This window comes from Chlamydotis macqueenii, chromosome 17 (genome assembly GCF_036417535.1).
Source record: "Chlamydotis macqueenii isolate bChlMac1 chromosome 17, bChlMac1.mat, whole genome shotgun sequence".
Taxonomy (NCBI): Eukaryota; Metazoa; Chordata; class Aves; order Otidiformes; family Otididae; genus Chlamydotis; species Chlamydotis macqueenii.
Genome location: NC_141572.1, coordinates 4,036,174 through 4,102,702, shown reverse-complemented (window position 1 = coordinate 4,102,702; position 66,529 = coordinate 4,036,174). Strand labels below are relative to the sequence as shown.

Below are 66,529 nucleotides of genomic sequence, written 5' to 3'. Positions count from 1 at the left end.
AGCATTTTCCGGGCAGGGCGTTGCGTGCAGGAGGGGATGGCGCTGCGGGGCCAGGAGGGATGTGGAGGTGCTGGGGAGATGCTCACGCCCTGCTTGGTGTGATCCTCTGGGATCGTCTCTGGAGCAGGGAGCCAGCTGCAGTGGTGACATTCCTGGCTCCGTACAAGAGCTCAGGCCCTGGCTGTGCCCTGTCCCCGTCGCAGCAGGACGGCCTGCCCTGGGCCGGGAGACGCAGGAGGGGAGCAGCTCGGGTGTGGCAGGGACACAGGTGGGTTTTGCTCCGGCAGGATCCTACGCTGGGGACCTGGCCACGGCACAGCTCTTTTTTGGCACTTTCTGTCTCACTGCGTCTCCAACATCGGTCTGCCGCGCACGCCCCGTCCCCGCACAGGCTCTCCTGTGCCTGTCCCCCAGTGCGTGTCTGGGGCTGCCACAGGGTGACCCCCAAATTTCCCTGCTCACGTGTGGGCTGGGGGGAGCACGGTTTTGGGAAAGGGGAGCTGCTGCCTGTCCTGCGTGGCTCTGGCCTGCGCTCTCCCCCCTGCCCACCCCACGGCTGGGGACTGCGGCGTCTCTGAGCCCCCCAAAACCTGGCGGCGGGGTCTGACCGGCACCTCCTTGTGCTGCCGGTTGTGGTTGTGCAATCCAGGAGAAAGTCAGAGTAAACCATTAAAAAAAAAAATCCTCGAGTTTAAAGTTAATGTTGGCCAACTTTGTAACTTGTACAGACGGGCAAACAAACTATTGGACAATTTATCGCTCGAGCTGTACCGGGGGGGATCTCTCTCTTTTGTACAGCCTGTGCAGAGCTGGTTTGCAGTGAGTTGTACGATAGCCGGGGCTGTGCAGAGAGACCGCCGCCTGTAAATATTTCCGCGGCTCGCTCGACGGGGTGGGGGGTCTTCTGCTAAAGGTGAAGGGGTTTGTTCGCTGTTATTTCGCTCGGCGTGCCCACCGGCAAGCGGTATGGGTAGCAGTGTCCGAACGCTGCCTTACTGGTTAAATAATAAAAAAAAAGGCAAAGAAACCAAACGCCCCACTCCCCGCAACAGCTTATTTGGCAGCAAAATGCAGCAGTTTCCTGCCCGTTGGTGTGCGTGAGCCCGGGCAGGGCGAGCGGCTCACGGGGCAGCGGAATTGGGAAGCGGGATGGATGATGGCGAGCGGGGTGTGGGGCGGGTTGCGGACCCCCAGGCTGGCAGGGCACTGATGGGGGTGTCTGTGGGAAAAGGGGGTGAGATGGGGGGGAAAGAGTCGGTGGCAGCAGTGCCCCAAGGTGTGCAGCTCAGTCACATCGGGGCTGGCCGATACGGCCCCCGACATCGCTGCCAGCTGGGATCTGCGCACCCCGTGACCCTCCAGTGGCACCGCTGGCGATGGGGACGGGGCTGCTGGAAGGACCTTGGCAAGGGTGATGAGTTTGCTGGCTGAAGCACAACAGGACATCACACCCTAAAGCCCAAGAGAGCCGCCTGCGCTCTGGCCAAGTCGCAGCCTCCCTCCTTGCCTCAGTTTCCCCATCTGCAGGTGGGACTCGCACCCCTGCACTGCTTTTTAACCAACTGGTGACCAAGAGCTGCTTAAGCATGATGTTTTTATTGACTATGGTCACCAGGGATGCTGGTGGCACCCAAGGGACCTTGCACCCCTTCGCTAAATGCCCCCCAAGAAGAGATGCCTGCATCCCTGCCAGCATCGAGCAGGTGATGCCAGAGCACCCCTTGGCTTCGTTGCTTTTTGACCGGTGGCCAAGGAAAATATCGTTCAACTGGGATTGAGTTTAAAAATTCACTTTAAAAAATAAATTAAAAATAAATATATTTTTATTTTAAGATATATTTATTTGTGAGGATAATCCTTCATAATCCCTGTAGGAAATTACTGGGGAGGCTAATTGGCCGCTACCTAATTAACAATGGAAATAGAAGCCTCGGTATCTGTTTGCAGGTCTAAATTGCTTTACCTCTGCCATCCGTGCCATGGGGTGCACTTGACTTTGGTTGGGGCGGGGAGCTGTAAGTCCCCCTCCCGTGTCTGCACCTTTGGGGCCGGTGCCGTGGGGCTCGGGAGCTCTCCCCGCTTCCCCGGTGTGTGTGTAAGTGGCATTTAATAGGACAAGTGACGAATGGGGGGACGGCGAGCCAAGGGGTACGGCTTCGCCATGACAAACTGGAAGGCTATACGGAATTTAATTTGAAGGGCTGTTAGTTGGTTTTGCACTTGGGGGCCTTCTGCTGCCTTTCCTGGGGCTCAGAACTGGGTTTTACACAAACGGTGTTTTCCTGAGAGCAGCAGTGTGCAGGTGTTACCCCTGCCTTCTGACGGCTCAGCGTTTCGGGTGGCCACCCCGATCTGAGGTGCTGCAGGCCCTGGAGGAAGGCTCCCCGATGGTGCGTGACTGGTTTGTGCGCCCAGGGGGTGTCCAAAAGGCTCCTGTCTCCGTGTGGGTGAAGGATCGCCCTGGGTCATCTCTGAATCACCCAGACATCATCTGAAATCCCTCCAGGTACGTACCCACGCCCGCAGACCCTGCCTCTCCGGTCTCTGCACGCTCCTCTCCAGTGACCAGCTCCCACGGCGACGCACAAGGTGGGTACCTGCTGGCTCTTACAGAGCAGCCTAGAGATCTCTGAGACCAGAGCTTCTGTTGAAATCCTTCTTGGAAAGGCTTTTGCTGCTCTGAAGGCAATTAGACTAAGTTAATACATAGGACGAACAGAAGCCAAGCTGTTCAGCTTCTCACATCAGGGTTTAAACGCTGACGAGGGCTGACAGTGGCAGCCCTCGTCAATAATTCACACTGATGCTGTAGAAACAGAAGGTGGGAAAACTCGAAATTCAAGGCCAACGCTTCTGATTTAATGATGGAAAACTTTAGGTCTCCTTGAAAAGCTCTCGCATAAGGAGATGAAAATGAAATGGGACAAAAGCAGATGGCTTCGAAAACCAGCAATAAAAAAGTCAGAAGTCCAGACTCACTCATGTTGTGGCTGGGGGGCAGACAGGGCTTTTTGAAGGGAGGAGGGAAGACAAAAGATGGTCCCTGGTGTCTTTGCCCTGGACAGAGGCCATGAGAAGGTGCAGGAGCATTGTGACCTTTTCCTGGTGATGAACTGGTGTTTAGTTAGGATTATGGGGAATTTTTTTTCTTTTTTTGAAAGAATTACAGCAAGAGGAAGATTTTTTAGCTAGGCTAGGCTGAGTTAGAACAGGGAGGAAGGGGCACAAGATGGAGATTATCCTGTGCAACGGGCTTCAGCAGCCTCCCTGCATGTGCCCTGCGGGTGACGGGGAAGGGAGAGGGATGGCTGTGGTGCCCTGCGATGCGCAGGATAGGATTTAAAAAAAAAAAAAAATAAATATATATATATATATATATATACACACACACAAAACCTGTGTGGTGGTGGCACCCAGCCCTGTGCCCTCCCCAGAACGGCAGCTTGTAGTCCCTACACACCAGCCCGCAGCGGAGCAGGGGCTCTTCAGTGGAGCGGCTGAACGGGTCAGACGTGCCTTTGGCCAGGAAAACCAGTAACCATCCTGGGCTCCTCGCAGCAGGAAGCATTTTATACTCTCCTGGCAATTGGAATCCAAATAGTCATTAATCAGTTTTTATGATTTGCCATGAAATTATGTATGCTCTCTGATAATGATGCAGAGAGCTAAAGAGCTGATCTTGGCAGGAGATGAGACGTTTCAGGCTGGCGAGTAACTTGGAAGGAAAATAGAGCCGCTTTTGATGGGATGCCTGGCTCTTATCAGCCTTGGGACACTGAAGGGCGTCGGGCGGAGGCAGGGGTGTTTTGGCTGGCAGAGGTCTGCCTGGTTTTTGTGCCCATCTTGGAAGAGCTGGGTTCGTACGAAACTTGGGAATGAGTGTCACTGTGTGTGGGTAACAGCTAAATTAATTGTCAGGTTTATTTATCCTCTCATTTTTGGCCTCCTGTAATTACCAACATGAGTATTTGTCAGGAGTCCAGGCAGCGGAGCGGTAATAAATCACTCCCTGCCGACGGGAGGTTGGAGCAGCGGTGTCTGAGCGAGCCAAGATCGGTGATGGCTTGAGTGAAGTGCAAGTGCTGTCAGAGGAGCTGGTGGGCTGGTGCACAAAGAAAGAAACAAGCAAAACCCTTTTAAAAACAATTTTGTAGAAATGGTCCTGAAATAAACTCCCTGGACACACAGTTCTCCAGCCCGGAGCCGCGGTTGTCTCAGCCGTTGTGCAGAGGAATGACCGAACGGGGACGCAGAGGGGCTTGGGGCAGGGAAAGCCTCGGCCGCCCCCGGCGCGTGGGATGCTGCAGGTCCCTTCCTGTGGCGGCACCAGGGCGTCCTGTGTGAAATGTACAGCGGGGAGGACACCTGGGTTGGAAGGCAAAATCCTTGTGTTGCAAACACACCACTTCCCAGGCCTTGCTTTCCAGAGCGGTGCTGGAGTGCCAGTCAGGTGTCCGGATCCCAGCCAAGGAGGTACCGTGCTCATCTCGGCTGCACACGGAGCAACCTCGGCGTAACCACCAACAGATGAGACTTTCCTCTTGTGGGCCCTTGTAAATGGAGAGCAGGGAGAAATAACTGCTAGGAGATCCATTCTGCCACCTACATCGCAGAGAGGAGAGCATTGGTCACACATCAGTTCCATATTTTCAAAGAGGCCAGTGTGTTTCCTTGCTTTGGGAATAACCCGCATGTCTCTCGCAGCGAGTGCACGTAACCTGACGAAGCGCAGGGTGTTAGGAACGGTGGTAAACGCCAGCTGAAGAGCTCTCTGCTTTGAAGTTGGACGCCGTTTTAAACTCTGCAGGGTACTTTTGCTTAGAAAAAGCAGCAGTTGTCAGTGAAGATTGATCTCGGTCCAGAAATTTTTCCTGCCCCCTCCGACTTCTTTTCATATTTATTAGTCATTTGCAATCTCTTTGATGACTAGATGCATGTCCAGCTCGGGGAAAACTCTGTTGCAGTATTCACCGAGGCGATGCGAGGGGATAAGAAACACCAGTTGCACTAGCTGTGAGGTCTGGCCATGCTAACGATGATGTATTTCGAGATGTCATTATTAATTGCCACAGTAGCCCCCAGTGTCCCCGAGCAGAGGCGGAGGAAACCCATGGAGGAAGCAGAAGCCCTGGGGAGGCTGCTCTGAGGTCTCAGCCACAGGCATGCAGCCCCAGTCGAGCCAGCCAAAATCAATTCTCTGCACGTTGCAGGTCAGTATTTGCAGAAACCTGCAAGAGAGAGGTATCTCCATGGGCTGCTGCGGGCTCCTTTCCTGCCTCCAGCAGCACACAGGGAAGAGACGGTTTCATGAAGAGCAAAAAGCAGAGCAGCATCATGTAGAAGATTGCTCTCGAAGACACTGCATCCTTATTCAACACGTTCCTCAAACTCTGCTCAGAGCAGCTGTCAGTGGGTGCGGCGTGATGGGCCCTGAATCAGCTCCGGTGAGACAAAGGCTCTGACGAGATTTGGAATCCACCGACTTGGGTGTTTGTTTGCAGAAGGCCAGAGTGTAGATAATGCAATCCTGACCTGGCTCTGCCTGAGATCCAGGAGTATTTTCTACTTCTGTTTCTTCCCGAACCCTTTCCAGAAAGCGAAGCAGCTGCCAGAGGTCAGATACGAGGACCCTGGTCAGTGCGTGCCTGAAGATGGGTGCCAGGTCTGGATCTGCATTCCAGTTGGACCAAAGCAGAGTTTTTCCCCACGGGGATGTCAATCCTAGGCCTTGGCTTTGAGCCGTCTCCAGCTTTTGTGTTTTTGGAACCGAAAAGGAGCGCCACTCTGTTCAAGGGAAGAACAAATTCTTACACCCCATCTCTATAACCCAATGAGAAGTCACAACCAGTTCAAGCACTGCTGGCTCCTTAGAAATTAAACCCATCTAACTTCACACCGCTGGCCCCATTTTTAAGCTATCAGGATAAATCCAATCCCCATGGGTTGCCGGAGCATCCTGCTCCCTTTCAGACCAGCAGCAACCCCTGAGCTGGAGCTGCCTCTTCCATCCACTGGTGAAGGAGAACAGGTTGTTCTTGGGTCCCTTTGTGGGGGAGGGCCGCTTTTTTTATTAGGTCCAGATGTTGCTTTCTGCCTTGGGCCATGCTGGTAAGTACAGCAAAGCATGTTAATGTTGGCTGGAAGAGCCTCATTGGAAATAGGCTTGAAGGAAGCAGGGTTTCTTCTGCACCCCCATTTCCTGGGGGTCCGGGGGAGACGAGCCAGCACGGGAGGCACAGGCACGGACAAAGGGTTGACTTGCTGCTGAGCAGCCCTCTTCCCTTTGCTCTCCAAAATCTCCCAACAGAGTATGGCTTTAGCCAGCCTCTCACTTCTCCAGGGCTCTTGGGTCCCTGCTGTCCCCTGGCCAGTGGCCGCTGTCCCCAAGCTGATGGCACCCCTAGGCAGAATTGGCCCCATCGCTGGGCTGAGGGGGTCTCTTCTGGACCAATTTCCTGTTGGGTTTTGTATTGAGATGTGGAGATGGAGGACCCTGTGTGAGGGGCAAGGCTGCTCTCCAGATGTTCTTTTTCACAGTTAGGCAGTGTTTAAAAATATATGTGATTTTTCTTTTTTTCCTCCCCTTTCTGAGTGCATAGAGGAGAGACCCTTGGAGGGGTGAGCAGCGGGGAAAGGGCAGACACTCCACTGCAAAATGAAGCTTTTCCAGAAAATGCTGAGCTGGGCGCTTTGCGGGCGCACAGCATCGTGCGGCTGGCTAACGGAGCTGGGCTCCAATGGGTCCCCATGATCTGGTGCCAAGCCTGGAGGCCTTCGAAACACGTGGCTCGTTAACAGTGTACTCCAGTACGACTGGGGCTCGCATAGAGGGCTGGCGCTGCCAAAATGTTTACAAGTCCTGGTGGACTTGAAAAGGGCCCAAGCTGCAAAGTTCAAGGGCAGAGCTGGAGGCAGAGCAGTGCTGTGCTTAGCGAAGTACCCTCAGCCTCAAGCGCTGCTCCGCCATTCCCTGCTCCACTCCACCTTCACCTCACCTTGGTAACAGGGCCAGGCCAAAGCTCTAAGGATGCTCAACTCCTCTCCCAGATACTGGTCAGGGATCTGCATGGCTCTGGGCGCTATCTCCTCTGATTCAATCTATATTCCAGGGTAAAGCCTGTGCTCAACCAGCCAAGGATGCTCTAAGAGGCCTGAGATGCTGCCATCCCATAACACCTCACTAGAAGCTGGACCTGAAGCTAAAGCCCCAGCTCTGCACCTCCAAGCCCATCCTACTTGGCCACAACAGGTTGGTGGGGCCATAACACAACGATGTGCACCATCGCCTAGCCAGCCGCAGGCGCGGGGACGCCCGCTCTTAAACCCGTCCCCTGCCTCAGGCAGCCAAGCCGTGCTCTTCAGCAGCTAGAACAAATGTCCTGGAAGTGCAGGCGCTAAAAAAAAAAAAAAACCAAAACATCGGAAGCACAGCAAAAACCCATCTGTGAGTGGAAGAGGTCAAAGAAGAATACAAAGGCTTTTATTTCCTGAGGCATTTGTCAGCAAGACAAATGTGTATTTTTAAATTTGCTGCGTTTTCCTAGCTGGCCTCCCACACAAATGCCAAATGGACTTTCACTGGCGTAAAGCAGGGTGTTGGCTTGTGTCCTTTGTAATCCAACGCTCGGGGACTCGGGCGAGGAATCGGCTGGATCACTGTTCATTATCAGTAAGCGGGGTATATTTAAAGGAAATGGGCAGATTTCAACACAACCTCTATAACTAGTTTATTGCTGGCGTATTCCTCTCTTGCCCTTATTATTTATGTTGAAAATGATAAATGAGGGATTGATGGTTCTAGCTGGGTTCTGAATAATCAGGTTATTTCACTGTAAAGCCCCAGGAGAAGGTAATGTTTCTACAATCCTCCATCAAAGAGAATGCCGTTTGTTCCACTGCTCTGCACTTGCCATATTTTTGCACCCTCCCTCTGCCAAGTGCACGTATCCCCACACTCTCCCACAACACATCCCAGTGGCAACGCGGGTTTCCCAGTCCATGCAGCTCCTTGGCATCACTACCTACAGCCACGCAGCAGGTGTTTGGGGCAGTTTGCTCTCCAATGCAGAAGGTGATGGGCGTCTTGGTGGCCCATGATGGGGGGCTGCAAGCCAGGTCTCTGGGGAGGTGCGCGGAGGGCCCCGACTGCGGCAGTCAGCTGGGAAGAAGCCCTGATCCCATTTGTACTTCAAGGAGCCGCAAATAGCCGCTGGCCTCGGGATTTGCTTGTGAGACAGGAAGAGCCCTGGGGAGATGAATTGAATGTTTATATATATAGAAATGTCTGATCACCGGGCTCAGAACAGGCTCAGGAAGGGAATCTGGAGGTGGTTAGCAGGAGAGGAGGATATTTTTATGCTAGAAATGTGCTGTCCGCCTGTTCGCAGGGTAGGAAGGATCCGATGAGAATCAAAGGCTTGGCAAGATGAGCATTTTCACCCTTGTAGATGTGAACTCCCCATCTGTCTTGGACTCCAAGGTGTAGAACTGTTTGGATCCAATACCATTATTAGAAGCAGAAAATAGAGCTCATAAAACTCCCTCCTTACACCCCAAATAAACAATTCCTGGACCCTCTGTCCTACTTGTGAACAAGCCATTCCTGCATTAATTTCCCACCATGGCCGGGCACATTGCCAGAGGAAGGGGACTCAAGCTCTGGCAGAAGCTGTGCAGCCCTGGTCCTTGCTCCTCTCCTCTGGGAGAGCAGGGGATTTAGGCACAGGCAGGAGAGCTGGGGATGGCTGACATGGTAGCAAACCCACATGGCCAAGCCACATTTCTTCCAGGCCTCGGGATAACCAGATAACCAGAGACTGCACCTGAGGTGGGAACTGCTCCCCCAAGCAACGGGCTGAAAATCAGCACTAGATAAACTTCTTACCGTGGCTGGGCAGAAGCTGCAGAGAGCAATTGGCAGTGCCAGCCAGCGGAGCCACCACCCCACCACCAGACCAAGCATCCAGAGGCCCATGCAGCCACCCTGACATCTCAATTGTTGAAGCTAACGTGCCCTCTGAGGCACTGAACCTGCATCACAGGACAAGAGGAGGTTGCAGAACTGCATCTGGAGCACTTTGCGTGGGTTCATTCATCCTGGGATGGCTGCTTTGGGAGGTAGCTGTGGAGCCGTGGGGTCAGCTGCTCTGGGGACAGAGGGACTTCGAGCCCTATCTGCTGTGACAGACTCCCATCCCACATTTGCTCCCCACAGAGGTGACCTAAGTGACAGTTCAGTGTCCTGTGCCAGAGGAGATGCAGCTCGTGCAGGTGGCTGGGACATGCATCGTTCCAGGTATGCTGTTGTTGGTTCCTTCAGATGGGCACAGTTTTGTGACATTTTGAGGACCGTGACACAACTTCCCTGCTGCTTGGCATTGCCTAGATCTTCCAGAGACTCTTCTGCAGGTCCAGGCTGTGACACTGCTAGCTGCTGAGCCTAAGGAGCAGAGATGAAGCCCAAGGTCCTGCACATGGTAGTTTCAAGATGACAGCTTGGCAGGAGGAGGAAGTTTTTACTGCTTGACTATCAGGTAAGGTTCTTTCTTTGGTGAATCCCTTCATTGTTTGTTGACTGTACATAGCTGTGGAATGAAATTTGATAAAGGCATCTGTTGTTGCCTTACAGCTCTGCTTTGTGGAGTGGAACAGGGATCTCAGTATGTGGGGTTTTACTATGATTTAATTTGTAACTGCCCATTATCAGCGATTTATTTTAGGTGCGGCTTTTGGCATTTTACACTCAGCATTCTTGCAGTCTGTAAAACCAGTCTAAACCTTTCCTTCTGCCCATAAAGGCGTCTAGTCTATACTCAAAGTTCATCCATTATAACTTCAGCACCTTGTAATCCCTCAGAGATATGTGCAATCACTCTCTGAAATACCCCAGAAGCAAAACTAATACCAAGCATCATCTGCTTAAATTTACAACATCCAAATGGCACAGTAAAAGCCACTAGCTTAGGGGTTAGCTCATCTGAGCGCACTTGCCAAAACACATATCCTGAATCTAATACTGCTTTTGCTGCTGAGGATTTAGCTGCCACCCCAGGAATCTTCACTGGATGACATTCGCGTTTTGTGGTTTTATTTAAATAACAGAAGTGGATGTGTATGTCCTTCATCTGACATTTGGGTTTCAACCACTGAACTTGCCCAGTCCGTACATCCCTTGTCTTCTCCATGTTGTTGCATTTCTGTGGGTGCTTGAGCACGACCTTGTCTCCCATCCTTCACCCTAGCAGTTCAGCCGTGATTTGTGTCAAAAAGCTTGGGATGAGGATATTGGCCCTTCCTGTGCACCTGAAGCAAGCCTCTTTTATAACGTGGCTTTCCTTCTCCTTTCCATTCCTTAGAGTTTAACAGCCATTTTCGTCCAAGCCTATTGACTTCATCCCTAAAAATCCAATGATTTTTCCATAAGGATTAGTGTCAGATTCTCCCTGCAGACATCTTAGGTCTTGGAAGACAGCTGACTGCTCTAATAGCTGGCTGGCAAGCCTGAGGCATTAGAGCAACGGCTTTAAAACACACCTCATGGCCAGGCAGGGTTCTAGCGCTGATACAACCCATCTGCCTTCGTGATTTGGAAAGCCAGGCCGTAGCAGGGGTCCTGACACTGTACTGGGATGTGGATACCTGGCTACAAAATAAGCATTACGGCAGTTCCTCCTGCCCCTCAAGGCCATGGAAAACCTGGGAGAGGAATTAGTTAGACTGAACACCAGCGCTTCACAGCCGAGTAGAACAAGATCGAGCAGGGAGAGGGAAATTTAGGGTGATGAAATGGTAGAACTGCCTCTGTAGGAAGAGTGAGGTTTTTTTGCTTTTTGAGCTATTTAACTTTCCCTAGGCACACAGCAGGTTTTACACATCTGAAACCACAGCCTCCAGACTGGGGAGCTGGGCTAAATCCCACAGCAGAGCGAGGGAAACACCAAAACCGTCCTCTCTGGATGGGGGAAAGAGGCATTAGGGACCAAGTAAATGGATAAGGAAGAGGAAGGAAACCACGACAATCAGCATGACAGTTTGAGCATTTTATTATGATATATAAATTTTGTCTTCTTAAATTACTCTCTATGAGTTGAACAGGAAGGGATTATTGTGGAGGGGGGAATATACAAAAATAAAAGGATATTGTGAACTACTGCATCACCACATATACAACAGTAAAGTACTTTACAAGCACTTAGAGAATCAGACTTACAAAAATAAAAATATGACACATCCTTAGGCATTTCCACCAGTAATATGTTCTTTTCTTCCTTCTCTAACCTCCAGACACCTTTCAGCCCCATCTTCAGGTCACGATTCACACGGTAGGATACTTTGCTCATTTTGATGGCCATCACAGTATCTGAAAAGGAATTAGTGCCTCCCAAGACTTATAAAATACAATGGTTATCGGAGAGCTTCAGGGGAGATGTTCAGAACAGATCAATTTGTGAGTGATGGAGTGATCCTCAGGGAGCAGAGTTTATATGATAGTAGAAATGTGAATATCCCACAACAAGATCCATCATTCCCTATAAAGTGTCCCCCCATCTCCACACAGCAACAGCTCTATGTATCTGTGCTTGATCCACAGAGTCCCCCACAACCCTGGGGAACGCTGATGCTCACAGCCTTCAGTTGAACTAAGTAACTGTGATAGAGGATGGATCTGATTTTGTTTCAGCTACAAAGAAAGGCAAGGATGCTCTTCCCTGCAGGAAAAAAGGCAGGTTAAAACTACAATGGCTAAGTATCCTAGCTCACAGTGTTCACACGCATTCACCTCTACATCAGATCCACACAGCCTTTAGTCCTCAGTTTGCTCTACAAAGCCTTTTGCTCATTAGCCTTCTAGTGACCTTTCCCATTTTTTTAAGACACACTCAACATAAATAGTAAAATAGCACTCACTTCTCTGACCAGCAGCTCACACAAACACTGCTATCAACACCCAAACCTCATTTCACCATTCCCAGAAAGTACGCACCCAGGGTGCGAATCTGTCTGTATTTCACATTGAGAAAAGTAGAGCTGGTTTAGGAGGAAAAAAAAAAATAAAAAAAATTAAAGATGAAAGAAGCAGTGAACTGTTTTGGTCAAAGCTGCTCTCTGCATCTTGTGCAAAGTATTCCGCAGATTCTGAAAGGTCAATATTTAGTTAGGGTTCCCTCTTTCTGGCCCCAAGTGCAATGACAGCAATGCAGGCAGACCAGACACAAGCACGCTCTGCGGCAAAACCATCACAGGAATGAAGGGGATGAAGGGCAAACCCCGCAGCTTTGAGATAGATAGTGACTTTCCATATTGAAAAAAAACAACCTTCCCCTCCCCAAAACAGATGGATTCCGAGAAAGTTTCTGATCTCAAAAATAACTATTGATGGAAAATAATTCCCGAAGGCAGAATCTGGCTTTACCTGGGGGGAAATCATGTAGCCACAGTCCCAGCTGCTCAAGGAAACTCACCTTTCTAAGCGGCATTGTCATGGTCTAAATTCATCATTTGTATCTTTCAGAAAATACACATGAACAAAGATCTGTTGGTTGAGATGAACGATGCTCCATTTAAACGAAAACCACCTCTCCAGTGGAATGAATCATTCCTTTTAGATGTACAAACATACTACAGGTGAGGCACTTCTTGGCTGCTGGGAGTGATTCTTAATTGGCAACACACAAGGAGAAAATTCAGTTTCTGGTGCTTAAGCAAAACAAAAAAAAAAAAAAGTCATTTTTTTTCCCAGTTGTGAGCAAGTTGAACTTTGGCTCTTCTACCACTGCTCAACCCAGCCACAGGGACAGAAGCAATAGGGACAGAGGGTGGATCTGTGCCCACATGAGGCTGAAGACCTGAGCCTCTGTGGTTTCCTTGTGCTCAGGAAAATCAAAGTCCCTCTCCAACGCCAGCTTTCACTGAGAAGAAAAGCAGCTTGTGATGGGCCCATCGGAAACATCATACAAGAAGCTATTTTTCAAAAATGTATACAGATCTCAGGCACTTGGCAATGTCACAGGTTGGATGTGGTCCAGGGTGGTAGCCCACCATGGCCTGTCCATGGCTACACAGCTCAAAGGATGTTTCGGCAGCTGAGAAACCCAAGATGACAGATTACTTTTTTTTTCCTGACATGGCAAAACCAGAAAATCTGCTCAAGCTCAATGGAGCAGGAGCATGTTAGGTCATTTCTAGTCTATTTGCAGAGAAAACAAAGCATGAAGCTTCAAAGAAGCCTCGCCTGGACATGTGGGGACCCTACAGTGCCAAGGATGCAGCTCTCCACTGCACCCTCCCGAGGGTCACACTGACCTGTGAGGCTTTGCTTCAGCAGCCCCCTCCCTGCGTGGTGAAAGACCAGGCTGTGGTTCAGGTCTCTCCACTGGATTTGTATTTGCACACTAGTTTTCTGTCTTTTTTAAAAAATTCTCTTTTTTTCCTGTTGCAGCCAATGTTTAGGAAGCAGATCTAAGAGTGGACAAAGTGGGTATGAGTATTGGCCCTGCTTTTGAACCCGGCTGACACCATTGCTACAAAAACCTACCCGCTTCGCTAGACTCTCACAGGTGGATGGCAAGAGCCCTCCAGAGCCCCCATGGTGTACCCAGGAAGGCAGATGCGTATTTCCACTGGTCACAAGGCTCGCTCGCCAGCACTCAGTGAAACAGGACAGACCTCAAGATGAGCCAGCCAGTAAGTGCATCACCATCTTACACTGCACTGGGACCATGTTCGTGCTAGCCTCGGCCGCCCTGCTGTCCAAGCTGACTCCGCAGCACTCAGGTTTGCTGGAGCTCCGGGGAGAAGGGTTGCTTCAGGCATAATAATCCCTTTGGAGGGATGCTGCTTTTCCAGGCTTTGACGGTGACAGTCAGTGACAGTAAAATCTGACCAATAACAAAAATAATTATTGTTTCTGTGTGGCTGAAAAGAATTCAACAGTAGGTGGAAGCCTTGGAAATCCTTTGAGAGGTTTCTCCCTACCAAGTCCTAGCTCCCAAATAGAGAGGCAGAGCTCATCACTGCCATAGAGCACATCTGTCAGTGCTAATGACACTTCAGCTGTCAGGATTTAATTTTGTATATAAAGACCTTGTATTTACCTCTGGTGGAAAAACTGTGCTTCATTTTAAACAAGAGAACTCTGTTTCATAAAGGTCACAGTTCTGGTCACATTTACCACTTGTCTTTTGACAGTGATGGAAAAAAGTATCCCTACAAGTCACTATTTAATTTGGGGTTGGTTTTTTTTTAAGTTTTTCAGATTTTTTTTTTTTTTAATCTCTGTGGGTTTGTGCATCAACTGTTCTGAGCAATCAGCTCCATCTTTTTCATACTGTTAATAGGTTTTTTGACTTGGCTGCTCAGTTGTGTTCTGAAATAACTTCATCAGACTCACAGCAAGTCAGGAACAAAATGGAAAGTTTAGAAGAGGGAAAGCTGGAAATTTATTTCCAGAGCCGTGTGGTTATTTTCTAAGTCTGGGCTCTTCTGAGCAGCATGCAAAAATTCTTGGTAAGATTTCTGGAGACAATTCCATGCCATTTTCAAAGGTTATGTGTTTGCAGGAATCCAAGCTCTTGCATATTTTCAACGAGCTACCAAAGTGAAGAGATATTGGGAGACGTGATTCACAAGTGGGGAATGGTTTACCTTAGGATGGCTGCAGTGACTCCTGCTATCTCAGTGTTTCTTGATCCTTTTGCAGAGACAGCTCAGCTCTTTGTGAAGTACCTGCTGAATTGCTACAGCCTGGCTGATTAAGGAAAACCTGCGTGGATTTGGGCTCTTCAATACTTCAAGTTCTACACTGAAAAAGTTTGGTGGCTCCTCCACAGTCAGCAAAGCTGTCCGTGCCGCAGGTATGGAAACCACTGAGGGGGTGAGCAATCTTGCTCATGAGTTAACTCTGCACCGGCTTCTCTGAAGCTAGATAGCATCTTCCTGTCTTACACTCCTGTCTGCAATACAGCCGTACCCTGAAACTCAAAAGGGTTGCAAGTGCGTAAGGATCCCTGTAAACTGGATGTTCGAGACAAACAGCACGGCACACTTGGACTGACAGTACTTTTGAAAAAGGGCACTGGGCTCCTAAATCACTTGGACACTTTTAGAAAACAGCCCTTCAGCTATTCAGTTTCCTCAGTCTCTCCTGCATACTCCTGGCTGGCCTCACGAGAGAGATGGCCGTGCATCAGGGTAGGCTTTTCTCCCATCTCCTGGTTGTTCTGTGCCTTGCTATGGTACATAAACATCTCGCTGCTAGCAAGAGCACCATGTGCCTGTTTTCTTCCTCTTTTTCTTGGTGACAGTCCCCACTCCTCTGAGGAAGTTAGGCCTGCGGTTACTGCAGTGGTGTAATACTGCAGCTATCTCCCAGATGAGCTGTTGGAGCAAGCTGTGATGCATTGATAAAAATAACTGCCGCCTCTGCATTTAAAGGCTGAGAGACCTGGCTTGGTGTACGCTGTGCAGACTGGACGCTGACTCTGCAGTTGGTCTTCCCCTTGCAGAGATCAAAATAGCTCTGAAGGTTACAGTGAGTCCCACCTATGTGCTAGACGAGACCTACAGAGCTCACAAGGCAGCACTCTGCTATGGGTAACAGGGTCCTTTGTCATCTTGATTTCATCTAAACGCAAGTCAAAAATAGATATGCTTGGGGAAAAAAAAAAAAAATCCAGATCATGAATGTCAGGAACGTCGCAAAACACAAGCCAGCCTCTCACTGATGAAAACCACGCCATGCCCTGCAAGCGTCCTCCTAGGCAGTTCAGCCTCACCCAAGATGACTTGTTCTCCAGCCATTAATATTCAGTCACTGCCAACGAAGGCCCAGTCAGAGACCCAGCAAAGGCCACAGCCTCCTTGAGGTCACAAGATTGCCAGCGGCAGATCAGAGGGTCTCACTGTAGATGACGCACGGGCTGGTTTCCTCACAGAGTTCCAGCTGCACGCTGGAAGCAAACCAACGCTTGGCACAACCCAAGCTGTAGTTGAGGGTGGTCCGGTAAATGTTCTTGGCACGCTTAGGAAAAATGATGGTTGTGCTCTGAAACCTCAGTGGCTTTTGGTGGGGCTCAAAGATCAGCTGGGACTTGTAGTTCCGCCAGGTGCAATTGGGAGCAGCAATGACTGTCTCGCTGTAGGCGGTGACGGTGGGGATGGGGCCGTAGAAGATGTCATCCCGATAATGCTTTTCGGAGTCATACTTCACCTCGGAATTGCACCTAGAGACGACAGCAAGTAATCAGGAACACAGTCCAGGCAGCAAACGAGAAAAGATAGGCAGGACTCTTCTCTAACCCTTCGGAGACGGCAACATTTATGACCTCTTACTGCACAGACACTGCGGCAGCTGCCAGCCCTACAACCCAAAGCAGAGGGCCAAGAGGGCTCCTTCCTGCTGGTGAATCTTGGTGGAACCCCACCTTGCTGTGAACCCATCTCAGCATTTCTGCAGTGCACAGAGGACCAAATCTGTCTGGTGTTGCACAGGCTCCAAGCAACCTGCTTCTTCCTGATCACTGACTCACGGTAGGTCTCACCACTCTCCTTACTGCTAGTGCCAGGCTTGGGGGTATCACTGCCCCAGTGACCAGGCTGAACAGATGCTGCTGGTGGGCCATGGACATGGGACATCATACTGGGGTGAGGGGGAATCTACTTCTCAACACAGCATGTCTGCTGCTGCTTTTGCAGGCCCTGTTGTCCATGCAAGCTCTGGCTTGGCAGGAAAATGCCATAAATAAGCTTTTCATAGATGACAGAAGCATGGCGTAACGGACACTTGTTGAACCATCCAGGCTGTGTGATTGTCTCTTTTTCTTTATTTTGCCTTGCCATCAGAGCACAAAGACACCCAAGCTAGCTAAAATCAGAGTGCTGGGAGATGAGAGGTGATGTTTCTTGTTGAGGGCCTACAGAAAATACAAGCAATGGCCAAACAGCAGGTAAAGCAGAGATGCTGAGGGCTATGGCTGTCCAACATCCAAGCCATTGGTCTCAAAGGAAGCAGCCATGTTAACAGCCGTCAGACGAAGAATGCACAAAACATGGGATGTCACTGCCCTGCCTGTTTTCTGCAGGCATCCAGAAGGGATGTATGGACACCAGGCCACGTAAAAGGCTTTTCCTAGAATCTCTGGCCATGGGGAGCAGCAGGATTTTCACTTGTTTTTCCTGCTCCCCAAATGCTCCTCTGGCAATCAGCAGCCAAGGAATGTGCAGCTCCACGTAAAAAAAAAGATTAAAAGTTGGGTGTGTGCTTGTCATTACCTCCACCCGGAGGGGGGCTGACTGATTGTGCACTGCATGTAACCTGAGCTGCTGTAATGTATTTTGCACAGCTAGGGTGTAAGCAAGCCATTCAGCACACATAAAACAAGACTGCGATGTAATCACCATAAAAACATGCCCGCTGGCAGTTCCTCAGCAAGCAGAGATTTACTGGGGTGCACTTCCAGAGAGACATTTGCATCAGCTTAGGGGGGTGGGAACTGGGTTTACAGTCCTCCCACCGTCCCTGCCCCAAGCCGTGTGTAACTGCTCCATGCTGTTTGCAGAGCAGATTCCACACCAGCAAAAGAGTGGAAGAAGAGCAGAGACCAACGTTTATCCATCGGCAGCAGCACTAGTCCCACAGGAGGTCAGAACACCTCCATCGCTGGCTGGAGGGACCATCTCCTCACGAGGAAGAGCTCACTCTGTCTCTGTGGGCTGGTCTAATGGTTTCTCTGCCGCAAGGGCTAACAAAAACAAGCGCCAGCTATAAGGGTGTTGCTTCTTCTAAGGATACAAGTCAGCAGGGAACAGGATGAAGACCATCAGGTTACTTAATGGAGGCCATCAAGCCTACAGATGGTAACAGTTTTCTCTCATAGCCTTGGATTTGAACTGGTCTTGGAAGGAAAGTCTTCATCTCTTACAACCTCTCTCCAGTTCTTGCCTCCTCCCTTCCACTTCTGCTGCTGTCAGTGTCTTTAATTCAGGCATTACTCTCCCACCTGTCCCTCCCTTCCCATTAAAATAACCATGACTCCCATTTATAAACACATTTTAATTTTTTTGCAGAAGGAAAAGCACCAGGAAAAACACAGAAATCCCCACCTACCCACCCAATCCCATCTGTACCTGATTTCCTGCACAGGCTCAGGGTTGACCTCAATGCTTTCTCCAAAAAACACAGGGTACATTCGAGGCCTCATCTCTGGCACGGACGGGTTCGGGAGCAGGTAAGGCATCTGCAGAGAAGAGCACAGCAGGTGTTTGGACACAACAGATGAGGCTGGCACGGTTCATAATGTGCTGTGGCACAGCTGAGCAGCCAGCAGGAGCACGTTCAGCACTGGCAGGAGATACCAGTGCCTCCAACCTTGTTGAACTCTGTCTTCTCAGAGACACCACAGGGGACAGCCTCTTTGGCAATGAGAACAGATGACTGTGGCAGCATCAGGACCAACTTGGTTTCGTGCAAGCTAAGCTCAGCTTGCTTGCACTCTCAGCATCATTCCACCCACCAATACCGCCCTCTCCACCTGCCTCTGCCCAGCGCGTCGCCCCAGGTGAGTGACTCTGCCCAGATCTCTGGCACTCCATGTCGCAGTATCTGTGCACTGAAATTCAGCCCTTCCTTTCCTTTCCTCTTCTTTTCTTGTTTCTCATAGGAATTGCAGTTGTTTGGGGGGGTTTCTTTAGCCCTGATGTTGCAGTCACTGTTTTGAATTAACAAGTCTCACAAAGACTCAAAGTGCACCAGCATGGAGAAGGGCTCCAAGTCTGATGTAAGACAGAGACAGGGCCCAAGTCTGCTGACTTAAAGGACGCAGGTCTACTTAAGCGAGATGTGTATATGTTTTTATATATATATACATGCTGAAAATAATATATCCCTCACGGAGATCCAGCGGGGGAAGTGGTAGACTTGCTATTGCTGAAGCCTTGGTGCCAAAACTGGCTGTCATGCTCCAAGGGATGTTCCAGTTAACCATGCACAACTGAGTGAGTGGTGAGACTGGGGCACCTCGTGGCCTCTGCAATTCAGGAAACCAGTTTCAGGCCAGGACTTTTTAACAAATGGAGCTGCTCCAATTCATGAGACCAAAACCTGGATTTTTAAGACTAATTACACCCTGAAGTTACCTACTCTGACAAATTGTCACAGTCCAGCCCAGACTCCTCTGCCCACCACAAAAATGAGTAATCCCACTTCTCTATACTGGAGTGCACTTAAACATCAGTTCCCACATACAGGGATCCTGTGTCTGGTGTCTGGACCAAGCCCAGCAGTTAATTAAGCCTAATCCTGCCCTCTTGGAAAAATGTCATTGCGGGTTTTGGTCCCTGCCACCACTTTTCTGCCGGCAGCAATTTATGGCACACAGGGACACAGGCTCTCTTTAAAGGAGATGGCTGGCGGCCTCTGGGCAGGGCTGAAAGGTCTCGAGATGGCTGGAAAGCTCACGGAGTTTTTCAGCTTTCCACCATGCCCAGGCTGTGAGTGCTAGAATCACAGCCATGTTTCACCAGTAAGATCATCTCAGGACTCTCAGAATCCACTGACTGTAGCTGAGGACACAGCTCTTGTATTGTCACTCCTTTCCACCTTCCCCAGCATCTTCTGGCTGGGTGGTACAGGAGGGAACACTGGAGCCATGACCTGGCTCCTCCTGGCAGTGCCAGGTATGGGGTACTGCAGCTTGTGCCCTACCCTGTACAACATGAAGGTCCCCAAATGCTTGCTGGGTTATCCCTCAAGTTGGCATTAACTGGCAAAGCTCTGTTGAGTCCACTCAACGGCATTAGCTCCCGCTAGCTGAGCTCTGGTTTTCTCTAGTGGCCTGGGCTTTCTGCCTTAGGCTAAGGCAAAAAAAAATGTCATTGCTTCATCTGAATTTGCCAAGCCCTTCAATTCTCCGTCCCAAAGCCACAAAGCTGTTTGTTCTTTCTGTACTGAAATATCCCCGCACTTCACTACTGTGTTAAACTGTAAAGTAAAACAGCCAACCTCTCTTTTTTGATTGAATACTTCTGTTCCACTGTCAAAAAGGACAGTACTTGCACAGGTATGAGGGGGGGGAAAAAAGTTTACCCTCACTACCAAACACTGGCCAAAAGGCAAAGTTCATTCCTGGATTGCTTTCAACACTCTTGACAGGGGAGGGCAAGGGCAGCCTTTCTGGTCGTAAATAAAGCTCTTTGCTTCTGAAATGTGAATTGTTTAGATCAGACAAGCCTTAGCTCACAAGGGTGCAGATCTCCAGCTTTTAACAGTCTGCACATGGCCAGAGCTCTTTCCAAAGACATCTTGTACGTGAGGAGAGGTTCATTTGGGTGCAGGAGTCAAACACCATGTGCACACGCATTCGTGGGCTCTGCCAACAGCAGTCAAGCTGGCCTTTGGGGGTTCACCGGCACAGAGATGCAGATTGTTTCAACCAGGGAAGGAAGAAAGGCTGGGGATACGTGTCCTTCCTTCAGGAGACTGTTCTCTTTCTCTTTATACTCCTTAGCAACAGGCTCTGAAGGGAGAGCCCCTGCCCTTGAACTACCATTGCCTCTTCCAGCACCACCCAGATTTATTTCAGAGCGCATCCACCCAAGTCCAGGCCCAGCCCCACCCTCCCTGTGTGATCTGACAGCCTAAGAAAGCACATCTAGAGCGCTCTGCGCATCCTGCTCTCTTCCGTGCACTGCTGTTGGGGAGCCTTTGCGATGCCCACCTTGGCTGGGGAGGGGCAATGGCTCTCTTTGAGTGTAACAAGCAAGTTGGTGTGGTTTGCTGTTGCCCATCACAGGTAAAATAATCACCCAAAAAGTGGAGAGGCAGAACAGAACTGGGAAGACTCTTTTGTCCCAGCTTCTCAACAACAGATATTTTCAGGCCATGCTGCCAAAACTGACTGCAAACTTAGGTAACCAGAAAAAAAGGCTGGCAGGCACTGGTCTGAGCCGCACAGGCATCCCAACGTCGTCTTGCTGTGAGTTTAGCCTATGGGAATATCTTCTTTACTTCTACTGGTCAGGGACTACTGAAGATTGGGTAAAATGAAAGAGTTGTGAATGAAGGTGCTTTTCAGATCCCGACTAGCTTGCTAGAATGCCAAATAACAAACTCGGATGGATGGTAAACCATGAGCTTCTTTACACAGGAGAAATCCAGATCCCTGAACAGTTCCACAACAGGCATCTGTAAAGTGCAGTTTTAAAGAATCCATTTCAGTGCTTCCAGGCAAACCAACCCCAACCTTCACACTTCTTGCTAACAGATGCTAACACGAAGTGTGCTCCAAACATCCCTAGAGACAAGGATGAGGGAGGCAAAGTCCTTTCTGTGGTTTAGCAGGAACATTGGTGGGGAATCTGGCCCCCCAGCGTTTGTACAGGAACTGGCTTCGCAGTCCGCTGTGTACCGGGGGTGCGGTTCAATCAGAGCGTGGGCATGGAGAAAGGGAGGCTTTGTCATGCACGACTGAAACGAATCAGAGTCAAAAAGTTGCCACTGAATTTGGTGAGAGCAAGATTGAGTCTTCTCCAGATTAGTTCTGGATGGAGTGGTGACAAGACTACTTCCATTGTGGGTTTACCTCGCTCTGGGCAGAGAAGGGTGACAAAAGGCATTTCATAATGCATTGCTATGCTGTAAACGAGCATCAACTTCAGACCTGCAGGCTTAGCTTGATTAATTTAGAAAGCTGGAACCATTGTGGGCATTGGCAAGTCAAAGCCAGCAACTTCTACCACCCATCAGAGAACATCAGAGTCATGAGCAGTACCATGACCTGCTGCAGAACAGAAACCTTGAAGTCACCTGGAAGTCTGCAAATGGAAGATGTAAATAACTTACAAAGCATGTCTTAAAAATAGATCTTCTATAAGACCCTGCAGTCTGCTCACCAAACAAGCAACTGAATTGCTTGCACAGAGTGAAAGGGTCAATAAACAGTAAGCACAGGTTTTACACAGCAGCAACTCAAAGGCACTTCAGATGATGTTTTACCTCCAGTGATGTTCTGAAATATCTGCTTCTGCATCTCACCTGGAGTTGGGAAGCAAGGAACAGGGGGATATGAGCTTTCCAAAAGATTTGTCTTTGGGGCTGAAATGTTATATGCTTGGCACGTGTCAAAAGCTGGCTTTTTGGCAAGAGTTTGACACCAGCTCCTTCCAATTTGTTTTAAGGCAAAAACAAAACAAAAATGTTCTGCCTGTCAAAAAAAAATACTGACTCAATTCTTTTTCCTTCTGCGCAGGAATGGTTGAAAGAAGATGAACACTGGACTGCTGAGCTCCCTGGAGAAAATGATGATCCTTGGCTCATTTCTAGCAATCACTCGGCAATCTCCGGACACTTCACAAATAAGGTGAGTTTCTTTATTGCCCTGCACTACAGATGGGCTGGCAGGGAGCAGAGCTTGTTGCACACTACTAGGAGTCCCTGATGGTGAGGAGGAGAAACCCACGTGTCTTTAGACTAGGCTGTCCACAAGTGATCCACAGTTGAAGTCTTGCCTATCCAAGGAAATCCTACGGTTGCTGTGCTGGAAGGCTACAGCTGGAACCTGATTAATCTGTCCCCAGTAATTGGAGCTGTGCTGCTACTTATCAGATGCAGCTCTGCAAAAGCCAGCACAACTCTGTAATCTTTATGCAGGGAGAGGAGGAGGCTGGTGGTCCAGGAAGGTTGAGGAGGCTAAAGGGAAGATACTGGAGAGATCAAAAAGTAAGCCCCACATATATGCCCTCAAAACAGCGCCAGGGTGAAAATTAAGCCATGAATGTGCTATAATATTTATTTCCTTTCCAGTATATAATTTGTTTCAACCAGTAAAGGGTTACGGTGTTATTAAAAAGCTGAAGGGATTTCTTGTTTGGCTGCATTTTTCCCACTGTCTTAGCTCTGATGCCTTTCAGGCATGCAAGGGCCTGGGCAGCTAAACTCTGCTTTCTTCAAGTAGCACAGAGATAAACACAGATAAAATCAGTTGCTGAACGGAATTCAGTCTACAACTAACCACCAGCACTTCCTTTATGGTGGCAAAAGTATTACGGGACTCTTGCTTTAGGACAGACGCATGTTCTTCAGCTCCATGTCATTGCTTCGTACCAGCCACGAGTGCCATCTCAGGGACTGGTTCCTGGGGGTATTTAGAGCTCTGAACAACAGCAAAAATAATATAGTGGGCAGAATAATGCTGGTTTTACCCCTAATAATTATGTAGAGTCAGTGGGCTCCATTAAGATACTTTCCATTTGGGATAACTTATAAGAATGGAAGCAGAGTTATCAAACAGTAAACCAAGATGAGGGAAAAAGCACCACGAAGCTGGCCTGAAATACACTGTTCCCACAGCTTCCACATTCCAGACAGCAAAGCGACAAAAAGGAAAGGAAATCTATGTGACCTGAAATAAATAAAAACCCCCAAACCTTTCCCCAGAGAACATGAAGGACCAGAACTGACCGACTGCTTTTGCTGTGGTCATTATGTGGAAGGCACTAAGATGTGGCATTAGATCTCTAGGGATTCTAAGGGGAAAGAGTTTTCCAAGCATCAGGGCTACAACTTCCCAACTTCCCAAACTCCTGACTTAGCTAGGGCATACGCAAATCTCTCACCACAATTTCCCACTACAGTAACACATTGGGTCCATGAAAATGTCACTTTACTCAGCTGTTATTTACAGCTATAATGAAAGATCTGGCTGAGTTATGTGACACACATCGACATTCTCCGCTCTAGCTGATAAGCAGTATTTGTTTAACAGACCATTTATTTTCTCAATATCTTCACATATTGCACATTACAAGTAATTTATACTACAGCCAGATGAGATCTTATTTGGAGGTGATAACAGTAAATGCAGATCTCAGGTAGAAAGCAGGGCTTTATTATTTCAAAGAATTACATCCTTCCTGCCTAGCTCTGTCTTGGCTCTGTGGCCCAAGGGCTCTTCAAAATGCAGCACGTCAGTAGGAAGTGTTTTGGTTGTTTGGGGGGTTTTGTTTGTTTGTTTGTTTTTTTAGCATCAGCATAAATTCAACAGGGCTGGCACACATGCTGACCTGGACTCTGTTGTTGGGACCATGCCTGTGAAGGCTGTGGCAAGGGCCTTGAGACGAACCTGGAATCACCACACGAGACTATTCTGGCACCGCGCTGTTGTCCGACACAGCTTCTGAATGTAAGTAGAAATTCCCTAGGCGGGGGCATTCATCTGACAGCCGATCCACTGGGATACAGTCCTACAGAAGTCAGCGCTCAGTCAGGCAGGTTGAATGCACAAACGCTCAAGTCTTTCAAATAAAAAGGAACTCGTTGCAGTGGCGGAAGTCATTGCAGTGGCAAAAGTGTTGGGAAGGGACAAGAAGTCTTCTGCTTCAAGAAGGCACGACTGGTAGTTCTGCAGTTGAATGTCATCCTGATCTCTCCTGGTATCCGTCAGGATTTACGCGATTGAATGCAAAGCTCTTATTTCAGCACAGCCCAAAAGCAGTTCTTCTAGCCTAAAACTATATCCCAGGGCAACAACAACAGGGAAAACTCTAAGCAGATCTGTCATTTCATTCCCTACCTTTCCAGCAACTGCTCCTTTGTGCATATTATTAGAGATTTATTTTGTTGTATTCATGTTCCTTTTGGCCCAGCATTACACGCAAAGCCTAGAGAATTCAGTAACCCAAGTCCTTAGAACCAATTTAATCATGTTTCAGATTTAAAAGGCGGAACTAGGTAAAAGTCACCTTCTATTTTCATTAGGGTATTTGCACTTAAGCACAAAACAATTGACAAATTCCCTACATGGGCTTTATTTGAAGAAATAAAAGCCAATTTCTCTTGCACTGCAAGTAAAATGGAAAAAAAAAAAAAGCCCCTAAATGGTGTTGAACTTGTGGTATTTATGACTCTGGCCCTAAATTGCCTTTCATATTTTCTTGGATCCTAAAGCCGTAGCCAAATTGGCTGGTTAAATGTGAATAAATGGTGCATTGTCTTTGAAACAAAGTCGTGCTTATTAAAGAGAAGAGAGTTTACTTTTTCAGAGTCACAGTTAATAACACAAGGCAGAGCGAGCACAGATTTTACACACAGGAGACTCTTCGATAAGGGCATGCAATCTCATTTTAGCCTGTAAGAGAAGAGCTGTCCTAGAGCAGAAAAAAAATCTTCAACATATTTGTGAAGTTGGAGCAAAACAGCTGACTGCAAAAGAACGCAACTGGGTTCAGACTGGTGGTTTTGATAGGTCTGCAGCAAGGAATAGTATGAAATACTTCCCACAGATCTGGAATGTTGTTTTCGTCACCTGACAGCAATTTATTGTAACCATACATACTAGAATTTCGATCGTTGGTGACTGAGCTTATATATGGTTTTATGGCATTATAACACAAAAGAGTGCAGGCTGCATTCCTGGCTCTGTCACGTTTATAAGCAAAACAAACACTAATATAACAAGCAATTAAAAAAGCATGCCTTGGTGTGCAAATAGCTGCAATTATTGATTTGCCAATTCTGCATGCTCTGCTGAAGAGCAGAGTAGCAGAGTTAAACAGAAGCACATTCATGGATTGTGTAATTGCTCATAGATCCGCAAGTCCTTGTTAAATGGCAAGATTAAAGCTAATTAGACACTGAAATTTAGAAGTATGAAGCAAGCAATGCTCTCCATATTTTTCCTGCTTTCTTAGTAACAGCTGCAAGTACAGTATTTGCAGGGTGGAAATGAGAATAAGTGAAACTCTGTACAGTCAGAGTCAAAGTTCCCATTTACTTCATTATTTTGCAGTGCAGTTATTTTGCATTATTTTGCAGTCAAGCGTTAAGGAGCACAGTCCTGCACCACTCCAAATACAGTCAAATTGGTTCCAGTGTTAGGATCTCAGCAACCTTCCGTACCTGTGAAGGGCATGGAAACATCCACAATGTATGAAATCCATAGTCTAACAGCAGGAGCCCAGGGCTACCCATGCTGTTGCAATGTGATATAAAATTTGGAAACATCTACAGCACGAGTTCCTCTGAAATACGTAAAATGTTAATTTATGGTCAAAATTTTTAAAATAACTGGAAAACTTAATGTTGCCTTACACAGATCACATTAATTAACTTTTTTCCATAGGAGTCAGCACTAAAACTCTCAGTTCCAGCAGCCCAAAAGCTGAAATAGGTTTTTCTCATGCTCTTTCATCTTTGATATCTAAGGGATTTCTTGGGAGGAATGGTAGCCAACTGTCATATTACTGGAACGGAGACTGTCATATCCCCCTTACAGAACTTTGCAGACACCTCCACCCCAGCTGGTTTCTGGTCCAGCAAGCCTTCATTCATCTACCTCCCACATTTGATTTTACAAATACGTAGCAACAGCCCGATCCTGCCAAATCAGAAGCATGTGGGTAACTCTTTGTACATAAACAGTCCCATCAAGATACGGCGCACACGCCCAGGCATCTGCAGGTAAGGCTCCATATTCGGAACCAAAGTGTTAGCGGGTTTGAGATTTGATTTTCACAATTAACACCTCGCACCCTACCCACCATAGTCTGGTGAGAAGAAGTCATTGTTCCTGGGGAAGGTTTTGGCACGTTCGCGAGTAAAAGGCAGATACGCTAAAATAGCCTTAGAACTTCAGAAAGTAAATGAGGGTGTGAGAAGTCATTGCAAAATGTCTCTACCGGGAAGAAGTCTTTGAATTGTCACTAATCCATAGGTAGATCAGTTTTTCCCATGGAAAGATTTGTGCTGCAGTTTTTATTCCATATAGAAGCCAATTAACTGTGCTGAATACACCTACAAATGTCTTATATGTTAAAATTTTTTTTGAAAGATCCCTGGGGAAGAACTTTCATAATCCTTTAAAAACCTCCACCACCCTTGCTTATGCTCCAATCTTTGTGTTTTAAAAGCAGTTTTTACACCTAAGGGATAGAAATAAACAAAATAAAGCAGAATAATAGTCATAATAAATCTACCCAAATCCTACTCCGCAGTCAACTGCTTCACTGGCACTGCGTCAGGCTAACAGATATCTGCAGTGCCGCTGCCAGCTGCCTGAGCTTACAAACCACCAACCCTGCTCTGCTCGGCCGTGCACGCACAAACCTTTCCACAAAACCCCACTCCAGCAAAGGGCGGCCGCACACAACCTTCCCCGGACCGTGTCTTCCATCCCAGCTCCCCAGGCAGATAACCGTACCCTGCCCCGAGTTAACGGACTGGTTTGTGTCTCCTTCAACCAGGGCTCCAGCAAACGTGGCTCCACGCTCCTGACCAAACGAAGGTGGGATGCCGGAGCATAAGGATGGCTGGGAGCCGGACTCCTCTGCCTCTGGTCCAGACGGATGCAGCTCCAACCTGTATCTACCAGGCAGGACAGTGTCACTGAGAAGCGACAGCACTTTTCCGTTCTTAAGGTAGGCAGAGGAGCCTGTTTCAGACCTGCGTTCCACTCCCACGCTGTTAATAACTTTAATAGCGTTTACCCAGCCCAACTGCCAACGCTTCTGCGAGGGTATGAGAAAACCCCCGGCCGGCACCAGGCCAAGCCCTGCCTGGGCACAGCAGCGGCGGTGCCACGGGGCACAGGCAGCCCGGGAGAGCCCTCGGCCACCGGTGCAAGGGCACAGCCCGGGGGAGCCCGGGGGTACCCCAGCCCTTTCTTGCCTGCTCCCCACTGCACTCCCCCGGGGCCCGGAGAGGACAGAGCCCAGCGCCCCGCGTTTGGCTCTTACCACTCTGCCGTCCTTGGCCTCTCGACGGTGCCCCGGGGCCGGGGGGTCCGCGCCGCTGCTGCCCCCCGCTCGGCCCTCGCCAGGCGAGAGGGAGTAGAAAGGGGGGCTGGGGCTGGGGGGCAGCCCCGAGTCCGGGCTGTCCAGCAAGCCTTCGCGGCTCTTCTCTTTCAGGCTGTCGTCCATCCCTTGCAGCTGTAGGTGACCTACCATGTCTGGGGGGCAGCGAGGGGGCCGCGGCGGGAGAAAAGCCTCCAGCGCTGCCCGCCGCGGAGGGAGGGAAGGGGAAAGGAGCCCGGGGGGCCCCCACTCAGTCCCGATCGCGGCCAGCAGCCTGCCGGAACCCCGGCTGAGCCTGCTGCGGGGGGGAGAGCCGGCATCAGCCGGACCGGGCTGTCCCGGCCGCCTTCCCCCTACCCCAGCCCCCGCCCCCTGCCCGTCAGGCGGCCCCCGGGGAAGGGGAGAAAGGCCCGATCCCCTCGCCCCAGCCCCGCGGGGGATGCGGCCGTTTACGTGTGGCGGAGCCCGGGACGGCCCCGCCGGCAGGGAGCGCTGGGGGCGGCGGGGGGCCGGGGCCGGGGCCGGGGCCGGGGCCGGGCGGGCCGCGCTGCTCCACAGGCTGCCGCCGTCCGCCCGCCCGCCGCCTCCCGGCGGCCCATTTATCCGGAGAGGGTGGGAGGGGAGCCGGGGAGCGCCCTCCCCTTCCCCCGGTCCCCCAGCTCTGCCCTAGCAGCACATTTTCAGGCACTGCCCAGGCAGGGAGCGGGTTTGGCGCCGCCCGCCTTCTCATCCCCCCGGGTGTCGCCCCCCGAAGACCCGAGGCGACTCCCGCCCCCCGGCCTGCGGGAGAGGGGCCTCCGCACACACCCGCCATCACCGAGCTGCGGCTTCCCTCCACTCATTTCCCTCACTTCTGTCTGATTTTTCCCTCAGTTCTGATTTTCGTCCTCCTTTCACCCGCTCAAGCAGCTTTCCCTCTCAGTGTCAAGGTGCGAGGGCCTGAGGGAAGAGCTCTTCTCAAGAGCCATCGCCCCTCTTTTTTGCTTTGAAGTGGCCATGGGTGGCTTCACCTACACAGTGGGTGACCGTGGTAGTGTTGGCTACTGGGGTATACGAGCCTGCCATAGCCCCTGTGCCGGCCATACCGTCATGGCGGTCCTTATGCCTCCTGCTTAGTGCAGCCCGAAACACAATCTTTGGCTCCACAGCTGCTGGTCCACAACCACTGAGGAGCTGGCCTCCCCATCCCAGCCGTCGTGTGCTCGTGACCACCATAAATGCAATGGGAGGGCATCCCAAAGCCCAGCACAGTTGCCAGCCAGGAGGAGCGATGGGTGCCGGAGTCACTGCCACCACGTATCAACCCTTGGGGTTCAAAGAAGCGAGCAGCAGTTAAACAGGTCGGGCTTGCTGAAGCCGATATGGACATTTATTGCACAATAACTGGCTGACATTAACATTACCTTGTCCACAACCCTGCTTATGTTTTTCTCATTATGTTTTCTCTCTACATAGAGTCTAGACTGTGAGAAATCTGGGGCAAGCCCACTCATACGGCTCAGCCCGGTGGAGCTTTATTTGTGGCAAATAGGTTTCCATGGGAAGCTGTTGAAATCCAACTGACTGCCTCCTCTGCGTCCGAGTTGTTGGCCCAGCACCCAGCAGAACGGGACTGCAGTTGTTTTTGCTACAAAACCAACGAACACGTTTGTTGTGGCAACTGATGAAAATGTAAGGGGTCTGGTATTGTACCTAGCCCTGAAGACGGCACAGTCCTTGGAGGTAGGGATCCTAAAAGGGCCTGCACTCCATCTTCCTGAGAGAGCAGGTCACACTGTATGGTAGGTGAACTCACCAGCTAAGAAAGCTGGATTTGTTGAGAGGTATTCTTGCTCAAGTCAAAAGGAAAGGCCAAGGATGCCCAAATCCACCCTTGACTGAACTGAGGGGCCCTCCTCAGAGTGAGTGAAGCGATCTGTATGCACGGAGCTGTGCAGAGGAATGTCACTGATTTATAAATGTCAAACAGGCACCAAGCAGCCCACACACGAACCTCAGTGAATTCTTACCTCTGACCCGCTCCTTGGCTCCAGCAGCCGCACAGGCTGATTTAGAGCCCCTTACTGTAAGGGCTCTAATGTCTCACACAAGCTACGGCTGATCTGAAAATGTCAAAGGGGACCGAAGGTCAATATTTCCATAAATTAGGCCCTGGCTTGCTACCTATCACGTAATAGGATTCTCCAGCCAGTTAACACTGTGAACTCAGGCATTCAGCCCAGCAGTTCCCCTGCAGCCCTGTTCTCCTGCCCCTCTCCTGAACCGGCGAGACTGTATGTGCAGGGGGAAGGAGTGTCTTCAGAGCTGCTTTCCTCCAGGAAGAAAAAAGGAGCAGGACAAAGGGGCACTGGACAGGGGTGAGTGTGCTATCATTTACCCCTAGAGAGGTATATTTTACCTTGGGGAGCAGTTGGGGGGAGGTTATTTTTTTTCTGATTCTTGTTTTGAGAAATTAGAATGCAGTTTTTCCCGGAGCTAAATAATGTGTACCTTTAAAGGTAAATTTCAGTGCAATACATGTGTTCAGCACAGAAAGTGGGTATTCATGGTTTAGGGTTTGCTGAGCCCTAAGCAGTTGAACTGCTATGCACTGTTAAGCATCCCCAAGCATTTGCAGGGGTATTGACTTCACTTTTGACTGGGCAAACTGCTGCTGGGTTCCGCAGGGCATGTGTGTGCACATATTATGGTAGTACTGTTATTATTGTTGTTATTATTCTGTTTTAAGTTAGTAGTGGGTCACTCATCCAATATGGAGCGCTCTTGTGTAAAGCACAGGATGGGCAAGGTGGTAAGAAATGCTCCTGTCCTGACAGTTGTGATGGAAATGACTCATTCTTTGGTCAGAAGTCCTCCTGGAGCCACAGTATCCGGCTCTTGGCCAGTGAAAATTTGCCAGAATGGAAACTCGGTGAAGGATACAGTGTGCAGACACAGATGTATATATGGGTAGTAGCATTAGACCTGTTGAAACAGGATGTAAATATTGCACAGTGCCCTACCAAAGGAGAAAAACAACAAGCGAGGGATTTTCAGTCAAGGCCATGTTGCTCTACTGAAACCCTCCTTAGTTCAGCAAGTCTTAATTTGCTGGAAGGAATCACTAGGGACTGCTGCATTCCGATGTCTTGGCTTTGGAACAGGGAAACTGGGTCCTTGTGTGTAAGGTGGGACAAGGAGGAAGGAAAAGTCTGGAGGGAAGTTTTCTGAAGCAGCTGAGTGCAAACAGGTGCACACGCAGTGGTACAAGGGCAGCAGTGTGTGAAGGCATAGGCTGTGGGACAATGGCCTCCACTACCAGCACTAACTCTGAAGGAATAACCCTGCCTAGCAGGGAATTAGGGTGTAAAACAATAATAAATAGGGAGTGGAGAGTCAAGTAGCAGAAAACTAGGGAAAATTCCAGCAGGGCTGTATCTGTTAAGATTCAGTCTCAGGCAGAGGTCTATTTTTGACATCATTGATTAAAGAGGTCTTTATAAAACACATAGTTCTCAGAGCTTCTGCGTGCCAGGCTGGTGAATACTGCACATGGCATTGACAGCTCTTCTCAGATGCAATGTGATCTGCACCCTGGCTCACCGAGCTCCGTTCAGTTGTGTCTGAGGTTTCCAGGTGAGACTTTACAAACCAGAATCTGCTGAGGACTAGGTGGTCCTCAGAAGTCCCCCGGTTAAGTTCTGTGACTTCATCTACATGCTTGGATGTCTGTTCCTCTTTGCCACCACCTGCCTTACCAAGTACCATGGGACTCACATCTGGCACTCCTCTCACTAGTGATATTCCTGGGATCTCTTTGCAGCCTCTTTACAGCCCTGACCTTTTATTTGTCCTTCTTCTGTATGTCCAGGTTCTGGCCAGGCTCCTGTATCCAGCACAACCTTTATGACCATGAATATCCCACTAGTAAGATATATCATGAACGGTGAGATCACTAGCATAAAACGATGCGTCACGAGTGGGAAGTCATGAGAGAGGGACCAGACACCCCTGCTTCTGGATAAAAGCTGGTATCCCTCCTTGAATGCGCTGGCATTCAAGCCTCTCATGCTCTGATGAGTCCTCTGCCTCCTATATTCCTAGCTATTCTCTTCCCTAGATTTGAGTACTTTAGGAATCTGCCGTCCCACAGACATGGCAGAATGTCAGCATCACGTGCTAAGTTTCCTTCCACTGCTGCCAGGCTTGAAAGACAAATACAGTGAGGGAAGAAAGAGACAGGATACAAACACCTACATCAGGACTTTTTCTGAAGCAGGCTGGGTGGCAAAACAGGAAGAATGCTAAGAATGTCCATTCTGGTTCACTGTCGAACCTGATCCTTCAGAACACCCACAGCATAACTAATCCCAGTAAGAATGGCTTGGGCCACTGTGCTCTGTGGTTCCCTCCAAAGAGGTGCAGCCTTTCCTCTCTGCCGTGTATTCCCGACAATAGTGTTTGGAAGTCACTGAAGCAGCAGCATCACTGAGGGGAATATGACCACAGAGCAGGACTCAGGTACCTCAGGCCCAGATCGCCCTTGCCTGACGCCTCATGGAGTTGTTCACCTCAGCCCAAATGATCCAAAGGATGAGGGTGGCATACCACTGCTCGCTGCACAGGTCCCGAAGATGATACGAAGAGCAGGAAGCACATTCTTAGTGCTGGACCTGGAAACCACATGCCAATAATGATTCATTTTGCAGGGCAGCACGGCAGAGTTCAAATTAAAGGAACCTTTCTGCTTGAAAAGCAGATGCCCTTTATCAAGAGATAAAATCACCTCCTGAGAAGTCTGCTCATTTATTTTTAGACAGCCCTCACATCAGAAGGTTTTTCAACTTGGACTCTGAGTCTTAGCTGTGTGGTCCAGTGAAGGCCACAGCCTCAATGGAAACAAACTTGCATAGGCAGTTGCTTCTGAGAACTTCTCTCAGAAGATACCTGGTCTCCTTGCAGCATCCTTACGTATGGCTTTGCCAAGTCACTACAAGGGCTCGTAGCTTGTTCCTGTCTCCTGTTAGCACTGTGTCAGTCCCGCCCTGTGGGAGCAACCAGAATGCTGTGCAGCTCCCTCCAGTCGTGGCTGCACCTGCCCTGGCCCTGTTACCCTCACCAGACAAACTGTCCCTCCTGGTAGTGACTTGGAACAAACTGTCTAGCAGGAAATGGGAACGAAAGCCACGAAATCTTCTTTTCTGGGGTCAGGAGTGCCTAGTTTTGGCAATAAATCAAAGGAAGCAAATTTCTTTTTAATATTCTGGGCTTCACGTAAAGACAGTGCATCTTCCAGACAAGACAGTAGACTGCAACTGCAGTAAAGGAGGATGTTCTTTGAATATACATAGGGTTATATCCAAATGTTGCCTTCTCACGTTTGACTGCAGTTTGTACAGTTTGTGCCACAATTAAGGCAAAAAAAAAACTGAATGCTGTATTACAGAACAAGCAAAGGATCTCAGGCACAGAGAAATCATCATAAGGACTTCTGCTCACTCTGCTTGCCTTGAGTGGGCTGCTACTTGCAGAGAACTCGATGACCTGTGGAGTCCAGTCGGCATTTGCCGATATTGTTACACACTTGAGTCAAAACACACCTCCCTGCCTCACTGCCCTGGCGAAGGACCTGCCCGTTATCCTGTGAAATTTCCTCTTCTTGTCTGTCAGGGCTGCTGTGCTGTAATCTTGGAGGATAATCAACAGCAAAACCATTCATAAATCACAGCTAACAGAAAAGACGCCGATAGGGTCTTAAATTTCAAGCCTGCGAAGCCATCGTTTCAACCATGACAGTCAAAGGGAAGATTAAGAATTCTTTTACATGGAAAAGTTTTTCTTGGAAGAGCAGCCCTCTCTTTGGTTGCCTGTAAATACAGTCATGTGGATTTGATTTTTACACGGCCCTTCTGCCCGCTTGCAGAGAATGCTCTGCAACCCCAATGGGCCTGTTCTCACACCGAACTGGCATGTGGAGGGACTGCGGCAGGACTTGAATAAGGCATCAGAAACCAAGAACTAAAGCTTTGCCTGGTGCTAGCAGAAGCCAAATGGGCTGCCTGTTTGGGAGGCAGTGGAAGGACGTTCCAGAGAACCAGACCCCTCTTGGCTTAAGTTCACCATGCCTCCGGGTCCAACTGCAGAATGGGAATAAGACCCGTGCCTTATTTTATGGCGCATGTAAAGTATTTGGAGATTATCTGTACTTGCACCTCGTGGTGTTTAAGGCTGTAAGGGTATTGTGAAGTCTGTTGCCAGAAAGTTAATGCAGGGCTGGATTAACACCCCACCTGGAGGGTAGGTGATCTCTCTCTGATCCCAACTGAGTCTTGTCTTGCTTTGTTCATTTGGACTAAGCTCTATACTAGGAAGAAAGGAGGAAGAGTGTCTCTGTGTAGTTCTTGCCCTCTCTGTTGTGGATAACGACCAGCAGTGCTCGCAGCATCTCTCTTCAGGTAGAGAAGAGTGAGTCCTGGACAGGCTCCAGACTCATGCTCATGGCTGTCCCCAGACAGCCCAGCTGGAAATGGACTCTGCCTGTTCAATGAAACTCTGCGATAACAAATGTTTACAGCATGGTTTCCTACTAATGCTGACAAGTTCTATTTGAATAATTACTCAGAGTAAGGTCTGACTGTAGCTGCCTCCATTTCCATCCACAGGGCAGAGTAGAAGAGCTAATAATGACAGTACTGGTCAAGATGAATTCACTTACTCTGACCTAACCATTTTCAGAATCACTGGTGGACAGCTAGGGCTTGCTTTGGGCTAGGACAAGTCTAGTGGTAAGGCTTCCAAGGGTGCGTAGTACTGATGCCACTGTGGTAACAGGTAACTTTTGAACCACAAAGAGCTTGAAAACTGGAGGAATGTGTCTTCTGATCTGTAGAGGAGTTAGTCCGAACCTTACCTGGGGCATTCTCACTTTATCATTATCAGGCCCTTTTAAAAGAAAAAAGTCTGATAACTGCATGTATTTAGAGCTGGCTTATTAAATTAAAAGCAGAAGATTAGTTAGCTCAGTTAAGCTACCTGAGGTTGTGGAGCCTGAAGGAACCGGTTTTTTAATTGAAGAAAAAAATATCAAAATCAAATTCTTCTTCACGGAATTATTTATGGTTTTGTTTGCAAAGGAAGTATCACCCCTTACACTGAGTAAATATAACTCATAAAGCCTGGTGATGAAATCCTGCAAAGGAGCAGAGTTGGAGGAATGAAAGCCTGAAAAAGATGTGATGGGAGCAGGAGAAGAAACACCATGTGGAGGAATACAACCCACTAAGACATCTAATGTGCTTTCCTTCAGTTACTCTTCCATTGAGAGTGGGAACTAGGTGGCTCTCTGCTGGGGTATCTCTAGACATACGCTGTGTTTCCTACTTCTGTTTTTCTAGCCTGCTTAGTTTTGTGACAAGCAAGGGAAAATACCGCAGTGGGAAGGATGCTTCTGTTCTAAGCATGGTTAAAGGAAAACAAGAGCACACCAAAAACTACTCTAAAGAATTAAAAAATCTTTCAAAAAAGGAAATGTTTCACAGCTTAAGATTTTCTGGAGTTTTTTTTAAAAAAATGGAAGAAGCATGAGATAACAGTGAGGATAACTCTCCCCAAGAAAAAAAAAAAAAAAACAAACCATTTTTTTCAAATCTTTTTTAAAGTAATCATTTAGAATGCAGGACCAGAGAAGATATGTAAAGCATCACTGAACAGCTTACAGATTAAATTCTTGACTCAACAAGAAGAAGTGATTATAAGGACTCTTGTAGCTCATATTCTTGGCTAGCTTGTTGTGATAGTGTTGTGTCTCTTTGATTTATGACACATTATTCCCTCCTGTAATGTCTAACAGTCAATGGCACATTTCTTTTCCAGGTATCCACCCCATTTAGCACATTTATAAAGCTTGGAAGGACAACCACAGCTCTCAAATTGCCTGTTGAGATGTGGCACGTTGAAAATAGGGCATGACACAGTGACGCGTGATGTACAATGGGGGAGATGGCTTCACTGGCCTTTTAGCTCTATTTCCTACAGCTCTAAATCAGGTATGACATGAAAGAAATCATTTGCGCACCATATGGTGACCTGAGGATTGGAAGGCCATCTTCTTCCAAGAGCAGTAGCTGACAACCTGTCACTTGTGGAGGGAAACCAAGAAAAGCAATTCTAGTCAGCTTAAATTCACTGCTGAGAGTCCACAAATGGAAAAAAACAGTCAGAACTCACTGTCCCAGGGACCTTTTCAAGTTAAAAGTCTTAGCTTCCCACGTCTAAGTTAATATCCCACTGAAAACCAATTGCTTCATGATCTCAGCATCTCTCCTAACGAAAGAATAAGAGCTGAGAGGTGAGCTTTCTTGAAGGATATCAGTCCATAGATGCTGGAACTCAGTAAGTTCGTTGTTAAGAGGTCATTTTGCTGAAAATCCAGTTTCCTTCTTTTTTATCCTTATCAGCAGGCTCCTAGCAGATCCCTCACACAAAGCCCTCCCCGTGTCTATCTGGGATTAACCCTGTATCACTGGGAATCTACTCAGCCTTTTCTGATTTCTGTAATAATCAGAGAGAGACTGACCTCTCTGTATGTGGTGCTCAGAGGGCCTGACCTAAGTACATCTCATCTGACTGTGCTGTATCCAGCTGTGTAACAGATGGGTCTGAAACAACACCCCCAGGCATGGGATTCAAGCTTGGGCTAGGCTGGTCGGTCAAAGCTCTCTGCGTTTACTGAATTGCCATCAAGTTTTTAGCATTAGTGTATGGCCAAGTGTGGTCACCTGTCCCCTGACAGCTGGGTTGAGACCACTGGAGTCATCAGCTAAATTACCTTGAATTGATGACCCGCAGATTTAAAGCACTGCAACCCAGTCCCCATTATACACACAGCTCCCATTTCCTTTTGTATTTCTTTAATAGGAAAATAACAGGAAAAGCAATTACTGGCCATATGAAATGTAAGTTCATACAGTATTTCCTACAAGGCTTCAAGCAACTCCTTGTTAAAGCAGATAAGTTAATCTATCTTTTCGTTCAGGTCACAGTAGGTTTTCAGCTTTAAATCACCATGGCACAGTAACTAATGGCATTTGCCATAGAAATGATGTTGAAAAAACAAGGAATCTGGGCAATTATTAGGTGTATATTTCCGGTGAAAACAACCCACATAAGGACAGTGTCAGTGAAAAGGATGATTGATCATCTGCATTTTGCTCCCTTGCGTTTTCTTGCTCACTTTCTCGACAATGTAGTATTAACTGTCGCACAATTATTGTAATGAAATCTGCTAGCGGACTTTGCAGCGTGAGGAACTCTGGCATTGTCAGGGGGGCTCAGCGGGGCTTTTTACCTGTGGAGGCTGAAAGTGCACAGCAAGAGGAGCATGGTCCCTTCAGGCATTCAGCTTTCAGAAAGACCAAGGTAAGAGTTTTACAGAGTGGTTTTTTCCACTTTGAATTCTTGGTAAAATGCTGTATGTTCCAGTCTTGACTCAGAGCTCATTAAAGTCAATGCAAAGACTCTTGTTGACTTTAATGAGCAGTAGTTTGAACCCTAAAGCTATTACATGATCAAAACTCCCACCAAACTGCAAATATGGAGGTGTTTTGTTTGCATTGCAGATATAATATTTGGCTGCAAGGCAGGGATGCTTGGGATTGTTTTCTGTATGGTTTCTGTGCCTCTTTCAGATGCCCGGTAGTTTTACTGGATTGTTCATAATTATAATGTTGTTTATTAGGTTAAATAAATTGGCCAGATTAAATCTCAAACAGAAGGATCTGAAAGCTACTGAAGTCAGGGAGTGAAATTTGGCTTCCCTTACAATGTGTATAGTTTTCTTCTGCTCTTGGCCGCTGATGTGAGAAAGCTCATTCTGATGGTACATCTGGTTCATCCACATGCCACAGCACCATGAGAAAGTTCTAACACAGAACCTGCAATACACATTTTGCAATGAGCAGGGCAAGTCCATGAAGCAAAGAAAATCAATGTGCGATAGAGAAAAATGTGCGATACACAGAAAGATATTTTATTCCAAGCCTGCTCTGAAAAACAAATCACAGACAAAACCAAAGCGTGGAGCTCAGAGCTTCTCACTGAGTGGTATCATTCCGAGCAGCCTTTGGAAAGGTGTGTCACTTGTTCTCTAGACTGCCACAACACCCTGGGATGCTGTAAAAATAGCTGGCAGTGCCGGACTGACAGGCAGGAGACGTGTGACCCTAAATTATGATGTTTTGCTTCTCATGATGAAATGAATGCTGCCTTAGACAGAGGCTGAAATACATCTGTTTGCGGTGGGAGTGCCATTTTAGGCCTGTTTCTTTTGAAACTGGTGTTGGAATTGCCAGGGATCAGCAGAGCTGTGGGCTCACAAAGAGGGCACTGTCTTTGAGGAATCTTTACATAAGCCCTGCACAACCGAGGCAACAGGAGTTTGCACAGCTGCTGCTGCAAGCAAACATGTACTTTTAGCTGACCTGAGCTGATGACTTCGGGCGCTAAATCTGACGCTTTCCAGATGTACAGACCTCTCCTGCCACAGTCTCCAAACATTCAGTGCCCAGGTAAAAAGGAAAATAATAACAGTAATAATAGCAATAATAAAAGAGCGCTGTAAATAGCACACTGTAGTGTCTATGTCAGAGCTGACATTTACAGAGCGCGTGGTCCAGTTTGAAGGTGAGTGGCATTATCCTCTCCTAAGAGCTATGTTTTGAACCACATTTGATTCAGAGCTAATTAGTGCTGCATCTACCTTCACTCTCATGTCTGGTTGAGCGCTTTCTTCAGAAAAGGTGGCTAAATATCTAGAGCTCTTATTACCTGCTGGGAATTGGCAGATATCTGTCTGTGAGCCTAAGAACCTCAGGGAGTAGCCCCCAGTCAGTCTCTGCTGGAGCACAGGACAAAGGCATCTTGCCAAACAGTTAGCAAACAAAGTTTTGGGCTCCCTGGCAAAACAGAACCTTGCACATCAAGGGACAGACTTACCAGTGAAGATGGGATGGGATGGGATGGGATGAGATGCTTGTGAAGTATTGTTACTGGACAAGTGACAGGGAAGGGGCTGGCTGCTCCCTTACTCCAGACCCAGCATAAAATGTTTTTGTCCCTATACTGGTTATTTTTAAGAATAATTCCCTCCTCCGTGCATCCCTCCAGCCCTCAAATGTTGAGATGTTCTTAGGGAGGGTGATGGAAGGGAGTGGAGTGCCTGAAGAGGATTATTTATTTTATTCCATTTTATTTAGGTGTGGTATTTATAAAAGCTCCAAAGTTGGCAGTGAGAGAAAGGCAAATATTCTTCTGAACTGGAGACCGCCCCAACGCAGACAGCTGCAGCCCAGCCTCTCCTCATTCTCCCTGCCAGTTCCCCCAAGCATGACCTGGTTCGAGGACCACCTTCAACGAGACCAAAAGGTGACTTTCCCAGTGCTTGCTCCACATGCCACTTTACTTGCAAGCTGCCTGTCAACTAGGTGGCAAGTACGTAAGATAGGAATGAATTCTGGCCACCCTTCATTGAACCATTAGTAACTCCAGGGAAGGAGATGAAGGTCAAATTATGTGTTCTTGCCATGGTCATCTGGGGCATCCAGGGAAGTGGTTACTCAAAACTATCTGCTCTCTGATCAACTGGCAGTTCTTTAATCTCTCCAGCCTCAGGGATTGCCCGTTATCCTGGCAAAGGATCCTGGAAACATGGGGCAGACAGCTGCTGAGAGAGGGTGGAGGTTTGGTGCTTATTTCTGCAGGGCTTTTCAGCTATGGAGCAGTAAGCTTCTTGCATCTCCTTTCTTCTCAGCTGTCTTGCTTTCTTACTAATTGCATTGCTGTGAAAGAGAGATTTGCTTCCTTGAAGCATTACTGAGTGCAAAGTAATATGCAGAATTTCTGTCTCGGGGGAATTTTTAACCTTTGTTTCTCTCTCTGGCTGTGAAGAAACACTGATGTTTCCAAATTTTTCATGGAACAAAATTTCAAAATATCTTGGTTTGCAGGGAGTAGTAAGTTTTACTGTGGCATTTTTTTTATCAAAAGTAAATGTTTTTACATGCTCCAAATTGACAAGCTTCACTTTAGTCTGTTCAATTAACCTAAAAGGTTTGCTTTAACTGTTCAACCTTGAACATCAGCCTTGACTTGTCTTTTCTCCTGGCAGCTCTCATCCACGAACTTCATACCCATAGGAAAAATTTCTTCACTGAAAAGGTTATCAAGCATTGGAACAGGCTGCTCAGGGAAATGATCGAGTCACCATCTCTGGAGATATTTAAAAGACGTGTAGATGTGGCACTTAGGGGCATGGTTTAGTGGGACTTGGCAGTGTTAGGTTTACAGTTGGACTCAATCTTAAAGGTCTTTTCCAACCTAAATGATTCTACGATTCCGTATTTTTCAGTGGACAGTGAGTAGTTGCTATCATGTCTCACAGACCTTCGAGTCCACTCTGCGTCACGGCAGATGTAGTCCTCTAGGAAAACAGCCTGTAGGAAAGATGAGACATCTAAACCACAGCCGCAGTGAGGCAGTGTACTTGTAGGGCAATGAGGTTTTAATGGTTTATTGAACACATTCAAACCAAAACGTAGCTTTCTTATTTTGTTCCAACTGGCCCTGAAGAAAATATTGGTTCTTGACTTTCCTTAATTGAAAAAAAAAATTAAAAGTGTATTTTTATTTCTTTATTCTGAAAGGAAAGAGGGTTCAAAATTAGGATGTTTTTCTCCCTGAAAATTTCAATTTTGTGAAAACTGCCTCTTTACTGGGCAGCCTTCCCAAAGGGAATCCCCAGCCAGCCCCAGTGCTAATATCAGTGCACAGCCTTTGGAGCTGATCCAAAGGTCATTCACACCATTAGACATTTTTATCGTGGACTTGAATAAACTTTGGACCAGGCTGTTTTGGCAGGAGCATAAACAGTCTGGAAATCTAAAAATAAATCCCGATTTGGAGCTTTCCACAGCTTTTCAACAACCATGATGGTACATAGGTATGAGCTTGTCAGACAGAAGGTGATGAGGTGATTTGGGCACCTCTGTGGCCAGGGTATCTTTTGCTGTTTGTTGAAATAAAGAAGGGGGAAGATAGCATTCTGCAAGCTCAATATTAAGAGCACTTGATGAAGAATTTCTCTGTGAAGCATCAACCTCAGAAGGTTCAGATGGAAGATGTTGTCTCGAGAGATTATCTGGTTTTCTCTTCAGGTAGTTTTGCAGCAGTAATAGCTCTTGGAATATGTAACACTGTCATCCTCACTCCTAGGAAATTGAGAGGTCACTCCATGATGCAGTTTGTCTGCAACAGTAGTTTTGTGGGACAGCAAAAGGTGCTGTCCCAAAAGAGAAGACGAACTGGTCAAAGCACAGACTTTGCACTTTCCCTTATTTGTATCCTGTCCATGCTCTGACAGGTTCACAGGAATCAAGAGTGAGAAGAAAACCCTTAGTCGCAATGAATCATCACCCTCTCATTCACCCTGCCCATTCCTCTTGCTGCGCATAGTGAAGGGATTGCTCTGCAAATACTGACAGCGAATCTCAGGGTAATTGCCATGCCTCAGCCCTTCCACATGGAGCTTGCTGCAGCGCTCTGCAATGATCGGAGTCAGATGGGTGTGCGGAAAAAAGCAAAGCGTTTCCAACATCTCAATTTTATTTCTAGTGCCACAGGAGTTTAATTGTGTCTGTTGCTGCTTGCTGGCTGATGAACTGTTACAGCTGAACACAAGTAACTGGTCGCTTGCTGTTGCTGAGGTTGTGTGAGTGACCACATTTTCTGCAACATTGTTTAGATTCAAAACAAACAATAATTCTCATTTGCGGATGTATGTTTAGTAGTCTAGGTGTAGCAGATGTAGTCAAATTTATGCTAATTTTCAATGCATCTTTGACTCAATTGGGAAACTGGGTGTGCAGAAAATTTCAGGGATTTTGGCTTTACGGACCCTTTCCAGGGTCAGTAAGTCTCTGGGGTTGGCCTTCTGAAAAAGGCAATTGCGATGGAGGAGGACCATGCTTGGCATGTGAGATCTGGGAGGATACAGTGAGGAATAGATGGTTGTACCATGTCAGGATATGAAGGCAGAGAAAGAGAGACAAGGTGACAACGAGAGATGGGGAAAGTTAGAAGCTCTTGGTTAGGTGGCAGTGGGCTTGCTTATGCTGACAGATTGTGGTGGATGCCAGTCCTAATTCCCACAGTGCCAGTGACAGCATCCTGCTGGAGCAATGTTGTTGGCCCTGGTCAAGCCAGCAGCCAGTCCATCCAAATGCCTCCATCTTCAGCTGGTTGGTCCATTTCCTTCCTATACATCTTTTTACATCAAGTACCAGAATTTTTGTTTTCTACCCACAATAGGAATGAGTTTGCTTCACCCATGAGGTTTATAGCAGCCATTCTTTTTTCCTGCGGGTCCTTCATGAATGAGTTGCTGCAATTGTCCTGATTCTCAAGACAGCTCTGGCAGTCTCTGTTTAAGGGTGTTAAGTTGTGGCAGTAATAATGCTGGCCCTGGTGAGAATACAAATGCGTAGTTTGTTGATCCTGGACTGCGAAGCAGTACTACTGCCTGGCAACTACACCGCAAGAGCTGGCAGGCAGACCTATTTCCAGCACACTTCTCTGAAAGGGGAAAGGGTGTTTTCAGATTTCTTCTTTCCCTCCCTCTCCGCCAAGTCAGAGCCTGCCAGGAAGCTTTGGAGAGAAGCTCTAGTGCTTCTCTATGCCTCCCAAGCTGAGTATGATGGCTGGGCTCTTTCTCCAGGGCTTGGACATCTAGCAAACTTCGCTAAGTCTCAGCAGTGGGTGTGGGTCACTGTGGGTTGAAGGTGAGCCAACCCCCCCCAGCACCTGGAGTGCAAAAGGAGATGAAATGGGGTCCTGCAAGTGTGTGTTTTTGAGGGACTCCTCCTGCCAGAAGTGAGGGTCACTTCTAATCATTCATTGAACAAACAGGCTCATTCTAAAAGTAGGAGCCAGGGTGTCAGGTGCTCATGTTCTCACACATCGCAGGGAACATCACACACTGGTACCCCATCGCTGAAGAACTAACGCACGCGTCAAATGTGCTTGGCTGGATTGGGACCTCTGCTCAGTTGTCCTGTGGTTTACTGTGAAATACCATCGCTGAAGGGCGACTTTGAGAGCTGGGGGCATGTCACACCTCCACTCCTCATTGCGCAGGGATGTGAAGTAACTCATACAGGTACCTTGAGAGGGAAAGCTGCAGATTTCTGCCCTTCACCCCTGATATTTCCTGAATCTACAACATTCAACCCAGGGCCTCTAAACCAGGGACAACTTACGTACAGTTATTCTAAGGCTGTATTTTGTGTCTGCCTTAGTGGGACTGTACTGTCTGACGGGGGAGGCAGAAGCTGTGGAGAAACGGGGTTTATGAGCCATGTCTGTCGCTGGCGTTTTGCCACCATCCCCTCTACAAGGAAACTTGCAAACCATTTTTGGGAGCAGCAGATTGTCCTAAGCACAATCATGTGTTCGGCTCATAGAGCAGTTAAATGTGTGTGTTAGGGGCCAACGTTTCATTGAAGCCTGTTCCCATTTCAGTCTCTGTCCTGAATGTTCAGTGTACAGAAGCCTGAGCTAAATATGAGTGAAAATGTGCCAGGAGGCTTCGCTGGGTTATTCACCAGCAGAACAACTATGCCAGCAAATTAGGGAGAAAACAAGCACCACCTAATCTGTTCTTGCCCAAGGGCAACATTAAATTATCCTGTTTGCTCTGTATAACAGAGGTACACCTATGTTACCCTGTCCAAGCAGCTACAAAAATGCTGTGGACCCTTTGTGGCCCCTCTGGCACTGTCTGTTCTCAGATGGAAGTGAAATGTTTGTATCCGTGGGGCTCGGTGTGAATTAGACATTGCTCCATGGTGGAGCTTTCTGTTTAGAATGGGGCAAATATGGAGCACAGAACAGCCATCATGCAGATGTTCCTGTGGTTTTTTGCAATGTTTAAATGACCTGGGTAAGTCTGGGAAGCAGCTGCATCATTCATATTGGTGCTTCCATGTCTACCTGTCATGTAATCCGTGGCACACCTGTCACAACAGACAGTATGAAGGAAGGGAGCTCATTCACTCCTTCCCTTCTCCCTCCTCTCCACCATGGCAGATTGCTTTCTGCCTGAGGGGCAGGGAAACCCCTGTAATTGTTTCCCTGTAAAATTTGGCAACATAGGGGAGAATACACAATATTCTTTCCCTACTGAAACTGCCCACTTCTCTCACCTCCCACACCAAACCTCCTGTGGACTTGCTCTCTTGTTTTTGCCCTCTAGAAATCCAAGCGAGGAAGGCAGCTAAACCTACAGTGCAGCTCTTCCCATCTGTTTTCGTAGTCAACAGTGGCAGCCACAGCTGCACAGTGGTCTCACATTGATCAGAGCAACTACAATGGCTGCTGTCGTGACCGTTTCTGCCTGGATGCCTCAAGGTATGTTGCCACTGTAGGAGACAAGCATGCTGGTTGTAGGGGGTTTAGCTATCCCTGGGGACATTAGCTGTGGAGGCCTGGCAGCCCAGCTGCTAATATGAAGAGGTAACAAGGAGGGCTGAGCTGGTGACCTGGACTAATATCTGCATAAAGCAGTCCTGCAGTTGTTTAACTTTGTTCGATAATGGAGCAAAGCACCGATCAAATGTATAAGGTGACACTGCTTCCTATCTGCCCAGGGATCATTTTTCAAGTGCACCATCTTGTTCTATGAATTTTAGGCAGTTTCTTCATTAATCTACCCTTTACAGCAATAACATCTCTGGGCTGTTTCTAGAGTGTCTTTCACAGTTTGCAGTATCAGATTTACCTGTCAGTGCTCTTGTGAAGATGGAAAAGCCTCTAGGTGCAGAGGGGCTGTGGGGCTTTCACTCTCTATAGGGACAGCGTGGCTTTGGTTTGGAACTGAGTTGGGATGTCAGTTTGCCTGACTGTCAGATTTTGCACGAAATATGCTCAGAAGCAATCGCCTCTCCCCAAGGTACAGCCACCTCAGGGTGAGAGACAGCAGCTGTTTCATCATTCACAGAAATAGTGATAGAAGAATACAACATATAGCTGAAACTTCAAAGGATGATCTGTGTTGGCAAAAGTTAATTGCCCTATTTGAAAATGGTCTAGAGATCTAGAGAGAGATGTTAATGCCCAGGGATTGTACAGGCACAACCTTGATTTTCCATCTGCTTTGATGTCTCAATTAGCAGGACTCGGAGCAAGGGCAAAGGGGAGCAACTTCTCGGCTGTTTCCAGCTTTTTGGGGAGAAGAAGAAAAAGGTTTATTTATTAGAATAGGCAGGTCACAATTTAACTGAGAGATTGTTAAAGGAATTCAGAGCCTGTGGGATTTATGACAAGGTGATGAAAGAGGAACTCTGATAGTTACCCAATAAGCTTCTTTTTCCAAGAACATAAAGTTAAAAAAAATAAATTTTAAAATGAGGATTTTTTTTTTTATGAATAGTTCTTGCAGGCTGCTAACACTATCAACATTGTTTCTGGGGAACTCCAGGCATCTAATCAATCTTCATTCTGTAAGAAAATGTTCCAAATTATATGAAAACCACATGGCTTCTCCTGTTTGGAGGGAAAAACCTGACCTGACCCCATCTGTGCTTCAGAATGGCTGAGTCCCCATCTTAGGACTAATTTCAGCAAGACCTGTGATCCATTTGTATTGTCCTAGCACTCAGAAGGTGGCACTTTGTGTAAGAATACAGCTTTCCTTAGGAAAAGAGTGAGATGTTCCAGGGAACATGTGGAGGGAAAGATGGGGCTGGGATCGTTGCAGTGCACATCCAGGCCGTTCCCAGGCTGTTCTTGTCCTTTAGCATGTAGAGGGTCAGGGCAGATGCATTCCTGATCTTTGCCTGGTGCAGTGAAAGCACCATTTGCCTCACATTTACTCCATCCTCTGAGAATTGTGTCCTATTATTTGGTGGGGACAGGGTTCAGAGTTTGTTGGGTCAGGACAATATCAGCCACTGCTTATGAGACACCTCTTGGCTCCCTGCAAGGCCAGGTTCGTTGCCAGTCGAGGCCGTGAACCAGCTGGGGGACAGCTGGAGGCTACCCTTCAGTATATTGCAATGCCCGAACAAGTCCAGACATTAGCAGGCTCTCCTGTGCACCCTCTGGCCTGCTCAGGCAGGAAGTTTGCTGCCAGGAAAGCCTTGCTATGGGAAGGAGGCAGACAGACCAGGCTGGAGGCTGTATCCAAGGCCATTCCTCAACTCCCTGCTTAACAGCAGGGGACAGCATTGAACAGTTTTGTGGGGGGCAAATTAGGGCCATTCTGGCTCCAGTCACAAAAAGGGGCCAGTGAAATGAGTTTTCCAGCATCCACAACTTTCCCAGGCCAGCACTTCAGTCTTGCCTTTCTAATTATCTGCTTGAGCTTGTTTTCCCTGGAGACTCCTTGCTGCCAGAGTCATCCCCACAGGTTCCATTCTTCTGTCAGATGCTGCCATGCTGGCTGCTCCTGCTCAAACACTGGCTTGTGGGAAGCCAGCCCTTGCTGGTTGCTTCCATAGAGCGTGTTACAATCTGTCTTTAAATTGCAGAGGGGTTTGGAGCAGTCATCTTTAGACAACATCTCTTACAACACTTTGAGGGCAATTCCTTTCAGGTTGCCTTTATACACGCACACATCATGCCACAGACATGGTGGGTGTAAAATAAATATTTGTTACGTGTGTGTGTGTGTATATATATATATGCAAGTTCACAAGGTAAAGGCAAATTTTCCTTTGAAGAAAAGGGACTTCTGCTGAAAAGATGTTATCCTTTGAAGAGCAGTAGCTTGTCTCATAAATTACCCTGCTGTTTCCTCAAGATCTTGTGCAGAAGTGCAGTGCATCCTGGTCGCTAGTTTCAAAGCCCAGTTCAAACCAAAGCAAACTGCAACAAGTCATCTCTGGGAAGCAATTGCCTGTGAATAGCTCTGGAGATCAAAAGAAAAATGCTACCAGTAAGACAAATCACTAGGCTATTTAGAAATGAGTTGCAGTGACAGGGCTTGCATCCAGTTTTCGAACTCCAGCAAACATGGGGGAGGATTTTAGGTCCCAGATCTTGACTAATGGAGAATGGAGAGCAGTGTGTAAATAAAATTAAAGACAACATGATCTAGCAGAGCACTAGACTGGGATCGCTCAGGTGGTCGGACTAGCTGAGTGACTGGAACTTCTCTGTGCCTCATTTTTTCCAGCTGTATAACAGAGGACATACTACTGTCTTTTGCAGCACACTTTAGCAGTGAGCAGGATTAATTAACTTTCTCTCTTTAGTAAATGGATGCAGCTTGCCAGAGTTGAAACTAGGTAAGCTGGTCTTTAGATCTGTGGTGGCTGTCTAAATGCAGTAAAGCACCTGCATCCTAATCTTCCCTGCCCCTCCTCTTCATAGGAGAGGGTGTGCCCAGACACACAAGCAGGGCCACTTCAGCCATGATGGAGATGAAGTGTGTAACACGGTTCGACTTCTACACTCTCTGTGTTACAACGCAATGAGGAAGTGCCCAGCGAGTCAGTAAACACACATGAAAGAACAGCAAGACCAGAGCCAACCACTTTTGACCACCGAGGCAGTCCCATGTAGATCCAGAATGCAATTTTTGATCCAAACAGTAATGTCAGGACAAATTCATTAAGATCTTACTTGCACACTGTCATCAACAGCATTAAATCAATCCTGGACACTCTGTAGCACCCTTAAAAATAATTCATTTTTTCAAAGCAAGGGCAAGTTACATGAAGTTTGGGTTTGTACCTGTTGCATATAACCGCTCAGTAATTTGCAGAGGCCTATACAGAAAGTTACAGGCTGTTGCATGGCATAACGGAACAAAAGCGCTTGTGCTGGAATGATAGGCACTGATGAGACTTACCAAAAGAATAGCCGCAAAGCTGTAGGATAGGCCAGTAACATCCTTCCGCAAGGGAAAGCCTTGTTTTGAGCCCACGTGTATTCAGTGTCTGTTCCACTCTGTAATCGTCTGGCTCAATCACAACACCTGGCTTTCTTGTATAAACAGTGCAAATCCTCATGAGCTTCTGTAGCTGTGGAAGAAAGTACGCTCTGACCACTCCTAAAGGCACATTCCCATAGTGCCAGATTAAACTCTTCCGGATAGAGGTTCACTTCTCTTTGCATAAATGCATAATGTATTAATTTCTCAAGCATCTGTTAAACAATCCATAGATTTTTGAGGTCAGAAAAGACCATTAGATCATCATCCCGTCTACGCCCCTGCTGACACTGACCACAGAAATTCATCCATGTGCCCAGCAGTAAGGTACACTCCAGTGTTACCTGTATATGCAGTGGTATGTGTCAGTAGTGAACAGCAAAATGCAATTTTATGGATCCAAGTTTATGGTATCTTTGTATCCTGGATGAGAGTTCACAGTATCTTTCTATCACTGCTATCTCTTGGGTTTTGAGGTCAGTAAAGGCTGCACCTGCCGGGCAGTCTGTAACTTGGAAGGAAAGATAAGCACTTTTTGGTAGAGCTTTCTAGCACATGGCCTTGTAACCATGGAAGTTGAACTGAAGGCACTCTGGATCATCACCAACAGGTCTCTGTAAACTGCCAGATGAGGAACTGCATTTAGTGGAGGGAAACGCTGCAGATAGTAGAAACCAGGCATTGCTCAGGAGCTGGTATTAAATGGAGGTAAATGAACTCTCACTAGTCAAGGTATCTCAAAGGATAGATGAGCTGGAATTTAAGTGCTCAAGAACAGTGATGTGACTAAAAGCTAGGACTGGGATTCAGAAAGATTTGCATTCTATATCAATGGTTTTAGGGACAGGAACAACACAGTATCTGACAGAAGCCATGGAAGATGTTGCTAGCAGTACTTTTTATTGAGATATTATGGCAAAAACAGTTACTGAGTTTCGGTCTACTGAAGTCCTCACATAGGAAAATCTGCTTCAGTTGTTATAGCATAAACTGCAGTTGTGAGGGCTCAAATCTGTCCTCTTGTTTTTTCTCTTGTTGGCCCTGCTTCTACTCAATGCAGCTATGCTTCAGGCAGTCAGTTGGCCCTGAGTGCATTAACAGGCATTAATAAATGACCCTGACCAGCCTCACCTGGGGTCTCCATCCCTACCCTCTACCTGTTGGCCCCGTGACTCTATTTAAGCTCAGACCTGAGCTTCTCCTCTCTCCTTGAGCTATGTTGTAGGAATGCATGCCAGTACCTCCAACAAGCCATGCCAGTGCCTGGCTATGGACCTTGCTGATGTGGTCACTGACCTGTTGACTTTGGTTTTTTCTTGACCTTGGATGTGCCCTGTCACTCCAGACTTGCTTGGTGATAACTGGACTGTGGCTGACCCTGACCTGACTTCCCAGCTTGACCTCAGACCTGCCCCATCAGCGTGGACTTGCCTGATGATCCGGACTCAGCTGATCGGCTGAAGTTGGCTGCCATCTCCGTGTCTGCCTTGCTTGCTTCGCTCAGGTATTGTAGGGCTGGGTGCTGGTTGGCAAGGGCCTGGCATTACTGGCCTTGTTACCATCCTTGATGTTTGGCTCCCTGTCCTGGAGGGCACAGCTGGCCCTTGCTGTTCCCTGACAAATCTTTATGCAGAAGATGCCCCATTAGCAAGGGAGCTATCTTGAATAACTGTAGCCTTTCAGGCTTCACTTGCTTTCCTGGCCAGATCTGCTTAAGGCTCTGGCCCTTTCTTGCTGCTGTCTGGAACTCCAGACTGCTGCTGTCTGGCAGACCTGCTGCTTCATGGGACTGTTGGTGATCCGCTGCTGAGTTTGTTAGACTGCTGCATTTGACCTGATATAACTGCCCTCCCCAACCCATTAGGAGGCCAGAGGGCTGAGGACCTATCTTTTAGCATTCAGAAATATCATACAAGCAGGTACAACAGTATGGAGCTGCTTCTTGTGTGCCTATCCAAGTCACATCTGGATTGTTAGGCAAGATCTCCATAATCTCACTCTCCTGCCTTAGCCTACCAGTGCCAAGTGCACCGGCATGCTGCCTCCCTGAAGCTGGCTGTACAGCTCTCCTCCGTCAGTACTTGGCTGGACAGCCCAGATCTCATCCCACGTGGTCTCATGTGTAGACAGCATTAGCTAGTGAGCAGCTCCAGGGTCTGGTGCAAGGTTCTTTTTTCCTGCAAAAGAGGGAGGAAGAAAATAAGTCCTCTGAGGTGAACCTGCCTGTAGAAATGTTTTCCTACTTCATGAATGTTTTTCTAAATATAAAACACCTGCCATCTGGATAAATACACCTCAAGGAGAAAGAGGTAGTGTCTGGGGCAGGTAAGCCTGCCTGGACCTTCTCAAACATGTTTGGAAAAACACGGTCAACTGGAATATCCTAACTATTGATGCCTCAGGACTGCTGCATTGGTCTTTGTTGCTCAGAAAGCTTGGTTACCGGCATTCATATGACCAAACTGAGTGCCTGATATATTTAGTGGTGTGTACAGGCTCAAATGTCTCCCGAGGGACCAGTCTGTCTCATCAGCTACAAAAACAACTTCTGCCCAGGCAGTTATCTGAATGCCGTGCTGAAAGTAACATGCTCTAGGTGAGGGATGGAAAAATACTTTGCTACATCCTGACACTTCTCTGACCTTGGACTAGGTTTACCCTTCTCTTGACCATCAGCTTTTTTTTCTGGAGTGCCAGGATCAGGTATCATTAAAGGCCCTGGCACTGAATGTGCTGCACAGCAAACCCCAAAATTTAGGGGGCAAAGGTATGCGAGGGAGATGCTGAAGGTATTCTGGTTTGGGCGACTGCAAAAGCAGCGGCATGTGTCTCCTCATGACTGTTCCTGAGCCACGTGAGCAGGTGGTTTGTCCTAGGTCACAGTCAGGGCAGAGTGAGGCCTAGATTACCTGATGGCTGGTTCTTTCCTTCCCACCCTGCAGCCTATGAGAAAATACTACAGTTTTATTTATCCAGGATACTAAGGTTGCTCTGACAGCCAAACTGGTTCCCTGAATGAGGAAAACAAAATGCATAGTTTGAACCCTTTCTGTAGAACACACGTGTGCTTTCTCTCTCCTTCTTAAATAAAGTCAAGGAAAACTGAGAAAATTCAGCAAGAAATCTGTCCTGTACTTTCCTTGCCTACCTTCAGTGTGTTTTTGTTTCTTTCCAAAACAGTTAGATTGCTGGACAAAGAGGATTGGGACATTGCTTTGAGTTTCTTGGCTCTTCTCAGTTCATGTGTCCCTGGCCATTCTTTTATTCTAACAGAGGCTTTTGTACGCAGTATATGAGGTTGAACCAAGGGCAAATATTATTACAGTCTCATGTTCTGAATTTACACCAGCCAAGCCTCCCTTTGCATGGCTCCAGCAGGATTTCATGTCAAGTTGTTCCCCTTCCCCAAAGGTCTGAGCGTGCCCTTCAGCACAGTCACCCGAGTCCTTTAACTCCGCAGGGCAGGACTGTGAACAGCGCTGTCAAGAGAAAAACATTGACTTACAGTCACTGCTTGCGTAACTAGAACTGGATTGCACAGCTGAAATCAAGTGCTTTGTCTGGGGAAGGTGAGGGCTGAGACTTCCAGTGGCCTTCTCAGTCAAAAGAAAGCAGTAGTTACATCTGGGCCCTGTCCATGGTTAGGGAGCAGCACAGAGTTCAGAAATTAAACAGAATTGAGGGAAAGCCCTTCTCCAAGGACAGAGTGGGTAGAAATAACTGGATGTCGTAGTTCAGCCCCAACGGGGACCAGACTACGCAGTCTCTCTCTCACTCCCCCCACTCTCCGAGAGAATAGGAGGAGATTTGACAAACAAAAGAAAACCAGGAAAAAAAAAAACCAAACACACAGGTTGAGATTGAACAAAAAGTAAACTTAACAGTAATGACAGAAGAAAACAAGACAGTGATGGAACACAAATACAGTACAATAGCTCACAACAGATCTCCACATCCAGTCTCTTCCAACTAGCAGGGGCCTCCCTTCAGCACCCTCCTCACTTATATACTGAGCATGATGTCAGATGGGATGGAATAGCCCTTTGGCTAATTTGGGTAAATGAACCCCAGCTGTTAGCTAATTAGTTAACTATCCCAGCCATAGGGGCTGCCAGCTTCAGTTCTCCACCCAGCTCAGGTAAATATTAACTCTATCCTGGCCAGAACCAGGACACTGGATGGTAACATCCAAGACCAGTCTTGAATTTGCTAATAGACCATTCATTATCTCCTCCTACTTCTTTCATCTGACTTTTTTACCATTTTGTCTTTTCTTGATGCCTTCCTCTTTCAGCTGTTCCACTAATTACTTCCTTGCTTAACTTTGAAGCCCTCAATTTTCCCTTTCAGCTGGTTAATCATTTTCATCCTTTGCTCTCCTCTTCTGCAGGAGCAAAGAGGAGATAGCAAGCAGGAGAAGAAGTGTGCATGGAGGAAACTAAACCAGTAGGGAAACTGGTTGCATCCCTTTGTGGAGATATCCTGAAGAGACCCTTGCTTTAGTTGAACACTCCTGGAATGGCAAGTGCTGTGTATCTAATGAAACTACAGCCTGTGACACGCTGTCACTGTGGTGAAGTACCTTGCTGGGAGAAACTTTTGGTGAGTGATGTTTTCAGTTTTTCAGGGGTATTATCCCACCTTAGTCTTGGTAGCACATGAACTGGGATTTTACAGAAGTTATAGGCACTAGTAATGCCCTAAGATTTACTGAAGTGCTAAACTTGATACTGGGAGAGGAGAAGGAAGTCTGCCTGACTGCCTCTAGGCTTTAGGAAAAGGGCACTTAACTTCACAGTTCAGTGGAGTATGATGCATTAGGAGCCAATAATTGCAATATCCATCTAACTGCTCACCCTGTCCTTCTGTGTCCCCATCAGGCTCCATCGATATTTGCGTTGACCCATCTCTTCCCTTGTTTTGCAGTTTATGGTTCAAATGCAGATTTCACCCTGCCCCTCTTATGGAAGCCAGCATGCAGATGTAGCTGGGTGTGGGTCGGGCTCTCCCTGGGAGCTGGTCCTTCTTTGGTGTGACTGCTGTCTCCTGTGAGCTGTTTGGCAGGGCTTCTTTAATCTTGTGCACTTTTTCAAAATTTCCAGGCTCTGCCTTTTTCTGCCCGTTGCAGACTCAGAGGCTAACGTGCACGTTGCTTTAATTTGTTCTTCAAATGAAAGCCAATTATACCTGTAAGTGCCTGGCTGTTAAGTCAGTAGCTTAGCATGTTTTTTAAATGCCTGTTTTGCTATGGGGTTCTGTTCATTGCAAGACTGTGCGAACGTGTAAAACAGCATTGGAAAGAATTTCTTTGAAAAAAAGAGGCCCAAGGTGAACCGTACTTCTTTTTCTGTTCACCCGTAGGGCCATAAAAGAACTGAAGGGTTGGTGCTGCTTTACAAGCTTTCCAAACTTGCTTCCAGGCTCTGCCATAGTTGGTTTGTGTATTGGGTAAGGATCTGGGGAGAAAAGGACAGAGAATGTAACACAGGCTTTCTGTTTGCATTCTCAAAATGGTACCAGTGTGTTTTGCATGAGGTGGGATGAGCTTCAAGCATCAAAGCATTTCTGATCTCAAAACATTTCCCTAGCCCTGATCGAGGACCTAAAATCTCTCTTGTTGTGAGAACCACTTTGTCTTTTCCAGCCTCTCTAGTGACATTGTATTTTTCCATGTCCTGCACCTGATTTGGGCTGTCAGGCAAGTTCCCTGGTAGAGATTGGACATGCTTCCTCAGGAGATTTCCTGAATGACCCAAGGAAAAACAGAAGTGAGTGCTTCGGTGCATACATGTTGGCTACTGACCCGACCCTTGTGGTAGCTAGAAGGGGTGATATTGTGATGCCCTTTGGTTCTCCTTTGCACTGGTTTATTGTCAGTTCTCTGCTCCTCCAGAGATGAAGGCAGCAAAGATGGACACTACGGATGGAGGCCCATTTTACCAGGGCTGTAGAGACTTGCTGCACAGATTGGATGCGTGCTTTCATACTGGGGTAAACAGAGAGCAGCGTCACTGAAATCAGTGAGGCAGTGTTGGGTAAAGCATTGGGAAAACAACTGGGATGGGGAAAGAGTGAGAGCAGTGGGCCAGAGAAGGAGTAACTTGGTCTGAGAGGAGGCAGGGAGACTGTATTTCATTCTGCTCCGTGCCAATGGTGCTGCAGAGACATCGTCAGAGCTGCACAGAGTAAAAGCACTTGGAGGAATCTGAGCAGCAGCTGCTGGCAGCCACAGCACCAGTTTTGCTGAAGTGAGAGAAGCAGCTCTGCACAGCCTATGAGGACTGCATGAGCAGTAGTAGGTTTATGCTGCAGCAGCCAAAACTTTAGTTTAAACAAACCAAAAGCTGTCTAACCTCAAAGCTCCAGGCATTCATCAGCCTTTGTAGAGGCAATGTGACCTGGGGCCAACTGGGATCTTTGCCTGAGGATTTATTCCCGCAGGAGCCCTTGGTTCCCAACTGGGTTAAAATTCTAGGCAGTCTTCTGCCCAAAGCCTCACTGATCAGAAGCAATCTGCCTCTGAGGTTGCTTGAAGCAGGACCAAGGGTCTTTGTGGAACAATCCTACATGCCCAGCACAGACACAGCAGCACCAGTCCTTTTATAGCAACTAAATGGGAGTCCTTTCCAACCCATGTGCTTCTACTTGGTCCTCAGATTTGTGGTCCCCAAATGTAACAACCCTCCTTCTTTCAGCTCCGTTTTTGCATACATGTCTTTAAAACAGAAAAGCAAAATATTTCAAAGCTTTCTCTGTGTTAGGACTCTTTCTGGTGGTGTGGCTTAGACTGGATTGCTGTATTCCATATAACTGTTCAGTAATAAATGGTATTTGCTTCATTGGCAATATTCCTCTTTCTGTTGGCTACCCACTTACAAAGTGATCAGCTACACTTAGCTATAATAGGAGGCTCAAGCAATGTGATGGGCACTGACTTTCCTCAGATGTGATGCTTTAAAATGAGAGGAGAACCAAAGGACACTGCTGCTTTGCTGGGAACAGGACAGGGTCACCTCTCTTGATAACACGACGTTCTTTAGGACTTTCTTAGAAACAAACAAGGCTGCACTTTCAGCTCTAAGATCTTGGTAGCCTCAGGCTTTTGGAAAGCTCAATTTCATTTAGATTCTGGCATTTACTTTTGTTTGCTCGGACTATAAAGACCTTTTTATTCTGATCCTCAAGAGCTGTTTACCATTCAGCACATGTGGTCTGCATCGCTCACACTAAAATCTTTTGAGGACTTGGCAACCCTTTTTAGTTCTCTGATCAATGCTGGCTAAGGAACAATGGCAAAAGCCCATGCAAGTCTTTTGCCCAAAATGTGCTGCCCCTGTTCTCATTAACTAGCAGCCTCAGCTGAGGTTGGGGTTGCAGGCTTGACTTTTTTTTCAGTAGTTCTGGTGCAAATCTGGAGTCATCATGCTGAACTGAAAGCAGGTGTGTCAATGTAAAACCAGAGGACAACTCTGCAGGCCGCTTCTGTGTCTGCACAGAAAGTTAAGATCTGAGTTTTGCTTTCTACCCTGATTTACAGCTCAGTGCGTCTGTGCACTGTTGGCACTTTGCTTTGGTCAGTTCCATGGGCAGCTGCTCTCTAAAGATGCATAAACCTGGCACCAAGGCCTGTATCCTGCAGGATCCAGCCTGGACATACTCTGCATTGAGCTTAACTTCAATCTTCTGTGCATGAAAACCAAAGTTTGGTCCCTGCAATAGCTCTTCTCTGAGCTCTTAGTACTCTGAGTATCCAAGAACCAAGACTTGGCTTCAACATCTCCGTGCATAGTCGGGTGGAAGGGTGTTAACCCAGTGGGAGAAGACATTGCCTTCCTACAGCTATTCTAATTTAGCCGCCTGGAAACTTGTCAGCCAGAGAAGCAACTTCCCATTGCTAAGTATTGCATTTTAAACGGTTAGGAGAGGTATTTGTGAAGGCAGGGAGATAACTGGCCACACTGGCTTTGGAACAGCAAAAGGATGAGTGAGGGAAAACAGCAGAAGATTTGCAATGACTGCTGAGAATGTCATGGCAACAAAGTCCTAAAGGGAGCATTTTGCTTGTGCCCTGGATCAGCCTGTGCTCCTAAAGAAGCTGTTGTTGGCTGAACACATAAGATGCAGTGGAGTCTGAGCCGACCTACTCCACTGTGAAGGTGCTGTACTGCAGAGTTGAATCCATGTATGCAAGGAGAGGTCAAATAACTTATTTTTTTAGTGATTAAATCCCAATAGCTGTATTAGCACAGCTACACAAGGCTTCTCTCCTCTTTTCTTTTTATACCTATACCAGCACTATCTTAAGTATTAATTTTAAAGGATAATCTACATATCTGCACACATGGATTAGAGCTGGTTGCTGATCTGAACCTGCCTTTCTCTAAAGCTTTTGACATGCCTGAAGCTCTGCCTTTATAAGCTGCTCCTCACTGTAAAAAAGCTAAAGCAACAGCATGACTCTAGTCCCCTCCACCTTGAACTGGGGGATTTGTGGGTCAGGTGCAGAACTTGTCACCTTCTCCTATTAAGGGTGATGTGAAGTTATTGGGATCCGCAGCTTGAGGTGCAGGAAGCAAGAATCACGTCTATTACTGGCCATAGGCAGTGGCCAATTTATAAAGAGTTACCCTTAGGTAACTCTATAAATTGCTTGAGGGCCCATATTTCACCTCATGCGCAGAGGTCAGCTCACCACAGGACTGCTGTGTTGTCTGTTCATGGCAATGAAGGACCGAAACCAGGCCTTCAGCAGTGCCCTGGTGGGATCGTGCTGCTGGAGCAGCTCCTGTGAAGAAGGAGCAGAGGTCCTAGGGGTCCTCACTGTGGAGTAGGCCCTCACCTGGTGGGCAGGGAGCTGTGGAAATGCAGAACACAAAACCATCCCCAGCCAGATGGCTTCCAGTCACAAGAGCACTGACTGAAGCAGTGAGAAAATAACTAGATGGTGTTTAATTTCACTGATGCTTTTGTGTGGCTTGTAGAGGCCATAGCTTAGCAAGGCACCTGCCTAAAATGAAGCCCACTACTACCTCTAAGCCCTGCTTTGCTTTACTGAATTGGAGTAATAAGAAGTCTGGTTCTCTTCCTATCAGTTTATTCAAGCAGCAAAGTGAAAAAGCCATCCACTGTACTGGCTTGCTTGCACCTTTCAGACTCTGTGCTTAAAAAAACCCCAATAAAATAAAAACTAGAGGGTGCAAGTCGGGGGGGCAGGGGGGAAGTTCATCACTTCCTCAGGAAACACCTATAACAACAGTGCTTGGAAAAAATATTCAAGAAAACCTCTCTTGTTTTGATTTTTAAAAAAATTCTCTGCTCTAGCTCCACAGCATTTTCCTTTTATTTATTTTTCTTGCAACGTGGTCCAGTTTTTATTTTTTGCTGAGTTAAATGAGCAATAAGTAGTAATCAGATGTTGACATAAAGTTATATGTACACCTGCTGACTGCCTCATAAAGAAGAAGAATGCTTTTAGTTAAGAAATGGCAAGTAAACTAAAATACAGCAATTAGGTTCACTAATAAGAAACCCAAGCAGTTAAATTATGTATATATTTATTAAATCACACAAGACTTCTGAATGACCTTTTTCATTTGATGGTACCTGATGAAAGCAGTTCTGATTTTAATTCTGACTCAAAAATCTGGTATTTTTCAAGGTTTTGCCAGTCAAACTGTGTGTTTAAAGGAGCTCTTGGATGAAAGGGAGAAGAGCTACGTTGCACATCAGTGTAAATTCTCATGTCTCCACGTCTGAGTATGTGCCAGTTGGGCATGTGACTATTGGATTATTGATACCCCGTTGAATTCTGAAGAGGTGTAAAATTATCACTCTGTGCCTCAATCAGGAGCACTGGAGGTCCATGAATGAGTGAACTGCAGATAGACTTGTGCAACTGTGTCTCCATTGGCGCTCAAGGCATTGGACTGAGGGCCTGCAGTGCAAAAACATGCAAGTTGCTGCGATTTCAAAAACCAGCAGACTTAACGGCTGAGAGCTGGGGTAGGTCTGGATCTGAGCGCATTCGGATCTGTGGGGATTTCTCACATTTTATATGGGCCTGAGGCATTCAGGGAAACAACAATGAGCTCCACAGTGAGTGTCTCTCTGCTCCTGAGTGGACTCTTGCTGAGAGAATTTGTCATTTCTTTTTTTAATCCGAGGAAGCAAAACAGGTACGCAAAGCGGCTAGTGTGCAATGGAGAAGGTTAAGGTTCTTAATGTAAGCATTAATGCCATTCTGGTTGTAGAGCGCTTTTGAAGCGTTCTTTAGGTGGCTTTCCAGACAATGATGTTTTAGAGAAAAGGAACTATCAAGAAGGGCTGGGATGATGCTGCTGGAATTTGACTGTGTTTCCTTGAAGGCTTAAGGTGAAGCAAATGTGAACTTTGGGGTGGTAAAACCAGAGTACTTACTGTAAAGAGGGAGAAGAGAGAGGAGGGGTGAAATGGGGAAGAAAGGAGGCAAATGCAATGAGAACATAAGTTCTTTGTCTGACTGCTATTGGAGACTTGGCTGAAGCTGGGGAACTGTGAAAGCATCCGAGTTCTCCTTTGGATACGTTGCATGATGGGTTAACAGCAGCCTGATAGAGACTCATCCACAGCTCTCATCAGGGTCAAACTGAGGGCCTTCTCAAATGGGTTGGTCATTCTCCTATTTGCTGTGTCCAGGTATTAAGCCCTACAACTGACTGAGCAGATTCTGCTTCTGGTATGTGCTCTGCTTTCATACCGAATGTGATCTTTGAGTGCTCTCAGAAGACCTTTTTATTTGGGCTAATACAGTCTTCCTAGTTTTAATATTGTCTGACTTCATATAATCAGTTTTCTCCAGCAGATCACTTTGGACTTGTGTTGGGCACTGTGAAGTATTAGGCCTCTTTGCAACAAGACCAGACTGAGTTCAGAGCTGTGACATGTCTGCGAACAGCATGTCAGTCTTTAATGGTTTTCCAGTCAAAAAAAAAGTAAGTCACAGCAAAGAGTGAATTTGATCCCCTCACCATGGGGCAGAGGGAAAACAGAGAGGTGGTCTTGAATTTCAAGCATGAGACTTGAGTGTGTTTGAACTGAACTTATGGGCCAAGAATAATATCTCCATAACAGGATATGTGATGTGGATTTTACAGCCTATAACTGCTTCCTAGTTAAGACAGATACTGATAAGCTATACTCATGAGGTGTACTGTGAACTCCAAAGGCATTCTTGGTAATGTCTCAGTGGCCCCTTACGATACAGTGAATACCACCTGGCTCATTTACAGGTTGTATTGGGCTTGGGGAGTCTGGGAATTCACGGCTGCTGGTTAACATGTATTAATCCAGAAAAGCCACATGACTGTTTTGGTCATGAGGGTAACATGGACTGTCAAGATGCAGAATTAATCTCTCGACAGGCAAGTATCTGGTGGTGGATGATGGTATTATTCTGGGGGCTCTGTATGCATGAAATGCTACAAAACTGCGAGGCTGGAGTTTGAAGGGCAGCCACTCAGTCAGTGAATGGCCAGAGTCTGATCTGCTGTCATATTGAGCAGTTCCCCCAAAGAGGACCTCAGGATGAGGGCAGACTGGAGCAGTCTGGGCTCATAGTTGGAACTTGGACTCAGACAATATTTCTGAGCTGAGCAAGTCTGGTCTATCAAAAGGCTATTTGACCGGTCTGCATTCCTGTTGCTCCCCTCTCCAGCAGGCAATTTGCTTGTATAGCAGTTAATGGGGGTGCTGGGACAGAGCTTTGCTTGTTCAAATTTCAAAGATCATTGCAAGGAATGCAAGGAAGTTCTTGGGCATGTTAATAAAAGAAAACTCAGATTCAGGAGTTTGATTTATACCTGCACGCTAGACACGGATCGTGTAGGCTGACAGATAGACGCTCGGGCTACAGGTTGTAAAACTCACACAGATTCTGCCCTCTACGCCTTCCAGCCACACCAGACTGGAAGAGCTCGTATCTGCGTCCCAGATGCTTCCCGTGGAACAGGGTCACTCTCATCCTGTCGAGAGGTGGTTGTGAACTCAGAGCCGTTCTGTATCTTCTTCTTTCAACTCTTCTCCAGCCCCAATCTGTTCACTTAATGAGGACTAAGACACCAAACAGCCCTTGTCCAGGATCCAGCCCTGTAACAGAAGAGAGTACAGTCCCTAAATCTAAAAGAGTCACTCCAACGAAAAAAGCAGGGACTGTTTATCCCTGTCTGCCACATCTGCAAGCTCCAGCTGGGATCTAAAAGCTGAACTAACACTTTTGTGCCTCTTTGTTGAAGGTCTGGATTTCACGTAGGAAATCCCACACTAGAATTGCTTGCAGAATATATCCCTCATGCTAGAAATCAGAGATAAGTAACACAACGTGTCCCAGTGCTGTAGCGTGCCCTCCGTCTGCAGCCCACAGTATGTTAAGCAGACAAGGAAAGGCCACCAGATTGCCCACAGAACGTATGCTCATGCTTATGATGCTGGTGGGGAGACTAGGAGCCAGTCATGAATCCTGAGCTCCCTTTACCAACCCAGCTCATTCATGAGGCCTCAAAAAATGCTGGCAGCTTTGATCCTTTCAAGTCCTAGCATATAATTGGGGATGCCAAGCTCTGACTTCAAAGTCTGTCAGTCCCCAGATCCATAAACTGATCAACAAGCACTTGCATGTCATCATGCAGAAGTTCTGATGAGGGGGTGGGGTGGGAGCACATTCCTTCCTTCCCCAAAGCTCCTGGGCCATGCCTGGAGGAGGCTGGATGCTTTGGTGTGATTGCTTCTGGTCTTTTCTTTCTTTCTTTACATTGTAAATTATTTAGGTGACAGCATCAAAGATCAGAGACAGGCACAGGAAAAAAAATATCAAGTTAATGCTTTATACTCCTTGGGATCATCTGTCCAAAGAGCTCTGCTTGCTTTGTGGGTATGGGGCTGTATTCAGCCACAAAACATCCCTATAATAGTTTGCAGCTGGGGAAACTGAGGCATGGGGCTGTTAAAACGTGACTTGGCTAGAGCATCTGCAAAGTCTCTGCCAGAACTGGGAGGAGCGATCTATTCCTGACAGCTCCTCTGCATCTGCAGGAGCATGCTTCCTCCCTTCAGCAGCTTGCCAAAGGCTACACGAGGGAGACCCTGCTCCTACACATTTCGCTTGTGCTCTGTAACATGGCAATTTTGCTTCCGTGGCAACTCGCTGAACAGCAGAGTAGACCTACTCCACATCTACACCTGGCCTCCTGGCCAGTTACCCAGTTACATACACCCCTGCCCCTCTCCACTCCCATCCCAGAACATCATCAGCCTTCTCTGCAAAACTTTGTCCCACACACAGACATTTTGAGGGAGTTCTGATCCATCAGAGACTCTCCAAATGGCTTTTCTTTCATTTGTTTTTCCTTGTTGGAATGGGAAAGGGTACACATTTAGAGAAGCTCTTAGGTGAGACTTTCCCCAGGCTCTGCTGGGCTTGATGCTGTACTGTCCCCTTTCCTGGGTCAACATACAGGAGTATCAGGCTCCCCGTGGATGCTTTCTGCTCTTCTTGATTTATCCAGCTACCGGAAGAGGAGGGGTGTCTTGTTTTGTTTCTCTTCATCTGCACAGTAGGTTTAGCCAGCAGTTCAAGGTTGCTATAAATAGTTTTCTGCCTTGTCATGTGTGTCATCCATTTATTATAGTTCTATCCCTTGTCAACAGCCTTTCTCAAAGCTGGCGGTAGCAAAAGCTTTGGGAGGCTGTCACTGCACAGCTCCCATGGAAAGTGCCCAGAGCACCTGCTTTAGCGTGACTGCAGCTCCCTGACTGGGGCAGAGGTGTCTGATGTCCTGAAGAGCCATGCCTGCTCCGGCCACCTGGTTTTATAACAGAATAACGTGGCCTGCAGCCTGTTCAGTGGGTCCCTTCTCCTGGAATGGGTTTTCTCATGTCCTTGTTAGTTCTGCAACCTCCTCCTGCTTCCCTTAGGAAAGACTAGTCAAAGATCTCCAAATAAGGGGGTACTTTTTTTAATTGTGAGAGGAGAACAAGAGACTCTATGGTAAAACCACCTGCCTGAGTTAAACATGGAGCAGCGGACGGTTTTGTCCTTCTTGGAATGTTACAGAGAAGCTTTGTAGCTGGTCCAGGAGGAAGTGCCAGGCCATGGCTCTTCATTCAGATAAAGATTGCTTGTGCTGAGAAGGGTGGTTAAAGGTGAACTGAGGTTTCTCACAGACCTGAGCCAGTGGGCAGCTGCTGTCTGGAATTTGGTGGTTGTTGGCTCTGGGTAGGATTTGGGTGCTGGAGGAAGTATGTGTCCAGTGAGAGGTGATAAATTTTGTGCTCTTGGCAGATCCTACATTTGTGCCTGGGTCCTGGCCATGTCTTCAGCATGTGCATCTGCCAGAAGGGTTTCTGTATCGCTAAGCAGGGTATAAAGCTTTCATCAGGAGCACAGAAAGGCTTGGCCGCATCCAGCACTGAAAGGGCAGAGATTTCAAAGGCACCTCTATCATTACTAAAGAGGGATAGCTATTTATTGCTTGGGTACCAAAATGAGGCTTTGGGAACCTGCCATTGGCTATTTTCTGATGTCCAAATCACATATTTGTCCTCACATCATGCCTCGGGTTCCCCACCTTTAAAATAAGGACAGTGTTCCTCAGCCCTGGTGGATACTGGTTTAGATCTTGCAGTATAACTCCCAGGACTGTGCCTTTAACAGTAATTCAGCCCAATAGAAGAAACCAACTTATAGGAAAGCTTTAAGAATGTACCATTCGTAACCTCACCAAAAGGACTAAACAAAAATATCTAGTCTTTGAAAGAACACATTATGGAAATAATCTTTTTCTAAAGCCTTTCAAAATGTTAAGTTTTTCCTCCTGGCAGCTGATACACAGCTTGGGAAGGTGAAGCTGGCATTCTTCAGGTGAGCTTGTTAACCTTCAAGGGAATGTAGGACAGCAGACACTGGAGATGGAAAGCTCCAGTTCAGTGTGTGTTGTAGGGAATGGTGCAACCTAGGCCTAGGATGAAATGCTTCAGCCAGGCTGCTCCCAGATCCTCTGGCATTCAAGCAGAGAAAACTTCTGTCTTTTCTTCCTTTGGCTCTGTCTCACGTCCCACCTCTGTGTCAGACACCCCTGTCCCATGTCCCAAAATGCCTAGTGCTGCTCAGCTCCATTCTCTGCTTGGTTCCTGCAGCCTTCACATGCCTGGAAATAGAGAAAAGTAGCGTTTATAAATTTGACTAATTAAGACAATTCATACAGAGCTTTCAGACTGGATGGGGATTCCTAATGTCCTGCTGGTTATTTTGCAGACTTGCTCTGAAAGGCTTTTTAATGCATGCAGGAGTTGGATGAATCCAAAGGGAAACAGTGGGCTGCTGGAGAGAGAATGGGAACATCATGTTCCCCAGCTGATGGAGTTAGTACTTGGTGGAACACCCCAACAACTGGCATCCCATCCGCCCTCGGGCTTCAACCTCTCAGTGTCCCTGTAAAGCTTTAACCTTTGGATTCTTAAAATTGGCGGGTGCCTGGATCTGCTGACCAGGTTATGGCCCCAGTGCTATTTTTATCTATTTAACAAGCAGCCTGAAGAGCTGTAGCAGGCAGGAAATAAAGTCCCTTCAAAAATACAGAAGGGTGACTTTTAAGAGGTAGATTTTTAATTGCAGCTTGAACAAACTGTTTTTCATTTCCATGAGTCAGAGTCCATCTTCTCTGCGATCTGGAGTTTCACCAAAGATGAACTTGTCACGGTTGTAGCCTTATGGGCCCGTGAGTCTACGCTGCTTTCCATGAGCTTCTGGCATCACTGCGAAGATCATGCAACAGAGAGTGCCTCTGCAAATATGCGTATCTGCGGGCAGGCTGAGGGGAATCCAGAGAGAGAAAAACTGAGGAAATTGCTTTCCTCCCTCTTTGGGGTATAAAATGTTCTCTTCTTTCAAGTTAATTTGTTCTGTGAAAGTTCCTCTTGAAATCATTTTCCAACTACTTTGAAAGATCAAATAGATTATATTGAAAGCTACTGTAAGATGAAGTGCGCATTTGGATTTAATAAATGCTGGTTTATAGAGCTGGCCTCATTATTTCTTTGGGATAAACCTACAGAGAATGGAGGGGAGGAAAGATTTTAATGTTTCTGAAAAATTTATCCCACGAACAGTAAAAACATACCATAGAAATATACCAGCCACAAAAATGACATCTTAAACACAGTATTTATGACTTTCTATATTTGTTTTGCATAAACTTTTCTGGTTTCTATTACACAGATTGATTTATGGAGTTTATTTGGAATAAATGTAGTGCATGTTTAAAACAAACAGAGCCCCAATCTGCTAAGCGCCCAGGAGCTGTAAAACCTCTGTATGGTTCAAACTGGGACCCTTCAAGACCTTTTTAGCAGAATATCTTCTTCCATTTTAAAAATGCAGAGAAAGAGTAAAAAACTACATGAAGAAAAGCAATTTGTGAAAATATCTCTAGCCAGTGTCTCGACTAGAGTTGGTCTGAACTTTTTAAGTGTCTCATTCTATTCCTTAATGAAATGTTCTTTATCCAAATAGCAATTTTACCACGAATATCCTTTTCCACAGATTTGTTTGAGAAGTGTGGGGAGCTGACAGGGGCTGGAGGGGATTGAAAACTTCTCAGAAAACATGTTGGTTTTACTGAAATTCACATAACTTTGGAAGACAAACCAAACTAGAAACTTCTCAGTAATTTTTCCATTAACTTCAACCTTCAGAAGTGAAGGGAGGCAAGCAAGGAGCAATTTGCCTCTAGGCCCTCAGTGCTTCATCTGTAAATGAGCTAATTGCATATTTTAACAGGTTGGGGGGGAAATAGTAAAACAACGATTGTATTTATTGATGTCTTTTTAAAGCACATAAGTTGCATTTATCTCTGCTTTCCTCCGGTTCCCCGACAGGCTTGGCATCTGCCCTGTTCCTTTTTGTAACTGGATTACTTGTGTACTTTTAGTGCATTTCTAGATTGGCTAAAATAATACCTTTTCTGTATATTTTAGAGTGGGTTTGCAAGTCATCACAGCACAAAGATTCTCTCAGAAACCTAACTGATGTCCTTTACATGCCCACAGCAAAGCACCTGGGACTTGAATACCCAAAACCAATGCCATTGCCTGTAAGTGATCTGGAGACCGATCATTGTTGGGTGAATAAAATTTAGGGTTATCCTGAATTTGTTATTTAAAAACTGCTGGCAGATAAAAACCAAGGCTTGTTAGCTTTTAAATGTCTTTAAATTGTACTTTAAGCTGCATTTGCTGAAAACATGCCTGCTGCCACAGGGTCTGAGTGGCTGCAGACAGGAAGAGTGGTGGTATTCTGTTCATAACTGATCAGTGGGTCATTCTCCCAGGTGAGAGAATCATCTTTCGCTAAAAAACAAATCCTCTCCTACAGCATGTGTGCACAAAGAGCTTTGATCCCCAGCTGTTAATTGCTGAAAGGACACACGGATCCCTCTAGCAAGGTCTTCTGCTCTCCTTTGGACGCTGCACTTGGGCAGGGGAAGAGCTTTGAGATGGCTGTGCTTGACCCGCTCTGCCCCAGGACAGCTTTAGTTGTAGTAATAGTCATCTCTCTCTCAAGGGTTGCAAGTGGGGGCTGTGATGGAAGGTGTTTGGTTGGGGTTTTTTTTGTTATTTTGAGCTGCCTATTCTTCAGAAGTTATGTTGAGCTTCAAAGAGCAGAGTTGATTAACTTTGCTTTGCTTTGCTTTGCTGGAGGAAAACCTGGGCTGCCTGCTTGTGCTGCTTCTAGTTTACAGCCCTATTCAGAGTAGTGTGTTGTTAAGGAGTAAAATGCTACAGGTGGTAAGATATCTGCAGACTGGTAGGAGAAACTGGAGCGCTATTGCCCTATGCACTTAAAAGTCTCCAGGCATATTGGCAGAACCCCAAATGTGCCTAAGAGGCCAGGAGTTAACTTTGGATAGCAAAGCTGGGACCGTTGTCCGTCCTTGGCCGACATGGCTCCAGCAAAGTACACAGCCACGTGGAAAGAAGGGATACTTTGAGGTGGGGACAAAGAGACACTGGTTTGTGTGGGCAGCTCACCTGAAAGATAACAGGGCTGGTTTGAATTTGGGAAGGAATACACAACAAATGGCTCACATAGAGGCTCATCCCACAATGTCGTGTGTATTGTTCCTCTTATTTTCTCCCTGGTGCTTTACTTCTCCAAAGGTCGTCATCTTCCCTGCTATGTTCAGAGGCTCTGCACCTCCCCACAGTCTTTCAGGTAAGCTCAGAAAATAGAGCTATAGGCAGAAAACCCCCCAAAGCAAGCAAAAAAAAAAAAAAAAGTCTTTGGATTTTTTAGACATTACCAAAATTCACCTGTCAGCTGGCGAGTGCGTATACAGCAGATGTGCCCTCTGGCACCAGTGATTTATTTAGGGAACTGTGAACTCACGGGCATCAAATGGCCTCAGCGGGGCTCTGCAGCAAAGTCGTGTCTGCCGGGGACAGAGCAGCTCTGACTGGTAGAGATGATCATGTGTATCTGGTCTGAGAAGCGGTGCTTCACTGTGCCCAGATAGCAGGGAAAGGGGCTGGGACAGGTCTGTGTGAAACTTTACTAGTAAAAATTAATTGTTTTAAGGATCCCTCTGCCAGCAAAGTGGGCAGCATTCCCCAGGAAAGCACTCACTGGGACACAAGCTATCGCAGGGGACCAGGCTCCCGCATCCTTCTCCAACTGCTAGTTTTCCCTCAGAAACTTGTTTTGCTCTCCTGGATAGAAATAACTGTGATGTACTCTTGTATGTGTCTTGTTTGTGA

The 66,529-nt window shown here is 47.2% G+C and overlaps 1 protein-coding gene across 1 annotated transcript; it reads right to left on the bottom strand.

Moving 5' to 3' along the window:
- Nucleotides 1-11,024: 11,024 nt before the first annotated feature.
- RFLNA (refilin A) lies at nt 11,025-27,937 on the bottom strand. Its single transcript, XM_086761426.1, has 3 exons — nt 27,724-27,937; nt 18,124-18,233; nt 11,025-16,220 (listed from the first exon to the last, which is right to left on the bottom strand). The coding sequence occupies exons 1-3, from the start codon at nt 27,931-27,933 to the stop codon at nt 15,887-15,889; spliced, it is 654 nt and encodes a 217-aa protein (XP_086617552.1). The 5' UTR covers nt 27,934-27,937; the 3' UTR covers nt 11,025-15,886.
- Nucleotides 27,938-66,529: the final 38,592 nt, after the last annotated feature.

Excerpts from the sequence above, each read along its gene's own strand:
- RFLNA (XM_086761426.1), bottom strand. The coding sequence starts at position 27,933 with ATGGTAGGTCACCTACAGCTGCAAGGGATGGACGACAGCCTGAAAGAG. Across the intron at positions 18,234-27,723 it reads AGGCCAAGGACGGCAGAGTG|ATGCCTTACCTGCTCCCGAA; the intron begins GTAAGAGCCAAA and ends TCTTCTCTGCAG. Across the intron at positions 16,221-18,123 it reads GAGCCTGTGCAGGAAATCAG|GTGCAATTCCGAGGTGAAGT; the intron begins GTACAGATGGGA and ends TGTCGTCTCTAG.